The sequence below is a fragment of the Orcinus orca genome, chromosome 1 (genome assembly GCF_937001465.1).
Source record: "Orcinus orca chromosome 1, mOrcOrc1.1, whole genome shotgun sequence".
In the NCBI taxonomy this organism is placed as follows: Eukaryota; Metazoa; Chordata; class Mammalia; order Artiodactyla; family Delphinidae; genus Orcinus; species Orcinus orca.
The window spans coordinates 202,886,214-202,957,589 of NC_064559.1; the positions used below are offsets into that span (position 1 = coordinate 202,886,214).

The 71,376-nt window shown below is 43.0% G+C and overlaps 3 protein-coding genes across 4 annotated transcripts in view; all 3 read right to left on the reverse strand.

Moving 5' to 3' along the window:
* Positions 1–2,579, reverse strand: part of CFAP107 (cilia and flagella associated protein 107) — a 10,371-nt gene extending 7,792 nt beyond the window's left edge. For both annotated transcript variants that reach the window (XM_049696166.1, XM_004272414.2), the window contains exon 1: positions 2,240–2,579. In XM_049696166.1, the coding sequence (XP_049552123.1) occupies positions 2,240–2,353 (114 nt within the window). In that variant the 5' untranslated portion in view covers positions 2,354–2,579. The remainder of the gene's footprint in view (positions 1–2,239) is intronic.
* Positions 2,580–21,900: 19,321 nt separating this feature from the next.
* On the reverse strand, positions 21,901–36,046 carry AADACL3 (arylacetamide deacetylase like 3). The gene is given in 5 exon segments (XM_012533947.2): positions 21,901–22,660; positions 22,969–22,977; positions 24,449–24,474; positions 24,476–24,513; positions 35,932–36,046. Coding segments are annotated over 5 exon segments (948 nt in total).
* Positions 36,047–48,962: 12,916 nt separating this feature from the next.
* LOC101285698 (arylacetamide deacetylase-like 4) lies at positions 48,963–59,570 on the reverse strand. The gene is given in 6 exon segments (XM_004272563.1): positions 48,963–49,153; positions 49,156–49,700; positions 51,405–51,468; positions 55,095–55,312; positions 59,405–59,552; positions 59,555–59,570. Coding segments are annotated over 6 exon segments (1,182 nt in total).
* Positions 59,571–71,376: the final 11,806 nt, after the last annotated feature.

Here is a 71,376-nt window from a genome sequence, read left to right on the forward strand (position 1 = left end):
TTTTTTTTAATTCTTTTAAATTTATTTACTTTATTTATTTATTTTTGGTTGTGTTGGGTCTCAGTTGATGTTGGTTGGCTTTCTCTAGTTGCATCCAGCAGGAGCTACTCTTCATTGAGGTGCGCAGGTTTCTCATTGTTGTGGCTTCTCTTATTGAGGAGTACAGGCTCTAGGCATGCGGGCTTCAGTAGTTGTGGCATACAGGCTCAGTAGTTGTGGCACACGGGCTTAGTTGCTCTGCAGCATGTGGGATCTTCCTGAACCAGGAATCAAACCCGTGTCCCCTGCATTGGCAGGTGGACTCTTAACCACTGCACCACCAGGGAAGCCCCTAAGACAGGTTTTTTAAAGTTTTTCTCTGGTACTTCCATTGCCTGTGCTTCTTCAGGGACCATTTCTGCCACTTTATTTTCTTCCTTTTAGTGGGCCATCTTTTCCTGTTTCTTTGTATGCCTTATGATTTTTTTGTTGAACACTGAGCACTTGAAAAAAACAGCCATCTCTCCTAGTCTTTGCAGACTGGCTCCACTCAAGGAAAGTTCTCCACTAAGTAGCAGGGCATGTTCTGAGCCTTGGAATTGGCCAGGTATGAAGGTTTAAGTTCTTCTCAGGACTTTTCTGAACATGAGCATGCATCCTCCTTAGGCCTCTGTGTGTGTGTGTGTGTGTGTGTGTGTGTGCGCGCGCGCGCGCACGCGCATGCATGCGCACACTTTTTATTTCCCCTGTGTACATGGCTGCTTTAAAATGCCTTAATTATCTGAGGAGTCTCTTCCTGGCTTCTTCTCAGAGCCTTCGATGTTCTGTTGCATTCCTCTACCTATAATTTCTTGCCCCCAGACATTTGCAAGTTTGTAGTCCCCTGGCAGCTTTCATTAACTGTGACCACTGCTGCTTTTCAAGCTCTTCCTAGCCTAAAATATGAACTACCCACTTTTCCCTGTCTGGTCTCTTGAGTTAGGCAGAACAGAGACCAATCCCTCAGGCAGCTTCCAGACAGGTTACAATGTTGCTCCACTCCCTCTGGGTTCCAGGGAGGGAGCTGGGAGCTGAGCCACTGCTTCCCCCACACTGCACCACACTGTGCTGGGGAGGGAATGCAGAAAGGGCAAGTAAAAATGCCATGGAATCTCCTACTATTTTGAATGTGGCTTTTTCTACTGGGCATTTGATTTTTTGCTATAGACCTTTGTTTTGCAGAGCTCCCATATAGTTGTTTCAGTTAGGCTATAGTTGCTTTTTAAGTGTTTCCATGAGAGAACAAGGAACCTGGAGCTTCTTAGCCTGCCATCTTTCTGACATCACTCCAACTCTGCTCTCTTTATGCAATCTCCTCTAGGCGTTGGACCGGTCCATAATATCCCTGGGTACTGCCTTGCCCACAGGAGCCTGAAGGGACTGCTCACCCAGTCCTTCTTGCCCTTGGATTACACACCCCTACTCCCTAAACAAAGCCAAGTGCAGTCAGGGCTAAAAATGGCCAAAAGCCACATCTGACCAGAGGGGTGGTAAATGTTCATGTTCCCCCATGAAAACAGCCTTTTCCAGTTCTCAGAAATCACCATCAACCTTCCCCGCACTTGCATCAAAGCTGCCAATTCTATCTCACCCTCTTTCCCTTGCCTATTTTCCAAGAAGACGTGAGGATGTCTAGACGTCTCTGCAGAAATTTAAGTGGGTCAGTCTTGATTGCCACGAATGAAGATATTCTATTTTAAGTAGGTCAATTCAGGCAAAGTATTTTGTGATGACCTTTAAGGTACATGGGAACACCAAAAGCCCATTTGTTCTGCTTTGAAAGTGAAAGCTGAAATGCACAGGCAGGGCAAGGTTGCATAACAGGTGCCAGAGAACAGCAGTTCATCCCTGGACATCAACACAAGGAGTGTCAAGCCTGCCTTGGCAGGTAACACATCCTGGGAAGGGCCAGCCCAGGGAGAGCAGACATTCTTCAAATCAAGGTGCAGTGGAATTAGGGACAGGGAACACTGGGTGCCTAGAAACACTCCACTGAATATGGAACTGCAAGGCACAACCATATTGACACCTGTGCTATGAGGTTTTCAAGATGTAATAGGGACCTTGATGATTGCTTGAACATAACTCCTCTATGTATAGCACAGTGCCACCTTCTTAAGATGCAGTCGCCTATGGCCATTTGAAAATAATAATGTCCTAACTCCTCCCTCTCCCTAGCAGGTCTCCCTCTGAGCCCTCTGTCCACCTCCTCTTTTCTTACCATCTTCCTCTCCTCCAACCAGTTTCCAGTGAGCACTCTGGTTGAATACTTGGCCTCAATCTTCCAGCTCGGAGTGGAGAATGACTGTGGACTTACTGCAGTAAGAAACTGCATGGTAAGGATTTGCCCCAAGCTTCTTTGACTTAACACAGTTTAAGGTTTCGGGGGTGGGAGATGTTATGAAGTTGCTGAGTTTGGGATGCCTTTTTTTTTCTTTTCATCAGTCAAAAGGAGTGGTAGTAGATGAAACTCTACTAACTTCACAGAATAAAAGGGCCTTGAGAGTCCACTTTCAGCCTCCAGGGAGAGGTGATGTGATCTTGGATTCCCTACTGTTGACTGTCTCCATGGTGATAGACTCTGAGTATAAATACTCTCCTTAAGGGGGCAGCTGATTCTTCAGGAGCAAAATTGACACCACAAAAGCAAATCAAACCAACAACAATCGCCACAAAAGCAGGAGGCAGAAGGACCTGGTTTCTATGTCACCACCTGATAAAAGGCATCATCTTTGCTGCATTTTTACAACTAGAATGAGTTGAGATGATCACATTCTACTACTTAATGAGTGCTGATGTGCTAGGCCCATACTGAGACTTTTACATGTACTCACCTGTTTAATCCTCAGAGCAGCTCTATGAAGCAGGTGCCAATGACTGTACCCATTTTATGGATAAGGACACTGAAGCAAGGAGGGATTAAGTAGCTGCCTCAAGTCACACATGTGGAGAGCTGGGATTTAAATCCACTCTGATTCAGGTCTAAACCACTGGGCTCTACTCACTGCCCATCTGGCCCTTTGCCTAAGGGGCTTGAGGAAGAATCCTATCTTTGTGGTCAAACTAATAAATATTGTTCATTCAGATCATCTCCATTCATTCATTCCAGAGTCATTCTAGCAAGCATATGCCACATCCTTGGCACTGAGCTGGGGCTACAATGCATCAGTGGCTAGACCAGGGCCCCATCCCTATAGAGCTCAGTCCAATGGGATGAAGACCATGATCTTGCTTATTCATTAAGCCAAAAAATCAGGAACCACCTAGATATCTATCAGCAGAGAGCTGATTGTGACACATCATATAAAAAAATACCCTGTAGCTGTTAAAAAATGCTGACATAGGAAGATGCCTGCAATATATGGTTAAGTTAAAGAAGCAGTACACTGTAGTCTTGCTTGCCACAAATGAAGACATTCCATTTCAAGAAAGCAATTCAGAGAAAGTGTTTTCCAATGGCTTTTAAACAAAAATAGAGGAAATCCAGGAAATTATTTGTTCCATATTGAAACTAATTATGTGGCAGGGAAAGGACATGGAAGATAGAGCAGAGCAAACTTCTATTTGGTAGGTACCATAGTCTGGGCAAGTCTTGAGCCAGGAAGATGGGCTATCCTTTCAATCAAAACCCAAGAGAGCTACGTGTTCTGTATAATTCCATTTTTTAAAACTTTTTATTGTAAAATGTAACACAAACATGAAAAATTACTTTAAAAATAAAGATACAGAAAAAATGAATTCTAGTATACAAAACCCCACCAGCATGTCGGTCAAGAAATAAAACATTCCCAGCACCCCAGAAGTGTTCCCATATGCCTTCTTCCACTCCAACCTGACTTCTGTGGCAATCTCTTCCTTGATTTTCCGTATATGCTTAGCACCAAAGGATGCATTCCTAAACACTCAAGCTTAGTATTGCCTGATTGTGGACTTTAAATGGAATCCTCTAGCATGTATTCATCTGAGTCTGAATTCTGTTCCTCAATATGGTTAATGCTTTTAAGAATCATCCATGTTGCACGTAGCTGTGGTTCCTAAATATTTTTGGACACAGAACATGTCTCCTAGTAGCCAGATATAGCCATTTCTCTAGGGCACTGGTTCTCAAAATTTCTAGTCTCTTAAAAACTACTGAGGACCCAAAGGGCTTTTTAAAATGTGGATTATATTAGTGGTCTGGAGCCAGATTGTACCAGTTCGTGAGAGCCAACACTTCATTCTGTAGTCATGTTGGTAGCTTGAAATCAGTCATGACAGGAATATTACACCACAGAATTGCCCGAGCAATGAATTATATTATATATTAATTAGTGTTTATTAATTTATAAGTAACAACAAACTTTCAATCTGTTGTAATATGTTGTTTTGTTTAAAGGAGAAAATCAGTCTCACATAGATATGTAATTAGAAGAAAGAGAAATATTTTACTACCTTTGCAGTTAATCATGGATATTCTTTGCTACTACACCAAAACTCAACAAGTGGCAGTTTTTAAAGTTTAGTTGCAGTGTGGAATCTGAAACTATTCAATGAACTCTTTGAGCCCTATTATGTTAAAATCCACTGACTGGGGCTTCCCTGGTGTCGCAGTGGTTGAGAGTCCGCCTGCCCGACGCAGGGAACGTGGGTTCGTGCCCCGATCCAGGAGGATCCCGCGTGCCGTGGAGCGGCTGGGCCCGTGGGCCGTGGCCACTGGGCCTGCGCGTCCAGAGCCTGTGCTCCGCGACGGGAAAGGCCGCAACAGTGAGAGGCCCGCGTATCGCAAAAAAAAAAAAAAAAAAATCCACTGATTGATCTTGTGCTTTGGATAGATCTTTAACCCATTTGTAATTTTGTAACATCATGGTGGTCATTTGGAAAAGATAATTTTACTGAGCAGATCTTCCAAATGTTGACGTTTCATTATACTATATCCCAAAATAATCACATTTGCTAATATCCCTACTGATATCATCAGAAAAGCACCTATTAGGAAGTTGACAAGCTCACAGTGGTAGATACAGGCTTTCCAAAATTCTAGTTTTAGCTTGAAAGCTCAAAATTTTTGTCATTGGCAACAACTACTGACCATTGTTTTCCTTGAAGTGACAGCCTTCCATCATTCATTTTTGAGAAATCATCTGCCAAAGGTTCCAATTCGAATAACCATGATTTGTCTGCCAGTCATTCTTTCAGGTAAAAATTGTGTTTCATTAAAAAACAAAACAAAACAAAAAAACCCTGGGAATTCTCTGGTGGTCCAGTGGTTAGGACTCTGAGCTTCCACAGCAAGGAGCTCAGGTTGATCCCTGGTCAGGGAACTAAGATCCCACAAGCTGCAAAAAAAAAAAAAAAACCAGCTAATTTCACTCATAACTCAAACAATCACACACAGAGCGTTCTTTCTCAAGAGAACCATTGAACTTGGGCACACAACAGCAGAGCTTTCTCATGCGTCCTTCCCATTTCATCACACAGCATGTGAAAAAGACATCTGTTCAAGGGTCAAGATTTAATAAAATTAATAATTTTTACTTCTTCATCAAGGACACTCTATGTGAAACTAGCAGTTTTTTTTAACATCTTTATTGGAGTATAATTGCTTTACAATGTTGTGTTAGTTTCTGCTGTATAGCAAAGTGAATCAGCTATATGTATACATGTATCCCCATATCCCCTGCCTCTTGTGCCTCCCTCCCACCCTCCCTATCCCACCCCTCTAGGTGGTCACAAAGCACTGGGCTGATCTCCCTGAGCTATGCAGCTGCTTCCCACTCGCTATCTATTTTCCATTTGGCAGTGTGTATATGTCACTGCTACTCTCTCACTTCACTAACACATATATATGGAATCTAAAAAAAAGAAAAAAATGGCTCTGATGAACCTAAGGGCAGGACAGGAATAAAGACGCAGACGTAGAGAATGGACTTGAGGACACGGCATGGGGGAGGGGTGAAGGGTAAGCTGGGACGAAGTGAAAGTAGCAATTTTTTTAAAAAGCTGCGAGTGTGTGGTGGCGGAGAATACAAGTGTTAATGGCACTGCCTAGACTTATGCACGGGCTCTGGCAGTTTTACCCCCGTCACTTCTGCACCATCAGTGCAAATGTCAACAACGTGGAAAAAGGCAAATAACATCTTAATATTACACTGTTGGTGGGAATGTAAATTGATACAGTCATTATGGAGAACAGTATGGAGGTTCCTTAAAAAACTAAAAATAGAATTAGCATATGACCCAGCAATCCCACTACTGGACATATACCCAGAGAAAACCATAACTCAAAAAGACACATGCAAAAAAAAAAAAAAAAAAGACACATGCCCCCCAGTGTTCATTGCAGCACTGTTTACAATACCCAGGACAAGGAAGCAACCTAAATCTCCATCAACGGATGAATGGATAAAGAAGATGTGGTACATATACACAATGGAATATTACTCAGCCGTAAAAAGGAATGAAATAAGGTCATTTGTAGAGATGTGGATGGACCTAGAGGCTGTCATACAGAGTGAAGGAAGTCAGAAAAAGAAAAACAAGTATCGTATATTAATGCATATATGTGGAATCTAGAAAAATGGTACAGAGGAAACTGTTTGCAAGGCAGAAATAGAGACACAGACATAGAGAACAAACATATGGACACCAAGGGGGCAAAGGGTTGGGGGATGGTATGAACTAGGAGATTGGGATTGACATATCTACACTAACTAATATGTATAAAATAGATAACTAATGAGAACCTGCTGTATAGCACAGGGAACTCTACTTCAGTTTGCTGTACAATAGAAACAAACACAACATTGTAAAACAACTATACCCCAATAAACAAACAGTCATACACACCAAAAAAAAAAAAAAAAGAAAATAGTGTTGACCTTGAAGGTCCCCTAAAAGGAGCTTGGGGATCTCTGGGGGTCTGTGGACTATGCTTTGAAAACCTCTGCTCTTAGATATATACCTAGGAGTGGGGTTTCTGGGTCATAGGGTATGTGTGTCTTAACTTTGCTAGATAATGCCAAACTATTTTCCAAAGAGTTATATCAATTTACATCCTCCCCCAACAGTGTATGAGTGTTTGTTTACATTGGTCCACACCTTCTAGGACTTTTTCATCATCTGAAACAAAAACTATGTACCCATTAACAATAATTCCTCATTCCTTCTTCCCTCAAGCCCTGGTAACCTTTATTCTACTTTCTTGTCTCTATGAATTTGCCTACTCTAGATACCTTATAGCTTATTTCACTTAACCAAATGTTTTCAAGGTTCATCCATGTTGTAGCATATGTCAGAATTTCATTCCTTTTTATGGCTGAATAATATTCTACTGTGTGTATATATATACCACACTTTATCTGTTAATGGACAATTGGATTGTTTCCACCTTTTGGCTATGTGAATAATGCTGCTGTGAACACTGGTTTACAGATAGCTGTTTGAGCTACACTCTTTCGAGTATTCACCTAAGAGTGGAATCAGCACCACAAAGCTATTTTGCACAGCAACCACACCATTTTACATTCTCACCAGCGATGCACAGGGTTCCTGTTTCTCCATTTTTTGCCAACACGTTATTTTTCTTTCTTTCTTTCTTTCTTTTTTTTTTTTTTTGTAATAGCCTATCCTAATGGGTGTGAGGTGGTATCTCATTGTAGTTTCGATTTATATTTTCCCAATGGCTAATGATATTCAGCATCGTTTCCTGTGATTATTGGCCATTTGCATATCTTCTTTGGAGAAATGCCTATTCAAGTCCTTTGCTCATTTTTTAATTGTGTGTGTGTGTGTGTATATCTCTGTGTGTGTTTGAGTTGTAGGAGTTATTTATATTCTGGCTATTAATCTCTTATCAGATATAAGATTTGCAAATATTTTCTCTCATTCTGTGAGTTGTCTTTTCACTCTCTTGATATCATCTATTCCTATGTAGTTTGTATTTTATGCTACTTAAATGAATTATTTTTTATTTCATTTTCTGATTCTTCCCTATATATTAAAATGCAATTAATTTTTTAAAACAGTAACTTTATGTCCATCAACCTGGTTAATTATTTTATGAATTCTAATAATTTCCCTGTAGATTCTTTGAGAGTATAGCATCTGCAAATAATACCTATTTTATTTCCTCTTTTCCAACCCTAATTGGTTTTATACTTGTCTTTTGCATTGGCTAAGACCACCAGAACAATGTTGATTAAAAATGGTAGTGAGCAACTCTTGTCCTGTTCCTAATACCGAAGGAAAAATGTTTAATGTTTACCATTAAGTATGATGTTTTTGTAAATGCCGTTTATTGAGTTCAAGAAGTTTCCTTCTATTCTAAATTTGCTTAGACAGTTTCCATAAATAAATGTTTGATTCTTTGCATCTATTAAGATAATCACACACTTTCTCTCATTGAATCCATTAATGTGATAAATTGTATTGATTAATTTTGCAAAGTTAAACTGATCTTACATTTCTAGTATAAACTCTAGTATATATGATCATGATACAGTATCCTTTTTCTAATATTTCTGGATTCTGCTTGCCAAATATTTTTTAGAAAATTTTTTTGTCTCTGTATACATGAGTAAGATTTTCATAGCCTGCAGTTTTCATTTCCTCAGTTTTTGTGAGATTTTATTATTAAGATTAAGTTACCTGAAAGTTTTACTGAGCTCTGCCCACCAGAGCAACAGCCAGCTCTACCATCCACCAATCCCTCCCATAAGGAAACTTCCACAAGCCACTTAGATAGCCTCATCCACCAGAGGGCAGACAGCAGAAGCAAGAAGAACTACAATCCTGCAGCCTGTGGAACAAAAACCACATTCACAGAAAGATAGACAAGATGAAAATGCAGAAGGCTACGTACCAGATGAAGGAACAAGATAAAACCTCAGAAAAACAACTAAATGAAGTAGAGATAGGCAACCTTCTAGAAAAAGAATTGAGAATAATGATAGTGAAGATGATCCAGGACTTCAGAAAAAGAGTGGAGGCAAAGATCGAGACGATGCAAGAACTGTTTCACAGAGATCTAGAAGAATTAAAGAACAAACAAACAGAGATGAACAATAAAATAATTGAAATGAAAACTACACTAGAAGGAATCAATAGCAGAATAACGGAGGCAGAAGAATGGGTAAGTGACCTGGAATACAGAATGGTGGAATTCACTGCTGTGGAACAGAATAAAAAACAAAGAATGTAAAGAAATGAAGACAGCCTAAGAGACCTCTGGGACAATATTAAACGCAACAACAGTCGCATTATAGGCATCCCAGAAGAAGAGAGAGAGAAAAGACCCGAGAAAGTATTTCAAGAGATTATAGTTGAAAACTTCCCTAACATGGGAAAGGAAATAGCCACCCAAGTCCAGGAAGCATAGAGAGTCCTATACAGGGTAAACCCAAGGAGAAACATGCTGAGACACATAGTAATCAAATTGGCAAAAATTAAAGACAAAGAAAAATTATTGAAAGCAGCAAGGGAAAAACGACAAACAACATATAAGGGAACTCCCATAAGGTTAACAGCTGATTTCTCAGCAGAAACTCTACAAGTCAGAAGAGAGTGACATGATATACTTAAAGTGATGAAAAGGAAGAACCTACAACCAAGATTACTCTACCCAGCAAGGATCTCATTCAGATTCAATGGAGAAATCAAAAGCTGTACAGACAAGCAAAAGCTAAGAGAATTCAGCACCACCAAACCAGCTCTACAACAAAACAAAAACTTCTCTAAGTGGGAAACACAAGAGAAGAAAAGGACCTACAAAAAAAAAACCCAAAAATTAAGAAAATGATAATAGGAACATACATAGCGATAAATACCTTAAATGTGAATGGATTAAGTGCTCCAACCAAAAGACACAGGCTCACTGAATGGATACAAAAACAAGACCCATATATATATGCTGTCGGGGTTCCCTGGTGGCGCAGTGGTTGAGAGTCCGCCTGCCGATGCAGGGGACACAGGTTTGTGCCCTGGTCTGGGAAGATCCCACATGCCACGGAGCGGCTAGGCACATGAGCCATGGCTGCTGAGCCTGCGTGTCCAGAGCCTGTGCTCCGCAACGGGAGAGGCCACAACAGTGAGAGTCCCACGTATGGCAAAATAAATAAATAGATAAAATAAAATATATGCTGTCTACAAGAGACCCACTTCAGACCTAGGGACACATACAGACTGAAAGTTAGGGGATGGAAAAAGATATCCCATTCAAACAGAAATCAAAAGAAAGCTGGAGTAACAATACTCATATCAGATTAAATAGACTTTAAAACAATGTTACAAGAGACAAGGAAGGAGACTACATAATGATCAAGGGATCAATCCAAGAAGAAGATATAACAATTATAAATATATATGCACCCAACATAGGAGCACCTCAATGCATAAGGCAACTGCTAACAGCTCTAAAAGAGGAAATCTACAGTAACACAATAATAGTGGGGGACTTTAACACCTCACTTACACCAATGGACAGATCACCAAACAGAAAATTAATAAGGGAACACAAGCTTTAAATGACAAAATAGACGAGATAGATTTAATTGATATTTATAGGACATTCCATCCAAAAACAGTGAATTACACTTTCTTCTCAAGTGCACATGGAACATTCTCCAGGATATATCACATCTTGGGTCACAAATCAAGCCTCAGTAAATTTAAGAAAATTGAAATGATACCAAGCATCTTTTCTGACCACAACGCTATGAGATTAGAAATCAATTACAGGGGGAAAAAAGTAAAACACACAAATACATGGAGACTAAACAATACGTTACTAAATAACCAAGAGATCATTGAAGAAATCAAATAGGAAACCAAAAAATACCTACAGACAAATGACAATGAAAACACAACGATCCAAAACCTATGGGATGCAGCAAAAGCAGTTCTAAGAGGGAAGTTTATAGCAATATAAGCCTACCTCAAGAAACAAGAAAAATCTCAAATAAACAATCTAATGTTACACCTAAAGCAACTAGAGAAAGAAGAACAAACAAAACCCAAACTTAGCAGAAGGAAAGAAATCATAAAAATCAGAGCAGAAATAAATGAAATAGAAACAAAGAAAACAATAGCAAAGATCAATAAAACTGAGAGTCAGTTCTTTGAGAAGATAAACAAAATTGATAAACCATTAGCCAGACTCATCAAGAAAAAGAGGGAGAGGACTCAAATCAATTAAATTAGAAATGAAGAGGGAGAAGTTGCAACAGACACCGCAGAAATACAAAGCATCCTAAGAGACTACTGCAAGCAACTCTATGCCAAGAAAATGGACAATCTGGAAGAAATGGACAAATTCTTAGAGAGGTATAATCTTCCAAGACTGAACCAGGAAGATATAGAAAATATGAACAGACCAATCACAAGTAATGAAATTGAAACTGTGTTTAAAAATCTTCCAAAAAACAAAAGTCCAGGACCAGATGGCTTCACAGGCGAATTCTATCAAACATTTAGAGAAGAGCTAACATCCATCCTTCCCAAACTCTTCCAAAAAACTGCAGAGGAAGGAACACTCCCAAACTCCTTCTATGAGATCAACATCACCCTGGTACCAAAACCAGAGAAAGATACTACAAAAAAAGAAAATTACAGACCAATATCACTGAGGAATATAGATGCAAAAATCCTTAACAAAATACTAGCAAACAGAATCCAACAACACATTAAAAGGATCATACACCATGACCAAGTGGGATTTATCCCAGGGATGCAAGGATTCTTCAATATACACAAATCAATCAACGTGATACACTATATTAACAAGTTGAAGAGTAAAAACCACATGATCATCTCAACAGATGCAGAAAAAGTTTGAGAAATTTAACACCCATTTATGATAAAAAAAATATCTCCAGAAAGTGGGCATAGAGGGTACCTACCTCAACTTAATAAAAGCCATACATGACAAACCCACAGCGAACATCATTCTCAGTGGTGAAAAACTGAAAGCATTTCCTCTAAGATCAGGACAAGACAAGGATGTCCACTCTCACCATTATTATTCAACATAGTTTTGAAAGTCCTAGCCACAACAATCAGAGAAGAAAAAGAAATAAAAGATATACAAATTGGAAAAGAAGTAAAACTGTCACTGTTTGCAGATGACATGATACTATACATAGAGAATCCTAAAGATGTCACCAGAAAACTACTAGAGCTAATCAATGAATTTGGTAAAGTTGCAGGGTACAAAATTAATGCACAGAAATCCCTTGCATTCCTATACACTAATGATGAAAAATCTGAAAGAGAAATTAAGGAAACACTCCCATTTACCACTGCAACAAAAAGAATAAAATACCTAGGAATAAACCTCCCTAGGGAGACAAAAGATCTGTATGCAGAGAGCTATAAGACACTGATGAAAGAAATTAAAGATGATACCAACAGATGGAGAGATATACCATGTTCTTGGATTGGAAGAATCAGTATTGTGAAAATGACTATACTACCCAAAGCAATCTACAGATTCAATGCAATCCCTTATCAACTTACCAATGGCATTTTTTAAAGAACTAGAACAAAAAATCTTAAAATTTGTATGGGGACACAAAAGACCCCAAAGAGCCAAAGCAGTCTTGAGGCAAAAAAACAGAGCTGGAGGAATCAGGCTCCCTGACTTCAGACTATACTACAAAGCTACAGTAATCAAGACAATATGGTGCTGGCACAAAAACAGAAATATAGATCAATGGAACAGGATAGAAAGCCCAGAGATAAACCCACACACCTATGGTCAACTAATCTATGATAAAGGAGGCAAGGATATACAATGGAGAAAAGACAGTCTCTTCAAAAAGTGGTGCTGGGAAAACTGGACAGCTACATGTAAAAGAATGAAATTAGAACACTCCCTACCACCGTACACAAAAATAAACTCAAAATGGATTCAAGACCTAAATGTAAGACCAGACACTATAAAACTCTTAGAGGAAAACATAGGAAGAACACTCTTTGACATAAATCACAGCAAGATATTTTTTGATCCACCTCCTAGAGTAATGGAAATAAAAACAAAAATAAACAAATGGGACCTAATGAAACTTCAAAGCTTTTGCACAGCAAAAGAAACCATAAACAAGACAAAAAGACAACCATCAGAATGGGAGAAAATATTTGCAAATGAATCATCAGACAAAGGATTAATCTCCAAAATATATAAACAGCTCATGTAGCTCAATATTTTTTAAAAAAACAACCCAATCCAAAAATGGGCAGAAGACCTAAATAGACATTTCTCTAAAGAAAACATACAGTTGGCCAAGAGGCACATGAAAAGCTGCTCAACATCACCAATTATTAGAGAAATGCAAATCAAAACTACAATGAGGTATCTCCTCACACCAGTTAGAATGGGCATCATCAGAAAATCTACAAACAACAAATGCTGGAGAGGGTGTGGAGAAAAGGGAACACTCTTGCACTGTTTGTGGGAATGTAAATTGATACAGCCACTATGGAGAACAGTGTGGAGGTTCCTTAAAGAGCTAAAAATAGAATTACCATATGACCCAGCAATCCCACTACTGGGCATATACCCAGAGAAAACCATAATTCAAAAAGACACATGCACCCCAATGTTCATTGCAGCACTATTTACAATAGTCAGGTCATGGAAGCAACCTAAATGTCCATCAACAGGCGAATGGTTAAAGAAGATGTGGCACATATACACAATGGAATATTACTCAGCCCTAAAAAGGAACAAAATTGGGTCATTTGTAGAGACGTGGATGCATCTAGAGACTGTCATACTGAGTGAAGTAAGTCAGAAAGAGAAAAAGAAATATCGTATATTAACGCATATATGTAGAACCTAGAAAATGGTACAGATGAACCTGTTTGCAGAGCAGAAATTGAGACACATAAGTAGAGAAAAAACATGGAAACCAAGGGGGGAAAGTGGCGGGGGGGGGGGGTTAGGGGTTGTGGTGTGATGAATTGGGCGATTGGGATTTACATGTATACACTGATGTGTATTAAATGGATGACTAATAGGAAACTAAATAAATAAAAATTTTAAAAATATTAAGTTAACCTCATAAAAGAATATGTCTACTTTTTATATTCTCTAGGAAAGTTTACATAAGATTAATGTATTTCATCCATGAATATTAAATAAGTCAAGGCATCAGGGCCAGGAGATTTCTCTTTTGTTTTTCTTTGTTTGAAGGCTTTTCATTGTGGACTTAGTATCTTTTATTAGTTACAAAACTAATCAGATTTTTCTCTTTCCTTTTTCGTCAGTTTGGTGAGTTGTATTTTTCTAGGAATTTACACATTGCATCTAAATTTCAAATTTGGGGTCATACGTTGTTCATAATGTCCTATCATCTTTTTAATATCTCTAGGATCTGTGCTGAAGTCCCTTTTTATTCCTAGTATTTACTCTTTGTGCTTCTTCCTTTTCTTCCTTATTGGTCTCATCAGATACTGACCAATTTTATCAGTCTTTTTAGAGAACCAAGATGTGGCATTGTTGATCACCTCTACTGTGTCAATATTTTATGGTTTAAGGATTTTGCCCTAAATATATTAAAAAAGTATATAAAGATAAGTATGTTGAAAAGTATAAAATACTTTTTAATACTTAATCATTCAATCATCTTAGGAAATTCTCAGCACAGCTATTTTATCTACATAATAAACAGAGCTATTTTACAGTGGCTTCCTTTTTTTTTTTTTAACGGTTGTTTCTGTGGGTTTCTGTTGCTAGCGCTTCTCTTCTTGTATGCCTGGTATCTGAAAAAACTAAATGGTAAGGTCTAGGATGATATTATCTTCCATCAGAGATGATTGTCACTTGCTTTTCCAATCACCTGTGCATATTAGAAACTGGGGATCACTTTAATCTAGTTTAGGAGCAGACACTTTTGGTCATTGAATAATCACAGTACTGTGTGCTCAGCACCACACTGAGGAGCTACAGCAGACTCTGTGCCCATAGGACGAGGGTCTAGGTCCACAGAAGGTGGCACCCTTCTATGGTGAGACCTCAAAGATGGATAATGAATTGACTTCTCGTCTCCTGGTCTAGTACATCCTAGAAATACTTCTTAAAGGTGGGCAATCAGCTTTGGGTTATTGCACAAGGAACGGGATGGGGTGGGGGGTTGCTGGGTACTCAGACAAACTTGGCTTCCACTTCCAGTCCCACCTCTTACCAGCTGTTTCACTTTGGCCAAGTTCCTGGGTTAAGCCAGCCTTGGTTTCCTAATCTGTAAATTGGGAGTAAATATCATGTACTTCATAAGAGAAGATTATGAGAATTCAGTGAAATGTCACCTACAAAGCACTTCGTAAAATGTCTATCACATATAAGGAATCAATAAAGGTTCAACCCTCTCTTCGCTTCATGCCTAAACCAAGTTTATTTTAATAACAAAATCCATTCCTTTCCCTATATTAGAGGAGTAAATTTGGGGAATTGGGGCAGAAATATCCCAAAGGGAACGATTCTAGATTCTCTTTGAAGAGGGGATTCCTGAACACAAAAGCAGCTTGTTATCCCCATCAGCGGATATGCTGTGAGTCTGATAACCAGCACCTCTGTAACTGTATCTGTTGAACAGCAGATGCCTAATCACAACTTACATCGATTCAGCCTGCTTGACACAAACACCCCTATGCATTCAATATGATTATCCCCATTTCAAGGCAAGAAAACTGAGGGACTAGGAGGTTAAGTAAATATTGGGCCTCTAATTGATTCCAGACCGTGTGTCCTCCATCACTCTGCCTCCCGGAAGCGGCTTTGCAGAAGCGGCTTTGCACAAGCAGCAATAACAAACCCAGAATGTGTCTCTTTAACTTAAAATTAAAACTGTTCTATCCTTTGGTGATGACATAGCAGGAAGTTGTTTCACTGTAAGGAGGTCAGACTCTTGTGGGGTTTTTCCTACGATAAGTGCTTTGAAAACTGAGCCCCAGGCACTGCCTTAATTGATTCAACCTTGCACAGCAATTTGCAAGAAACCAGCTACAATGTTGGAGTAGGGGTGTTCTAGCCAAGAGCAAGCCTTGACAACCTGGGAACGAGGAGCCAATCTGCTGACTCTGGCATCCTTTGCTTTGTTAGATGGAGACAAGGATGTTAGAGGCAACACACCAGCAATATTGCAGCCTGCCCAAACTCCTCAACTGATTTTTGGAAAGGTTCATTTGAGTTAAGAAATTTTCCCTTTCAAATACAGACCTGCCAGCCAACTCCATCCCACTCGACCAGTTGTCAAGCCAATCAATTTTCTTTTTGCTTTTGGCATTGGTGGTTACGATCCAACTACTTCCCCTGAAGCTGAGACCTGCTAGGAAAAAAAGGGAATGGGACAGGCTTCTTGGTAGCATCTATCAACATGTAAAATTGTGCAGGGTCAAAAGTCCTTCTTGAACCTATCACAGAGAATCACAAGTGCAGAAGGGGGCATGTGCAGAAATGTTCACTACAGAATTGTTTGTGAAAAACTGGAAAGAGACTAAAGTGTCCACCACTAGGGAATGGCTAAGAATTGAAATATGCCATACCTTGGAATACCATGCAGTAGCTAAAAAGAGCAAGATATATCTATGCTGTTTACTAGGCTAGATTTCTAAGATACGTTGTTGAGTGAAAAAAGATCTCAAGTGGCACAACATGTACAGAATAGTATCTGTTATATACAATATATGTCAAAGTCATCCCACAAAATAATACTCTATATTTTCTGTGGGTACATATCTGCGTATGTGAAAGCATAGAAACAGGTTTTGAAGGGTTGGAAAACCTACCCTCCACCCCCTAAAAAAGGTAACAGTGTATGAATCCAAATAAAAAGGAATAGAGTTGAGGGAGGGTGGTCAAAAGGGACTTTAGCCTTATCTCTAAATGGAGAATTTTTTTAAAAAAGGGAAGTCCCTGGTGGTCCAGTGGTTGGGACTCTGCGCTCTCACTGCTGAGGACACATGTTCTCTCCTTGGTCTGGGAAGTAACATCCCGCAAGCCACGTGGCACAGCCAAAATTAATAAATAAATAAAAGGAGAATATATTTGTACACGTGGCATGGCCAAAGTAAATAAATAAAAGGAGGATATATTTGTGTATCACCTACATAATTTAAAATTAATTTTTAAGGTAGAATGGAAATGAAAGTATTATGAATGAGAGTGTGGAAAGCTGTAATGTTGTCCAAAAGTAACTGTCGCCCTTCTCCGGGGAGGATTATGCTTCCCTGTTCTGTCAACATCAAGCTTGGTCATAGGACTTAGTCTCTGGCCAACGAAAGGTGAGCAGAAAAGGTGAGCATCACTTCTGAGCACAAGCTTGGGGAGCCAGTGTGTGATTTGCCAGGTTCTTTTTCCCTCTGCCATGAGACTGGACATATTTCAAATAGAGCCTGTATCCAGGAGTAGACAAATGTGGAGCAGAGCTGTCGCTGACCTTTGAGGGTCATGTAATAGGTAATTGAGCAGGAAATAGACCTTTACTGTCATAAGCCACTGAGACTGTGGGGCCATTTGTCACTGCAGTGGAGCCTAACCTGTACTAGGACAGGAGGAGAGAGCAGGCAGGCACTCTGGAGCAGAGGATGCAGGCGTAAAGGGAGACAAGGTCTGGGGTCAGACAGTCAAGGAGTTCCTGGGTGGCGGTGAGGAGTACCCTGAGGAGGACACAGTTTTTTTCTACTTTGCCCTAAGATCTTGTCCTCAATTGCCTTCTGACAAAAGAAAGCAATCTGGGATGCAACATGTTATTTTCTATCTGATGGTACTTGTCCCGGGCTAACTGGCAGATCTTTCCAGCGAAAGTCCTGGGAACTTACTGAGAAAACACTCCCGGAGGGTTTCCCTTGGTGGCGCAGTGGTGAGAGCCCGCCTGCCGATGCAGGGGACACAGGTTCGTGCCCCGGTCTGGGAAGATCCCACACACCGCGGAGCGGCTGGGCCCGTGAGCCGTGGCTGCTGAGCCTGTGCGTCTGGAGCCTGTGCTCCGCAACGGGAGAGGCCACAACAGTGGGAGGCCCGCGTACCGCAAAAAAAAAAAAAAACACTCCCGGAGCACCTGGGCTTAAAGGTATGGGGGTGTCCATCTCTCCTGAGCCGTATTAGTGGGGCACATCAGCTGTGCATTCCTGGAGTGGGCTATAGTTACCAATTTCAAAGCCATTCAGACTTAGAGAAAGCTACAGTCAAGGAAGCAAAACAAACAAACAAAAAATGACGGCAAAAGGACTTGACGCTATCAATCTAACTCAGATCAGAGGGAGGCTGACACCCAGCTGGATGGGAAATGACTCACATAAGGTCATGTGGCTCAGTCGTGTCTCTCATTTTAATTCGGAACGATAGGAAAGAAGAGAGCTAATGGACCATAGGGCTCAGCAGAAAACGTTTGTTGTCAGACAGGTCAGGGCTGCAATGCTCAGTGCCCGGTCAACTACACAGCCTTGGGTAAACTACTGAATCAGCTGGCCTTGAGCCTGACTGGAAAGGGTCAGGAAATGAGTATTGTTATTAATGTCTCTGGGCCTCAGTTTCCTCATCTGTAAAGTGGGCTTAAGAATACCCACTTTGGGGGAGGGTGGGATGAATTGGGAGATTGGGATTGACATATATATATACACTGGGCTTCCCTGGTGGTGCAGTGGTTGAGAGTCCGCCTGCCGATGCAGGGGACACGGGTTCGTGCCTCGGTCCGGGAGGATCCCACATGCCGCGGAGCAGCTGGGCCCGTGAGCTATGGTCACTGAGCCTGCATGTCCGGAGCCTGTGCTCCGCAACGGGAGAGGCCACAACAGTGAGAGGCCCGCGTACCGCAAAAAAAAACAAACAAGAAAATACAAACAAAAAAGACATATATACACTAATATGTATAAAATAGATAAATAATTTTAAAAAGAATACCCACTTTGTAGAATTCATGTGAGGCACATATGGTGGGGGGTAGGGGGACCGGTGTAGCTGGTGTATTAAATTAAGACTATGCAGATGATGACCTGATGAATGAGGGGGCACAAGCCACCCACACGGGGTCAGCAGGGAGCTCCCCTCCCCCCGCATCTGAACTCCTGCTCTGGGGAAGCAAAAACCCAGGGGTCATTTCTACTGAAGGTGCAGTTTTGATACACTCACACAAGGGAGGTAAAGTAACAAGATTTATTATTATTAATGAGCGGTGGGGAGAGTCCTCTGTCCCAGGTCATGAGTGAGCAGGATACGGCCAGCAGGGCAGCAAGCAAGCATCTGTTCCTTCTGAGGTGACTGGGGTGGAGGTCACTAACTTTTCACAGGCCCAACTCTAAGTGGTTATTTTAAAAGGTGACCAGGGCAGGGCTTCCCTGGTGGCGCAGTGGTTGAGAGTCCGCCTGCCGATGCAGGGGACACGGGTTCGTGCCCCGGTCCGGGAAGATCCCACATGCCGCAGAGCGGCTGGGCCCGTGAGCCATGGCCGCTGGGCCTGCGCGTCCGGAGCCTGTGCTCCGCAACGGGAGAGGCCACAACAGTGAGGGGCCTGCGTACCGCAAAAAAAAAAAAAAAAAAAAGGAAGGTTAAAAAAAAGGTGACCAGGGCAAAGCAAAGCAGGAACTTGTGGCTGGAATCCTAAGCTCGTCTTTATCAAAATGTCCAGACTCTGGATGTGAGCAGGGCTGTCATACTATAAAATGCTTAGGCAGCAACCCAGCACATCTGTTTCTCATCACAATGAGGTGGTAGATTGAAACAGTCCAGTATGGAGCCTAGCATGCAGCTGGCTCTCAGTGAACATTTATTCCTATCCCTTTTCCATTCCCTGAGCCTCATGACGGGCTGCAGGAAGGATAGCAATGAATCGGGAAAGGAGAAGAGATGAGCATTGGGTCTCCAGATCAAACCAGCCATTGGGGGTGAAAGTGCTTTATTTCTCCCATGATCTGCAGAAGGAAGCAGCTTCAGAAATGAGCCCACCCAACAGTTCTTCCAGACACTAAAGTGTAACCCACTCATCTCCACCGGGCACCATCTTCCTGTGGCTCACCCACTCCACACCACCCCTCTGTAGAAGGGCTGACCACCCAAATTTCCAGAAGGCCAGCTCATGTCCCTCTACCTACCTCCAGAGGCAGGGGTGAATCCACACAGCAATCCAGGAGGGGAACCCACCCAGACTCAACTCGGAGGCCTGTCTCAGAAGGGACAGTGCTCCCCAACAGCTGAGTGGCCACCAAAGTGTGTGCTTTCAGTGAGTGTTCCTATTTCTCCAACAAAGCCGGTCTTCCTGCTGTGAATGGACCAAGAAGCCACCCAATGGGATTCCTCTCTGTCCCATGTTTCAGCATGAACTTTCAACTGAAAGCAAGGTAAGGGCAAACTTGGGGTCCTTTGTGCAGTAGACTTGGATATGGGCCTATAAAAGCCACTGGCCAACCAGGAGCAGAGCCTCCTGAAGGCCAGATGGGGCCAGCATGAGAGCCTGGGCCATCCCCTTCAAAGGAATTTTTATTCCTAAGTGGCAGGTGGTCAACTTGCCCAGTGGTCCTTGACATGTCTTGCCACTTCCAAGGACCTTGACTCAGGCTTCAGTTTAGCTTGTATAGTGGAGTGAGTGTTAATGTGAGGGAGTACTCACTCCATCCTCCATGCCCATCCAAGCACCAGGTGGAGCTGACCCCACCTTCCACCCCAGGGATGACATGGGACTTGGGGCTAGTCATTCATAACATTCCGTCCTCTTGGTTTTAGCAACTAGATACACCACTCAGAAAGCCAAGAAAGCCATCGAGCTGCAATGTGATTTCCACTGTGACTGCTGAGAATTAGGCAAGTTCATAATAATGGATTTGACTCTGGAAGAATACAAGCATGGAGGTACTCAGGGCCACAATATAGAGAGAGGAAGGTGAAGTTCACACAGAAGAGCATAGACTAGAGAAAAGAAAAGAAGGCAGCTGGTGACACTGTTTGAGTTCCTGGATCAAATCATGCCTGATTTATCCCTGGAATTTGTAGCTACATTAGCCAATACATTCTCTCTTTGATTTAGGCCAGTTTGAGTTGGTTCTGTGTCTTAAAACAGATACAGTTCTCACTAACACATCTTCAGTTCTTTGGGGCCTCCTTTGATTTCCATTGTGGACATGGTTGAGTTTGGCCGGATTTTGTCTTCATGGGTCCCTGACTCAGGACTCAGCTTCCCTCTGGACTCCGCTCCTCGAACATGTTGCTTCCGGGGCCTTGGTTGGAAGCCTGACTTTGACTCCAAGAGCTCCAGAGCTCTGCCAATCAATCAGGTGGCTCCCGTCTTCATCTGCCACTAGGTATCCACCATCATGAAAAACCTACCCAATCCATCTTCACTCTTCCAGCTCAGCAGTTGAGACTCTGAACTCAGAGGCAGAGGAACGGCGGGAGAAGTGTCACCACGTACCCAGAGGAAGAGGGTGAAACCAGTTTCTCCATGTCCACCCAGCACTAGGACGTCAGAGCCCTGCCCTCTGAGCCAGATTGGAAGAGGCCCATGAGACTGCACATGATGTTCCTGGGTTATTCCAAGGCCCAGCCAAGTAGACACTCCCGTTGCCCACAGCCTGGTCAGCCTGAGCAGCCTGGACTCTCCCTCGGGGAGGCCATGAGCAGTCTTTATATGCTCATTCACTCTTGCAAATGGTCACTGAAGAATGTCAGCTCAAATTTTCCCTACAGTGAACATGGGTAGAGAGCCCCACCCTCCTCCCAAACCTGTCTCTTCCACTGCTCTCCTTCTAGATATCAGAAACATGCATTCTAGGATTCTAGAACCTGAAGCAAGAGGAGATGGCATCCTCAACACTCTCCCCAGCCCTACTCAGCATCACCTACATTGGCAACAAGGAGCCCCAATGGGAACCGGATGATGGTGGAATTCACACTCTTGCAACTGCAGCAGGAAGGAAAGATGGTCACAACTCTTTTATAAAATGGACTGCAGCATTCAGAATCCTCGTGGAGCAGGGCAAGTACGAGCAGCCCAGGTCAAGGGTGACCGACACCCCGTGAAAACCATCCTCCATGTGGTGCCAAGTCACTGGGACTCCCAGGTCCTCCAGCCTCTTCTTGTACAACAGCGAATGGTCCTGGAGAATATCACACTCACAGCTCACGATGCAAGCTTTGCGGAGCTGAGACACTTCTTCATCATCTGCAATCAGGGGTGAGTTCGTCAAATCTAGAATGATGTTTGTCTCCAGATAGGCAGTTTCATTCAGCGGCTCATGGGGCGTGTAGCCTCTCTTCTTAAACTTCTCCGGAATGTTTTCTGAACCCAGCCACTTTCTGTACTTTTCCCAGACTTCGGCAGGCAAGTGGGCTCCTTCCAATACGGTTCTTTTCCAGGAGGGGCTGATGTCCAGGTAACCACACCAACGGTAGAAGGCCAAATTCTGCCTGAGCAGTGGAACGTCCTTGTTCTGCTGATGAGAAGGAGGCTGGAAATCCAGGGCTTGGAGAGCGGCATAGATCAGGATCTGAGCGCGGATCTTGGGGAGATCAGAACTGTCCACAACGTTTTGACAAACTATTGTTGCCACGCCCCCACCCACACTGTCACCACAGACCATGACCCAGGCTGGATCTGCCCCATATGTATTCAAGGACTTCAAGAAGTGGATGGTAGCCACCATGACGTCTCTTACTATCACCGGAAACCTATGCTTGAGCATCCTGTGATATCGGAAAAGGAAGGAACACAGTTTCCACTCACCACAGAGCCAAAAACACCTGTGTCTAACATCCTTCAGCCCAGATTTCTTCCATTAACTTCTTTTTCTGAAGCCTGGGCAGGTGACGTTAAGGTAGAAAGCTTAAACTAGGTGACAAACGTAAAGCCTTCAGTGCCGGGCACGTAGGCTCAGAAAGTGGTATGCTATTCCCACTGTCTCGATGCCAACGGCGGGGACGGTCTGTGACCCCAAGAGCCCTGCATCCACCTAAATGTCAACAGCTTAGCTATCGCCAACGTGACCCCCAGCTTTCTGAACCTACCTGAGGCTGCTTCCCTGACTCACACCTGTTTTTATTCTTTTATAAGGCTTGCTTGGGTGTAGATTCTAAGTAATCCTGCCATGCTCACAAGTTTTGTGGGAGGATCTTGGAGACTTAAATACCAGAAGGGGCTAGCAGCTAACATACAGTCCCTCTCGATCAGCCACGCCCACTCCAGACCATGGCTCCCTGTTCATGCGGCTATGCCAGCTTGGCAGCGCTAGGCCGCCTCATCTTTCAAGAGATTCCAGAAATCTGGGGTTGGCAAGAAATTTTACCATTTTACGTGCTGGCCTCACTTTTTTTTTTAATTTAATTTTTAAAAAAAAGGAAATACTTTATGGACTCAACAAATCTTCTGTCAACCATTTCTATTCTGATGCTCCCTGTTCTAAGCTACCCTAGGTTCAGGCTGGGACAACAACGCTTTCAACTCCAAAATGTCATCTCCCTTGGAGTCATAAAATAACTTTCTCGCAGGGATTTGCTAGTACATTCTACTGATGATCTCTTGTTTCAGCACAACCAGAACGGTAGGGCACACAGTGGCCAACAACTGGGTCAAGATTTCCATCCCATTGCAGAAATAGTTTTGGAGCCAAGAATTGTAGAGTGAGGAGCTTCTCCAGGTCTCTCTCTCATCCGAGACTGACTCCTGTCATTTTTACTTACTCCACTGGCTGTCTTCCCACGAAGACGTTGGCCCTGGGTATTCCTTTATGGCATGTGGCACTTAAATGAAACTTCAGGAAGTGCTGGATCAGGAAGAGCCACCCTGGCCCTGGTGATGATGTGTCAGGCGGCAGGGCAGGAGGGCGAGCCCACACCACTGCAGTGTTCAGTATGCTCCTCATATGTGTCCAGTTTGCCTGGTGTGGAGACCCAGGGAGGGCCCGTCCCCGGTCTCTCCTGCCCCTTCGAGCTCCAGATTGTGGGGTGACACTCCCAGATTGGTTAAGAGAGAGAGTGGCTTTTAATTGTTCCTGCTTCCTTCTGTGGCTCTCACCAGGCTGGACCTCCCTCTCGGGAGCACTTGGAAATGACGTAGCAGTGTTTGAAGTTGTCGGGCTTACAGCACAGGGCACTGTGGGCATTTAGTGGAGGGAGGTGCTGAGAGTCTGGAATGTGCAAGGCTGTTCTGCTCAATGAAGAGATGTGTACTGGTGGTGAAGCTCTGCACTGTATTTGCTTCATGAAGACCACTCCCTAACCCCGTCCAGTTTCCAGATGATGCAGTGCTCAAAAGGCATCCTTGAAACATACCTAAGGGCCACCCGCAGGACGGAGTGCCCCATCTCTGCCTCTCCCTGTCTCTCCCTTCCTCTCCCTCTTCCTTGCCCTCCCGCTCACTGGATTCTCACAGCCTGTCCCCTGCTCCTGCTGTCCCCCCAGCCCCAGCCCCAGCCTCCCTCCCCATCATTGCCCCGGCACTCCTGGAATCCCAGCACCTCCCCATCTTCCCCTTACCCAACTGCTAGAACCACTGAGTCACTTCTCCTCGCACAAATGACATCATAAGCCATGGTGAGTTTCTAGAAAATGAAAGGTTGGAAACATTCAAGCTAGGCAGGCTAGTGGGTTTCCTTTGCCAGCCATCCTCAACTGCCCCTTCTCACTAACAACCATGACAGACGGAGTGCCCAGGTTGAGGAAGAAAGGAAACCGTGTTGTTTCCACAACATTCCAAAATCATGGGCTACTCCAAAATCATAACTACTATCAGTATAAATATTGGCAGTTTTGTCCTTGGCTAAGGTACAAGCCTGTGTAACTGTGTAATTCAGCTTGTTGGGCTTAAGCAGCCACAGGTAAAGATGCTGCCTCAACAACATCAAAAGGAGCTGTAATAACATCCCTAGCACAATACCGTCACCTTTAAATAAGAACCATCAGTGAACCATGAGAACTCAGTGTTACCCACAGAAGCTTCTTGTAGATCACCACAAGGAGTCAGAATGTGATCCATTAGCATCAAGCACTTGTGAGTGATTTCCTCAGTGACAGAGGCGAGAAGAGTAGCAGGGTTAAGGTTATTACAACGCAAAAGAGTTATGTGAGGAGCAGTTAACAAAAGGACCTCATAGGAGGTGAGGAGGCTGAAAGAGAAATGTGGAGTGTGATGGCAATTCTGGAGAGCTTCTAATGCATGAGGTACGAAAATGGTTAAAGGGAATCCCACAATTTTCTCCATGGTCCTAACCAAAAGCACAGTGGCTATAATAGCTCAAAGGCAAGGGGTATCCCAGCGCCCCGGGATCTGTGATGGTCTCCATGTTTTGGGGTGAGTACCCCAAGGGCATTCCCTTCCCTTTTTTTTTTTTTTTTTTTTGTAAATATACAGGATAGCCCATTCTAAAGGCTCAGACCTTTATTTGTTTATTTATTTTATAAGTTTATTTATTCATTTATTTTTGGCTGCATTGGGTCTTTGTTGCTGTGCGCGGGCTTTCTCTAGTCGTGGTGAGCGGGGGCTACTCTTCATTGTGGTGTGTGGGCTTCTCATTTTGGTGGCTTCTCTTGTTTTGGAGCACGGGCTCTAGGGCATGTGGGTTTCAGTAGTTGTGGCATATGGGCTCAGTAGTTGTGGCTCACAGGCTCTAGAGCACAGGCTCAGTAGTTGTGGTGCACAGGCTTAGTTGCTTTGCAGCATGTGGGATCTTCCCAGACCAGGGAACGACCTTGTGTCCCTTGCATTGTCGGGCAGATTCTTAACCTCTGTGTCACCAGGGAAGTCCTCCCTTCCTTTTTATATACAAAAAGGAAAAGGGAATCTGATAATTGGGATGTCAAAGGGCAGGTGGGTTCATCAAACTTTCCTTTAAGACCTTGAAAGCTATGTTGTCTGGTTTTCCCATTAAAAAATAAGTTGGGGTTGTTATTATTTAGTAAAACATACAAAGTTTTTACCGTGAGAGAAATTTGGGATTCAATTTCAGCAATAACCAACCAACCCAAGAAAATCTCACAATTGGTGCTTAGTTTTGGCTTTGGGGGAACTTAAAACACCATGAAGTCTGTCTGGATCTAGGTGTATCCCTTGTTCTGATATCATAAACCTTAAATGTTGAACCTGGGTTTGGTCAAGCTGCAATTTTCCTTTGGCAACCTTATATCTCTTTATGGCTAAAAGCCTTAGCAAGCAGATGCTGTCTTCCTGTGAGGAAGCTTGAGAAGAAGAAAAAAAGAAAGAAACCTTCCACATATTGCAATACCATAGAACTCCTAGGGAGGTTTATATCATAGGTCAGCCTTCAGGACTTGTGAGAAATAAGGACTCTCAGTAAAACCCTGAGGCATTACTGTCCAGGTGCATTGCTGTCCATGCCAGGTGAAGGCAAAAAGGTATTGGCTAACCCTACCAACTGGAATAGGAAAGAATGTACTGCATAAATCAATTATAGTAAAGAACTTGCTTCCGGTAGTAATAGATGTCAGTAGTGTCGGGGAGGTAGGAACGGCAGGGTTTCAAGTGATAACAATGATGTTTATTGAGTGGAGGTCCCTGAAAAACCTCCATCCTTAGTCCTTAAGTTTCTCACCAGTAAAATAGGAATATTAACAGGGAATAGTGCAAGATAATGAGGCCTTGAGAGTTGTAATAAATTATGGGTGTTAGGATTTGAAGTGCTCCTTATTTATTGGGTATTGATTAATTCTGGAAAGAGGTTTGAAGAGACCTTTTTGAATTTTTATGGGAGATGTGCTGTGCATTGTGCCAAAATCAGTTGGAGATTTTGCCTTGGTAGCTGATGCACTAGGGACAAATGAGCAGTGTTTCCAGAATCAGTTCTAGTACCATCAGAGACAGCAAATAAAAGATATCAAAGGGTCATTTAATTTACCTGGTTGGATGCTTTTATGACTACTGTAAATTCCTAGAATTATTCCCCCCTTTGGGGAGAAAGAAATGTTGGCATAGTACTTGTCTAAAACGTCTCGGCCTTATAAATGGAAAGTGGTAGAAGAACTAAGGAGAAAAGGGTGTGCATCTCTCAAAGGGCTAAACCAAGGGAATAGGTTCACAGACAGGAACCTCTTCAGATTTATTAGAGATCTCCACTATTGGAACTCTTTTAGGACTCCACGGCAGGGAGTTTTATCGTAGTGGGGTTGAGCACTGAGAGTGTGGCTCCACTGTTAGTTAGGACTGGAAGAGATTCATCTTCAACTTGGAGAAATGTTCTCCAGGCTGATTAAGATGAGGGACTGGAAAGAGCCCCTGTAGTTCCTCAGAGCCCCATTATTGAGAACTGGGAGGACACTGGAAAGTCTGGTTAGAAGACTGAAAGTGCCTGAAGCACTTACATTTATAACAATCTCTTTTCCAATGCACTGGCTCTTTGCAATAATAGCAGAAACTAGAAGCCTTTGGGTTTGGCAGGGGTGGGGGGGGGTGCCTTCATTTGCTGGTGTTGAAGATTAAGAATTTTGGTAGTCTTCCTTTGAGGTGATTCATCTAGAATGAGAGAGAGCTGGTTTGACAACTTAACTAAACCTGGTATGGACATAGTTTCCATTCCATCCTGATCCTTTTTACTAGAAGGAAAAGGTCCCAGTTCAGCACATCAACAAACACAGGGTTAAAAGCTATCCAGGTGGAATCAATATCTGAAGGAAGACCAGACTTTTCTTTTAAAATCATCTGACATCCATTGTAATGGTCATGAACGGGTTCATCAGAATTTTGTGAGGAAGTCTAAATCTGGTTTCAATCCACAGGCTTTGGAAAATCCCCAGGAACTGCCCAGTGAAGTTGCCTAGTAATTCCCTGAGCCTGATCATGTAAGTTAGTGGGCTGGTCTTTTGGTTGTACTTACAGACCTTTCAGGATATTCACCATTAGTGGTTTCCATCCAATGCTTGGCCTGGCCTTCACCAACAAGCATATGAACTAGCTGATATAAGTCAGAGAAACCAGATTGATAAATTTGAATAACTATATTAAATTCCTCAGCAAATCTGTGAGGATCTTTGGTTACTTTGGGAAAATCTTTGACTAAGGCTGGAGTTCAGCTTTAGTCCTGGGAGTATAAGAAATTAAGGGGTTAGCCTCTGTATCCTTGGAAGGCTTCATTTTAAAGGACAGGCTCTGACGTGGATGGACCTATATATTGTTATACAGAGTGAAGTAAGTCAGAAAGAAAAACAAATATCATATAATATCGCTTATATGTGGAATCTAGAAAAATGGTACAAGTGAACTTATTTGCAAAGCAGAAACAGTCACAGATGTAGAGAACAAACTTATGGTTACCAAAGGGGTAAGGAGGGCGGGATGAATTGGGAGATTGGGATTGACATATATACACTACTATGTATAAAACAGATAACTAATGAGAACCTACTGTATAGCACAGGAAACTCTACTCAATGCTGTATGGTGACCTAACTGGGAAGGAAATCTAAAAAAGACTGGATATATGTATAACTGATTCACTTTGCTGCACAGCAGAAACTAACACAACATTGTAAAGCAGTTATACTCCAATAAAAATTAATTTTTAAAAAAAAGAGTATGCAGTCAAGAAATTTAGAATAAAAAAGTATCAAAGATGTATGTTTGGCAGTTAATTAATAAAATATTACGTTACTAACACAACATTGTAAATTAACTATATTTCAATTTAAAAAATAAAAATGTTTTTTTAAAAAGGACAGGCTCTGATAAATTCACAGGAAAATGGAATGGGAAGAGTTTCAGACAAAAAGAAGGGCTGGCTGAGAGAATTAGTAATGGGAGCTAAGGGTATAGAGGAGATGTAGGCAGCATAGAAGGGAATGAGGAAGATGGCGCTGGAGGTATGGCCTGAGATTTAAAAGCCAATGAAATGGAGCCTGAGACTTTAGACGCCATTTATCTTTCTTTAATTGTTTGTTTGCCTCAGTTAATCTTAAAATCTTATTTTGCAGAGAGGCAATTTTGGGTTTTGATAACATATGGAATCCTCAAAATACCAACTGAAATAGGCATTCCATTCAGTTTTGGAAATTTTAGAGCCATGGTAGTCCAATTCAGTTTTTATTTTTAAGATTTTTTTTGATGTGGACCATTTTTAAGGTCTTTATTGAACTTGTTACAATATTGCTTCTGTTTTATGTTTTGGTTTTTTGGCTGTGAGGCATGTGGGATCTTAGCTCCCTGACCAGGGATTGAACCCACATGCCCTGCATTGGAAGGCAAAGTCTTAACCACTGGGCCACCAGGGAAGTTCCCAATTCAGTTTTAAGAAAAGTAATTTTGAGGTTTTCACAAAACCCCGTAATAGCCATTGATAGTCTAAATTGCCTTTGGCTAGGTCAGTCCATTTAGTTAGAAATGTGAATGAGGAAGGATGGTGGTTATTAAATATATAATAGGCTAGAGTACCTGCAGGGAGGATATCCTCAAAATATGTAGATAACTGGGATCCCATTTCTCAGAAGACTTTCTCTAGAGAAAGAGAATAATTTTCAAACAGCATAAATAGCTTACATCTCAAAACAGTTTAAACAACTCAAATAAGAGAAATAGTGTGCAACTCCAGCAGCTCAAATACCTCAAACAAACTGTAGGCTTAATACCAGCCAGTTCTAAGGGAACAACGCGGTCCTTGAGGAGCCAGGCTGAAGGTTTCTAAGCCCAGTTCCCATAGACCAGCTCCTATTCCAAAGGGATGGGCCCAAGGCTGAACCGGCACAGTTCCAATGAAACAACCCTTGTTCCTGAAGGAATGGGTCAAAGGCTAGCCAGTTCCAATGAAATAGTCTGATTTCAAAATCAGACCCAAGTGCCAAACAAGTACTTGCATACAGAACAAGACCTTAACCAGAAAAGACATAATCTTAAAATAGATCTCGAATTAAACCTGGAGAGGTTCCAAACACAAAGAAGGAGGAAGCTCAGATTCAGGAGAAAGAGTAGCATTCCACCTCCAGGTTTGGTGACAGAAGCAGAGAGTGACAATGGGCTCAGTGTGGGTACTGCACCAGTTTACCCACCAGCCCTGGAATCATCAGGGGTATTCTCTGGATCCCCGTACTGGCCACCAAACTGTTGACCAAAATAAATAGCCTGCCAGTTATTTCCCCAGCAAAAGTGGGTTTATTCAGGATCAGCAAAGAATTGCAACTCAGGGTCTGTAATCACGGTGAGCCATGAGAAAAACTCCATACAACAAAGGAAAGGGAGCTCAAAATTTTACAGCAGGGAAAAGGAAGTTGGGAAGGCTATAGTAAACAAAGAGTCTATGGCTTGTTGCCAGGAAAGAAAAGCACTCCTTCTTCTTCTTATTGGGCTCTACTATCATCATAGGATGTGAGAGCTTCCCCTTCTGGTCTCCTGACTCTATTTAATTGAGGTTTCTGTGTATTCATTTTTTTCACAAGGGTAATATAGACAACTCGTTCTCTTGCTGCTTTGGTTGTATGTATTGTTGGTTACAGGTGCTGGTGGAAATGAGAGGGGATGGAATTGCAAAAAGTCTGGAGAAAACACACATGAAATCTGTGTGAAGTTTATTTCTTTGAAACCATCTTGGACTCCAATCTCTTCAGATTCTACAGCCTCTGTCTCCACTATGTTATCCCAGGTCCCAAAGAGCACTTGACTGCTGGGTAGGGAGAGTTCCAGAAACATAAACACTATTAATTCTATTTTTATGGACGAAAAAACAGAAGCTGCATTTAATTAAGCAATTTGCCCACATTCAGTGGCAGACAGAGCTGGGGTTCTAATTCAATTCAACTCAAATCCAATTTTGTTTAAATCCAAGTCTATTCAAATCTGACTCCAAGGCCAAGTTCATCCCTTGTCAACAAACCACCACAGTCCACATATCACAAAGCTTATAGCAACCCCCGAGTATCTCTCCCTTTGCGTCTCTTGACCCACTCACACTTTAATGATTTCCAATCATATGGTTCTTGAAAATACCTGAAGCTGCATTCCTGAGAGACAGATGGGGCAAAAATTCTTACTCATTGTAAAGATGGGAAAGCAGAAGCCTGAGGTAATGGGTGCTTGCTTTATTACTTAAGAATATTCAATTCTAATCCTAAAAAGAAAGAAAGAAAAACAGGATGAATGAAACTCATAATAAGTGTTAAGCATAGAAGTAAAGTAAGCTGGTAGCTCAAGACATAGACAAAACACATAGGAAGTATCAAATACAGATCATGAATAAACAGGGAGTTTGGAGACACAGAAAGAAATTATAGTAATCAAAACAGTATGGTACTGGCACAAAAACAGAAATATAGATCCATGGAACAGGATAGAAAGCCCAGAGATAAACCCACGCACATATGGTCACCTTATTTTTGATAAAGGAGGCAAGAATATACAATGGAGAAAAGACAGCCTCTTCAATAAGTGGTGCTGGGAAAACCGGACAGCTACATGTAAAAGAATGAAATTAGAACACTCCCTAACACCATACACAAAAATAAGCTCAAAATGGATTAAAGACCTAAATGTAAGACCGGACACTATAAAACTCTTAGAGGAAAACATAGGCAGAACACTCTATGACATAAATCACAGCAAGATCCTTTTTTGTTCCACCTCCTAGAGAAATGGAAATAAAAATAAACAAATGGGACCTAATGAAACTTCAAAGCTTTTGCACAGCAAAGGAAACCACAAACAAGACGAAAAGACAACCCTCAGAATGGGAGAAAATATTTGCAAATGAAGCAACAGACAAAGGATTAATCTCCAAAATATCCAAGCAGCTCATGCAGCTCAATATCAAGAAAGCAAACAACCCAATCCAAAAATGGGCAGAAGACCTAAATAGACATTTCTTCAAAGAAGATATACAGATTGCCAACAAACGCATGAAAGGATGCTCTACATCACTAATCATTAGAGAAATGCAAATCAAAACTACAATGAGGTATCTCCTCACACCCATCAGAATGGCCATCATCAAAAAGTCTACAAACAATAAATGCTGGAGAGGGTGTGGAGAAAAGGGAACCCTCTTGCACTGTTGGTGGGAATGTAAATTGATACAGCCACTATGGAGAACAGTATGAAGGTTCCTTAAAAAACTAAAAATAGAACTACCATATGACCCAGCAACCCCACTACTGGGCGTACACCCTGAGAAAACCGTAATTCAAAAAGAGTCATGTACCACAAGGTTCATTGTAGCTCTATTTACAATAGCCAGGGCATGGAAGCAACCTGTGTCCATCGACAGATGAATGGATAAAGAAGATGTGGCACATATATACAGTGGAATATTACTCAGCTATAAAAAGAAACGAAATTCAGTTATTTGTAGTGAGGTGGGTGGACCTAGAGTCTGTCATACAGAGTGAAGTAAATCAGAAAGGGAAAAACAAATACCGTATGCTAACACATATATATGGAATCTAAAAAAAAAAATGGTCTGAAGAACCTAGGGGCAGGACAGGAATAAAGACACAGACGTAGAGAATGGCCTTGAGGACACGGGGAGGGGGAAGGGTAAGCTGGGACGAAGTGAGAGAGTGGCATGGACATATACACACTACCAAACGTAAGGTAGACAGCTAGTGGGAAGCAGCCGCAGAGCACAGGGAGATCAGCTCGGTGCCTTGTGACCACCTGGAGGGGTGGGATAGGGAGGGTGGGAGGGAGACGCAAGAGGGAGGAGGTACGGGGATATACGTATGCATGTAGCTGATTCACTTTGTTATACAGCAGAAACGAACACACCATTGTCAAGCAATTATACTCCAGTAAAGACGTTAAAATAAAAGAAAGAAATTATATCGTGCATTAAGATATACAGTAAGATAGTGAGAGCACACAGTATTAAAAATAGAGTATTTATGACACAATATTTGGTGAAACAAACAAGAGTACCACTTATAGAAAGAAAGTAAAATGGAAAGATTAAGTCAGAAGTCATGAGCATGCCACGCGCGCATTGCTAGCCATGTCATCCTAAATTGGCCAACCATTGGTAACACCCAGTCTGGCCCCATTCTGGCCCTAGGCATCGTCTCCCAAAGAATGCAGATAACGTTCACAGATACCCAGCAGGCTAACAGGTGAACTGCTGCTGTGGCCAGGTGTACCTGCCCCAGTGTCTCTCTGATGAAGTAAGCATGTGTGTTGGTTCCAGACACGCTCCATCTGTTGGAACCACTCTAGTCCTCTTAAACACACCAACAGAGGGGAAGGTGCATGCAACAGAGGAGAGAGGACATGTTAATATTGCCTAATCCTATATGGAGCAGGTATGAACCTTCCACCCCCGGCACCTTACTTTACATGGGCTAATTTACTCATCACTTTTCCCCTTGCTTCTTGCTGTTTTTTAAATGGACTTAAGCCTTGTGATTAGACCATCTTAATTTGGTCTGTGAGCCTTCCTGTCCAGTGACCTTCAGAATACCTTGCCTGGTAGTATTTGGGGCTACTGTTGCATCAGTGTAATAACCCACAGCGCACATGGCTGATCTTGAACAAAACTGTGAATCAGAAACTTATCTATGACCTTTTGCCTTCTTTGTTATGCTTGTATGCTGCCCCATAGTCACCTGGATTCCCTTCATCAAAATTGGCTCCTTCCTCAGGTGATGAAATTTTCTTTCCTCTGTACACTGTCTCATTTGCCAAAACTTGTCTGCTTTGTGTCCCATTTCATCTATCATCTTGCCGCTATTACCACTAGTTTGAGGTTAAAGAGTTAACCTTCAAAACATGTGCTTCTTAGAAATGTAAACCTATTGTTTTGCATATGCTGCCACCAAGTGGCAGTCAAGTCTCAAGTGTGGCTGTGTCTGTTCTTTCCATCCATGAAGGAGTGAAGAGGGAGATGACCGGGGATCTACGCGTAGAGCACAGGGACTCTCGGCCAGTACGTGATTAGATGGTTGTAGAGAAAGTAGTTGCAGTGAAAACCCAAAGACAAGGACCTAAGACTTAAACAGAAAAGAATTTTGCTCTTCCATAAGTAGAAATGGAACTGAGTGCCACTAGCTTCAGCTTGTCCAGATGTTTTTGGTGACTATAGACCATGAGTTCAAGGGAGAGGCTAAGTGGATAGACCTCCTCTCTCTACTTCAACCCGACGACTCTGCTTCTCACTGTTTTATACATCAGGTTGCCACATACATTTTCATTTATTTAAAAGATGCTATAATTTTAAAAGGAACTGTTACTATGTTTCAAATCCCTCTCAGAAGGTGTCTTTCCATACTTGAATTATTATTACAATTATTAAAATTATAAATACTAGCTTATCCCTGTTGACCCAACTCTATGGAGGGTGGTGTGCGGGACAGGGAGGCTGGAAAGGAAGGAGAGGACATGGAAGACCCCTAACAACAACAGAAAAGTGCTAGAAGGAGGGACTAGGAGTAAGGACCAGGGCTCTAGAAGGTCCTGCACTTTCCATCTGAATAAACAGAGAGAGAGAGAGAGACCCTGGAACATCTAAAACTCCCTGGAACTTGTCTGGTTTCGCTAATATAAACACAATAAATATCCTAATGAATTCAAGGGCAAGTCCAAGTTTGACGACAATGTCAGTTGATGACTCTGACACTTAACTGAACATGTACAATGTTAGGCATTGTTTTCTCATCCTAAACTAGACTCCCGGAACCAACCGTCTACCTCCCATGGTGGAAGTCTAGTGATCAGGGCCAACAAATTGCATGTTTCTGGCTCAAATAATGACTTAACAGAGGTGTCTTTCTTCAAAGGAAACAGGCAAGGAGAAACATCAGAAGAACTGTTTGACTGGAACAAAAGAAGAGGACTGATTGGCCCCAAGTCAGAGGACTGGGGATGGCTGCAAAACGTACCCCAAAGGGCTGGGTGAGCCCCGGGCAAGCTGGCCAAAACCTAGGAGGAAACAAGTGTGTCCAAGTTAATGAAGTTGCAGGTTTGGGGAAGCAAACGTCTTCATGAAACTAGATGTTGTCAAGTAAGAAAAGAAAACTCAACTCCTGGGAATTCCCTGGCGGTCCAGTGGTTAGGACCCAGAACTTCCACTGTAGGGGACCTGGGTTCGATCCCTGGTCAGGTAACTAAAATCCCACAAGCTTCACGTATGGCCAAAAAAAAACAGAAAAGTCAACTCCTGGGACCACATTTGTAAAGAATTTGTGGTTAGGGTCATTTGCAGCCACGCAAATCGGAACCATTGCCATGTATCCCATAAGAGTCTGGTGGAGGAGACACCTCCGGATACTCAAGGTCCACGCCCAAAGCTTAAGAAGTTATCCCAGACTTGGGATGGCTGCACCAACTGTGCAGGAACCTACTAGGATGGGAACCCTCTCAGAAGCAAGAAGGAGTTTTTGTCTGTTTCATTCACAGGTATATTCCACATGACAGGACAGTATCTGGCGGGTGACAGTGGATCATTGCCCAGAGCCACCTGCGTTTTACGGTAGAACCAGGACTTGAACCCTGCCCTGCATGGATAGTGTAGCCAGGATGTTTTCCACTGTGCCACGTCTCAGTAAGGATTACTCAGCGAAGATGTTCTCTGCGCTCCTATTACGTCAATGGATACCATTGATTGCTTTGCTTATATTCCTTGGAGAATTATTATCCCGTCTCACCATTGCCGGTTATTTTTTTGAGCAGATATGGGTTTTTTTGTGGGGTTTTATGGTAATGACTTTTAATACTGATATTCAATGAATACAAAAATAATAATATACAAATTTGATACAAAAAATTCTCACACTGATTTCTTCGCAGAGCCTCCTAATACCGGATCCTAGTACTGGATACTGGTGGAGACGCCTATCTGTATTCCATTCCCAATGCTTCTGGGTACCAACTCTATCAACTGCTGACTGATCGTTAAAATACATGGGCTTTTATTCTATCCTTTTTCCTTCCTCTAGTTTTGTTAATTCTGTTTTCCTATTTTTACTGCATTCATTCCTGGAAGCCAGCTGACACTGTCCCCAGGACCGGCGGGCCCAGCCCCAGTAGCAGTCAATCCTCCCACCATAACGACACAGGCCAATGGACGACACTATTTGCCTGGGCCACCTCCCGTCGGAGTCCGCGGCCACCCGCAGGTAGAGCGAGGACCCGAGCACCAGCGCCAGGAGGAAATCCATGTTGGGCGGCGAGTCCCACGCGGCGGTTCAGCTGCGCGCGGGGAGCAGGTTGGGGGTTCTGGGCTCGCAGGAGAGGCACGCTCGGCTCCCCCGAGGTGTTGCGGGAGGCGTGAGCCCCTGGGGCCGCCGCGGCTGCTGCTGCCGCTCTACTAGAAGAGCGACGCCGCGCAGCCGAACAGGTCTGCGCGCGGCCTCCAAAGCCCCCTCCGGCTCCCTCCCCGAGAGCGGAAGTGCTGCAGGGGAAGCTGCGTCGCCTGCAGGGAGGGGCGGAGCAGCAGGTAAGGTTTTATCTATGTGGCTAATCTATCCACCCTCCTTAAGAATCTGGACACAGAGATTTGCCTCCAGACACCCTGCTGCCTCCGCCCTTGTGAAGGCGCCTCCCCGTGGCCGAAGAGATGAAGTGCAGAAGGAAAATCCCTGCGCTGAGGGGGCAGCAGAAACTGTGGCTTCTGGTCCTACCTTTGCCACTCATGGCTCTGAGGACCCATAAGTCGCCAGATCACAGACGCCTTCCTGGAAAATAAGGGAGTTGGACCAAGCAGTTTCTGAGAACCCCTGATTAATCCCATATCTGATGCAATCCCATTCACGTGCCCCAGGTTCCCACCCACGGCTGGCCATCCTGCTCAAAGCCCGATGCCCCTGATCGAGCTCAGCTTCCTGCTTGCTCCATCTAGCGAATGTTTTCAATTGGAGCTCATGCTCACAGCAAACCATTATCAGTCCTTATGTGGTCTCACTCCTGTTTTACTTATTTACTTCCTTTTATTTCTATTCCCCATTTCTATTTCCTCTCCCATAGGCACCCGCCCAAGTATGTTTGATACATGTCTGTGAATATACATGTCTTATAAAACACATTGTATTGTTTGTGCGTTTTCTAATTAACATAAATTTTATGTTGTTGTTTTCATTCTGTCTGTTATATTTTTTTAATTCTCACTGAGTTTTTAAGATCTACGTTGCTGTGTCTACATCTTGTGTGTTCTTTGTAGTTACTGAACAGTATTCCACAATATCAATGCAAGCCGTTTTACTCATTGTTTTCCTAGTGGTGGAAACAGGTTGTCTCTGTATGCACTCTGATGTATGCCATGTATGTCACAGCACTGGGTGACAGTTTATCGGGAATACCCACGCAGAGGGGTGGTTGGGCCTTCGGGTAGACACATGCTTAACTGACTAAATACTGCCAAAGGGCTTCCCTTCCCTGGTGGCACAGTGATTAGGAATCCGCCTGCCAACGCAGGGGACACGGGTTGGAGCCCTGGTCCAGGAATATCCCACATGCCGTGGAGCAAATAAGCCCGTGCGCCACAACTACTGAGCCCGCGAGCCACAACTACTGAGCCCACGTGCCACAACTACTGAGCCCACGCGCCTAGAGCCCGTGCTCCTCAGCAAGAGAAGAGAAGCCACCGCAGTGAGAAGCCTGCGTACCGCAACGAAGAGCAGTCCCCGCTCACCGCAACTAGAGAAAGCTCACGTGCAGCAACGAAGACCCAATGCAGCGAAAAATTAATTAATTAAATTAATTTAAAAAAAATACTTGCCAGAATCTCCCAGATGCCTGCAGCTCCCTAGGCAGCAGCAAGCAAAGATTTCCATTTCCCCACATCCTCAGCAGCAACTGCCCTCTCTCACTCTTGCCCACCTGATAGATTACAAAGGCACATCTGACTGTTGTTTTAATTTACATTTTTTTATTTACAGTGGATTGGAACACTTTTTCATATCCACATAGCAGCTATATTTCCCATTCTGTGAGTTGCCTTTTGACATCCTTTACCCATTTTTAAGCAGGTGTGTTCTGTCTTTTCTGCTGCGTTTCAGGAATCCCTTGTGTTTTCTGGACATCTCTTGTTACTTTCAGACATCATATGATTTTTCTCTGGACTATCATCTTTCTGATGACTTTTCTATGGTGTCTCTTTTGAGCAGAAATTCTTAAGTTTTGTGCATCCAATCCATACCATTTTTCACCCCGTGATTTATGCTTTTTGTATGTTATTTAAGTTGTTTGCCAATTCTATGCCATAGAAATATCTTTCTACATTTTCTTCTAGTAGATTATGGTTTTACCTCTCCTGCCTTGGTTCTGAGGCCATCTGGATTCCGCCTCTATACAGTGTCTGCAGTGTGAGGTGCTAGCCAATCTTTATTCCTCCCCTTGTCTTGAATGAGATGTCACAGCACCATCTCCTAAACAATCCATCTTTTCCTCACTGACTTGGGGTATCACCAATCACCTAACAAGTCTGTTTCTGAGCCCTTTATTCTGCCCTGTGGGCCTATTGTCATTTCCTGTGTTGGCATCATGCTGCTAGTATGACTATGTCTTTGCATTGTAGTATGTTGTTACTACCAGGTAGGAAATAATCCCTCTTCTTTACTCTTTTCTTTCTGAGTTGACCTAACTATTCCTTCCTAATTTCCTCCTTTTCTTGATGATTTGGTCTGCCGCGGTTGACTCCAGGGTGTGGAGGTCAGTTCAACTCAGCATGAAACCCAAACAAGAAGATTTGAGACCCCTCCTCGCTGCCATGCATCCCTTGCCCATCAGCATCTCACCCAGTGCACTCTCTCTCTTACCCAATTGACAGAAGTAGAGAGTCACGCTCCTTAGTAACCACACAGCTCATGTAAACTCTGGAAAACAAAGGAAAATCAATAGACTCAGTCTGATTTTACTCAGTCCTATATCCCAGAGCCAGGACAGTATCTGACATACCACAGACACTCCATAAATATTTGTATGGTTGAAAAGAGGGCAAAAATAAATGGTATCATTCTCTTGTCAAAGCTTATATTTACGAAAAAAAAAAAAATTGGGCTTTCCTGGTGGCGCAGTGGTAGAGAGTCCGCCTGCCGATGCAGGGGACACGGGTTCGTGTCCCGGTCCGGGAAGATCTCACGTGCTGCAGAGCGGCTAGGCCCGTGAGCCATGGTCACTGAGCCTGCACATCCGGAGCCTGTGCTCCGCAACGGGAGAGGCCACAACAGTGAAAGGCCCACGTACCGAAAAAAAAAAAAAAAAAAAGGTTTAAAATGGGGGGAGTAATTTATTTAGTCTTCTAAACATTTTTTATTTGTTTATTTATTTATTTTTGGCTGTATTGGGTCTTCATTGCTGTGCACAGGCTTTCTCTAGTTGCAGCGAGGAGGGACTACTCTTCGTTGCGGTGTGCAGGCTTCTCATTGCAGTGGCTTCTCTTGTTGCAGAGCACAGGCTCTAGGCATGCAGGCTTCAGTAGTTGTGGCTCACGGGCTCTACAGCACAGGCTCAGTAGTTGTGGTGCACAGGCTTAATTGCTCCGCAGCATGTGGGATCTTCTCGGACCAGGAATCGCACCCGTGTCCCCTGTATTGGAAGGCGGAATCTTAACCACTGCATGGCCAGAGAAGTCCCACGGGGAGTAATATAAATGGTATATGTTTTTAATTTCAAATTCCTCTTTGTTCATTGTGGTATATAGGAAAGCAACTGACTTTTATATATTAATGTTGTATCCTGCATTTTTGCCATAATAACTTATTAGTTCCAGGAGGTCTTCTGGTCAGTTTTTTCAGATTTTCTACATAGTTGATCATGGCATCTATGAACAAAGACAGTTCTGTTTCTTCCTTCCTAATCTATATACCTTTTGTTTCCTTTTTTTTTTTAACATCTTTATTGGGGTATAATTGCTTTACAATGGTGTGTTAGTTTCTGCTTTATAACAAAGTGAATCAGTTATACATATACATATGTTCCCATATCTCTTCCCTCTTGCATCTCCCTCCCTCCCACCCTCCCTATCCCACCCCTCCAGGCGGTCACAAATTACCTTTTATTTCCTTTTATCATCTTACTGCATTTGCTAGGACTTCCAGTACAATGTCAAATAACAGTGGTCAGAAGGGATATTCTTGCCTTTTTCTGATCTTACCAGAAAAGCTTCAAGTTTCTCACCATCAAGTGTAATGTTAGCTGTAGGTTTTTTGTAGATGTTCTTTATCAAGTTGAAGATGTTCCCCTCCACTCCTAGTTTGCTGAGCTTTTATCATGAATGAGTGTTAGATTCTGTCCAATGCTTTTTCTGCATCTATTGATATGATCATGTGATTTTCCTTATTTAGCCTGTTAACCTGATGGATCGCATTAATTGACTTTCAGACGTTAAGCCAGCGTCTACACCTAGGAAAAATCCCGCTCTATTATGGTGTATAATTTTTTAATATATTTTTGATACAATTTGATAATATTTTGTAGACAATTTTTTCATCTACGTTCATAAGAGATAGTAGTCCATTGTTTGGGGTGGGGTTAGGGGGATTTTTGTAATGTCTTTATCTGGTTTTGGTATTAGGGTAATGCTGGCTTCACAGAACAAGTTAGGAAGTATTCTTTCTGCTTCTATATTCTGGAAGTGAACTGGTATAATTTCTTACTTAAATGTTGGGTAGAATTCACCAGTGAACCCATCTGAGCTTGGTACTTTCTATTTTGAAAGTTTATTAATTTAATTCAATTTCTTAAATAGGTATAAGCCTATTCAGATGGCCTATTTTTTTGTGTGTGGGTTTTTTGCAGCTTGTGTCTTTAAGGAATTCCATTCATTTCATCAAGGTTATCAAATCAGTCAGCATATAGAAGTTCGTAATTTCCCTTTATTATCCTTTTAGTGTCAATGGAATCTGTAATAATGTCCCCTCTTTCATTTCCGATATTAGAAACTTGTGTCCTATCTCTTTTTTTCTTAGTTAGCTTGGCTAGGGACTTATGTATTTTGTTGATCTTTTCAAAGAACCAGTTTTTTGTTTTCTCTGTTGATTTCTTATTTTCAATTTCATTTATTTCTGCTCTAATTTTTATTATTTCTTTTCTTCTCCTTACCTTGGACATAATTCCCTCTTCCTTTTCTAGTTTCCTAAGGTGGAATCTTAGATTATTGATTTTAGATCTTTCATCTTTTCTAATATGCATATTCAATGGTATAAATTTCCCTCTAAGCACTGTTTTCACTGCGTCCCTCAAATTTGATAAGTTGTATTGTCATTTTCATTTAGCTCAAAATATTTTTAAAATTTCTATTGAGGGACTTCCCTGGTGGTACAGTGGTTAAGACTCTGCACTCCCAATGCAGGGGGCCCGGGGTTCCATCCCTGGTCAGGGAACTAGATCCCACATGCATGCCGCAACTAAGAGTTCGCATGCCACACCTAAGGGCCAGCAAGCCACAACTAAGGAGCCCACCTGCCACAACTAAGCCTGAGTGTAACCTAATTAATTAATTATTAAAAAATAAAAACAAAGGGTACAATTCAATGGTTTTTTTAAAAAAAATTTCTCTTGAGATTGATTCTTTGACCCACGTCAAAGGATTTTGGAAAATTTTTTAGTCATTATTACTTCAAATATTGCTTCTTTCCCTCTCTCTCTTTCTTCTCCTTCTGGTGTTCCCATTACACATATATTACTTTTTACAGTTGTCCCACCATTCTCAGATATTCTTTAGAAGTGTGTCTTTAATCTCCAAGTATTTGGGGACTTTCCAGCTGTCTTTCCGTCATTGATTTATAGTTTAATTCCATTGTGGTCTGAAAGCAAATGTTGTATGATTTCTATTCTTTTAAACTTATTAAGGTGTGTTTTATGGCCCAGGACCTAGACCCTGTTGGTGAATGTTCCATGTGCAAGTACCTTACAATAACAAAATGTTTCTAATTACTCTCTATTGTCCCTTGTATCATTGCTGTCATTCATTTCACTTACACATAAGCACATGTAATTAAATATATTATTGCTTTTATTATTTTGAACAAACTGTTATCTGTTAGATCAACTAAGAAAAGAAAAATAAGTATTTTACCTTCATTTATTCATTCTCCTAATCTCTTCCTTTCTGTATGTAGATCTGAGTTTCTGACATGTATCATTTTCCTTCTCTCAAAAACAAACAAACAAACAAACAAAAAATCTTCTTTTAACATTTCTTACAAGGCCGGTCTACTGGCAACAAATTTCCTCATTTTTTCTTTGCCTGAGAAAGTCTTTATTTCTCCTTCACCTTTGAAGGGTAATTTCAACAGGTACAGGATTCTAGGTTGATGGGTTTTTTTCTCTTAATTCTTTAAATATTTCACTTCATTCTCCTCTTGCTTACATGGTTTCTGAGGAGAAATCAGGTGTAATTCTTATCTTTGCTCCTGTATATATAGGTAAGGCATTTTTCCCCTCTTCCTTCTTTAAAGACTTTTTCCTTTATTTTTCATTTTCTGAAGTTTGAATATGATCTGTCTAGGTGTAGGTTTGGGGCATTTATCCTGCTTGGTGCTCTCTGAGCTTCTTGGAACTGTGGTTTGGTGTCTGACATTATTTGGGGGAAATTTTTGCTTCAAATATTGCTTCTTTTCCTTTCTTTCTTTCTTATCCTTCTGGTATTCCTGTTACATATGTTGGGCTGGCCAAAATGTTCGTTTGGGTTTTTCCATAAGGAAAACCTAAACCAACTTTTTGGCCAACCCAATATGTTACATCTTTTATAGCTGTCCCACAGTTTTTAGATATTCTGTCTTTTGTTTTTTTTTCCTCTTTGCTTTTCAGTTTTGGAAGTTTCTACTGTCATATCCTCAAGCTCAGCGATTCTTTCCTCAGCTGTGTTCAGTTTCCTAATGAGCCCATCAAAGGTAATTTTCATTTCTGTTTAAGTGTTTTTGGTCTTTAGCATTTGTTCTTTATTCTCTTAGAATTTTCATCCTCTGTTTACATTATCTGTTTGTTCTTGCATGTTGTCTACTTTTTCCATTGAAACCCTTAGCATATTAGCCTTAGTTGTTTGGGTTTTTTTAATTCCCAGTCTGATAATTCCAACATTCCTGCCATATCTGACTCTGGTTCTGATGTTTATTCAGTATCTTCAACATGTAGCTTTTGTCTTTTAGTATGCCTTGTAATTTTTTGTTGAAGGGTAGACATGATGTACTGAACAGAATGAATGATGGTACATATGCTCTTAGTAATGTAGCAGTAAGGTGTGGGGGGAGAGGAAGCATTGTATAGTCCTATGATTAGGTCTCAGTATCTTAGTGAGCTTGTGCATCCAGGGCTGTGAACTTCACCAATGCTTCTCAACCCCAAATTCCCCTCCCCTCATGTTACATGGGACAAGATGGCTGGAGAGGGCTGGGGTTGGGCATTTCCCTTCCCCAGGTATGCTAGGCTCTGATGAAATAGATTCTCTAGCAGACTCGGACCTGGCAAAATAGGTTCTCCTGAGGGCGGGCCTTGTTAAGGAAAACAGAATGCTCTGGCATATTTCAAAAGGGTTCCTTTTCCCCTCCGGAAGCATGCCAGAAGCATGAGGGGAATTTTTCTCCAATATTCACTGTGAGAATCTGATAGAACTCCTGGAGACAAAACTCACGAAAGTGTGGGGGCTTCCCAGTGACAGGCGCCCCTGCAGTTTTTAACCCCCAGCCTTGTCCTCCAGCAATGAACAGTTACAGTTCAGGTTTTCCTACCTTGGCACTGGTTCCTATGGAAGTTTCTGCTCCTCGGTTTCTGCTCCAGTAAGTTGTAATCCTCTGCATGTGCCTGTAGGTCTCACCAACATTTTTGAGGGGGGTGAGGGCTGGGGAAGGCAGTGGTTTTCCCAGTGTCCTCACTTCCCTGATGGATCTAAGAAGAAGGGTTGTTAATTTTCAGCTTGTCCAGCTTCGCCTTGTTGTTACAATGGAACGACAACTTCTAAGCTCCTTACATGCCAGCCTAAGACTTCCCCATTATTATATTAAACCAGATAGTGAACAAAGCTGCCCTCTTCTGGAAACAGTTGGGGGGTGCGGAACACTACCTCTGTCCTCCAGGATTGTTTACTCTACAAATGTCTTTGAAAAGACAGTCTGGATCAAAAGCTACCAGTGCCTGTTCACAAGAAGTACAGAAACATGAAAGACCCATGGAGAATCGTCTCCCAAAAATATTTCCTCATTTCCACATGGTCTTGGCTTCTGGCAAATTTTTCCATGAGTATGCCTCTCTTTCAGCCACTCCAATTAACCTGACTGACAGAGGCTGGGAGGAGGGGGGAAATCTTTAGTTTATCTTACATAGTATTTGATTAGCAGTACTTTCTACAGGGCCCCAAGAATTAGGATCAGGCTAACATGTAGCAGATGCAGCCAGGTGAAAAACTCTGATAAAACATCAGGATTTACCTTGGAAAGGCAAGTGGCTTTCTCTTAAGTTTTGTATTGATTTTTCTATTGGATCTGAAGCATAAATCCAGGTACAGCAGGATGTATTAACAACTGTGCAAACTCTGCCTCATCCCACAAGGAGGGAAACAAAAGCAATTTTATCATCTGCAATAACCCTGGGCAGGGAGTCAGGGCTTATCTGAATGTATGTTAGAGCCAAGGTGATGTTTCCTTAAACACTCAAAGACCTCATATGAGGTTTTTCACCTCTTGGGAGGTACAAGTCACTGTATTTTGGGGAGGGACGCAAGTTAATATGCACCTTCCACACAAGAAGTATGGCCCTATGGGAACACACGGTGCCCCTGGAAAGAAAATATGGCTTACGATTTTGGGGTCAGCCAGGTGGGACCTACAACAGTTGTAGGGTACAGGTTGACAGTAACTGGCTGGTCATATGCGGTAGGGTTTCCAAGTGACAGAGCAGCTTCTACTACAGCCTGAAGTTGCTACAGAGCCTTCTCTTGCTCTGGTCTCCACTCAAAAAAGGCAATAGGCTATGAGGAGTTTTGTAGCTGAGCATGTTGCCTCCCCCAAATCCAGAAATGCCTAATGAGCACTGTGCATTTGTCATAGCTGGTGATACAAGGGCAGCAACTTCTCTCTTATCTTGGAGTTGAACCCCTGGAAATTTCACTAGGATGGTTGCCTCCTTGATTGTTGAGGGGTTCATGTCCCACCCCCCACTTTATTTACGTCTCACTAAAGTATTCTAAACTACATGCTTACCAGCTCCATTAAGGTTAAGTAACTCAGTGGATTCAGTGTCCATGTGCCTAGTCATTTCATACTACGCACTATGCTCACCCCTCAACACTTTCCCCCATCTACTCTGGTCACATACTGCTGTTGAGTCTCCTTCTACCTCCTTAATAAGATGCAACTCTGTTCTCTCTTCTCTAGCCCTACAGCCAATATTGTCATCCCATTCCTCCATCCCTTGTTCCGTTCTAGTAGATCGTTTGGGGGTTTGTGTGTGTGTGTGTATATGTTTTTGTTTGTTTGTTTTTGCTTTTGTGGAGAGCAGGGAGGAGATGGGGGATTGTTGTAGCATTTTAACTAATCATTCAGTCCTTTGCAACATGTTTCCCACTTCCTCCAGGACACTTTTTCTAAAATATAAATCTAATCATGTTGCTTCTGCGATTAAAAACATTAGTATCCCAAAGGCTTTAAGCTAAACTCTAAACTTCTTTACATGGCCTACAAAGCCTGTGCAAGCTATACTTCGCCTGATTTTTCAGACACTCTTGCCACTCCCCCATTCATGCCTCGAGTATCCCCGGGTGATCCTGGGTGAATCATCTCACTCTTGGAGCAGCTGTTTCCCCAACTGCAAAATGATGGGGTTAGACAAGGGATTAATCTTCAAAATATACAAGTAGCTCATGCAGCTCAATAACAAAAAAACAAACAAGCCAATCAGAAAATGGGTGGAAGATCTAAATAGACATTTCTCCAAAGAAGACATACAGGTGGCCAAAAAAAAAAAAAAAATGAAAAGATGCTCAAAACCACTAATTATTAGAAAAATGCAAATCAAACTACAATGAGGTGTCACCTCCCACCAGTTAGAATGGCCATCATCAAAAAATCTACACACAATAAATTCTGGAGAGGTTGTGGGGAAAAGGGAATCCTCCTACACTGTTGGTGGGAATGTAAATTGGTGCAGCCACTATAGAGAACAGTATGGAGGTTCCTTAAAAAACTAAAAATAAAGCTACCATATGATCCAGCCATCCCATTCCTGGTCATATACCCAGAGAAAACCATATTTGAAAAGAGACATGCACCTCAATGTTCATTGCAGCCCTGTTTACAATAGCCAGGACATGGAAGCAAGCTAAATGTCCATCAACAGAGGAATGGATAAAGAAGATGTGGTACATATATACAATGGAATATTACTCAGCCATAAAAAAGAATGAAATAGTGCCATTTGCAGCAGCATGGATGGACCTAGAGATTATCATACTGAGTGAAGTAAGTCAGACAGAGAAGGACAAATATCATATGATATTGTATGTGGAATCTAAAAAAAAATGCTACAAAAGAACTTACCTACAAAACAGAAATAGAGTCACAGATATAGAAAACATCTTATGGTTACCAGGGTGGAGGGGAGGGGAGGGATAAATTGGGAGATTGGGACTGACATAGACACACAACTATATATAAAATCGATAACTATTAAGGACCAACTGTATAAAACAGGAACTCTACTCAATACTCTGTAATGACCTATATGGGAAGAATATGAAAAAGAGTGGATATATGTGTATGTATAACTGATTCACTTTGCTGTACAGCAGAAAGTAACACAACATTGTAAATCAACTATTTTACAATAAAAAAATTTTTAATGATCGGTTAGACTAGAAGAGCCCTATGTCTTTGTTCAGCCCTTAAAAAACATCAATAATCTTGACTTTTTACTTAACAAATCTTCTATTGTGGTACATTTAGCTGTCCAGATACTTTGTGTGTCCACAATTTCCTATAAGTGTTCCTGGATGTAATTTTTAGGTAGATCCTTGAAGGCAGAAAATGTCTTCAGAAGATTTTATTGTACTTGAGGCTAATAAAGACTTGCAAAGGAAAAAAGAAGACAAGTGGTGTGATTTCCTTCTCCTGATTGGACCCTGACTAATGCAAGAGCATAGAGTTTATCATAAAAATAGACTGGGAAGAGACTAGAGGAAGGTCCAGATTACTGCCCCCTGGGGAAACCAGATGATGGTGATGTGACGGGAGTTAGGACTGGGGAGAGATGAGAGGACCTCTCCTGGGGGATCTTATGGGGAAGAGTCTCAATGTACAGCCCATAACTATCATCACTAGCTCCAGAAAGTCAAGCCAATGTATTTCTTAGGCAGAGAAGTTGTGTTGACTGTTCTTCCCATCCCCTTCTGGAGACACCTTATGTGGTGGAGAGACTCTACAGTGGCCCCCAAGATCTCCACCCCCTGGTGTTCACATGCATGTGTGATCCCCTTGTGTGGGCAAGACCTGTGATTTGCTTCTAACTAACAGAATAAGGCAAAGGTGTTGGCATATATGTGATTACATTTGTGATTAAATTACTTTAGATTTTAGTGGCTAGCTTGCTTAAGTCTTTCTCCCTTGCTCACTTTAAGGAAGAAAGCAGCCATGTGGGGAAAACTCACATGCAAAAAATTGTGAGTGGCTTCTAGGAGCCAATAGAGGCCTCTGGCCAACAGCTAGCAAGGAACTGAAGCTCTCCATCTACAACTCCAAGAAACTGAATTCTGCAAACAACCTGACTGAGCTTGGAAGTAGAGCCCTCCCCAGTCGAGCCTCAGATGAAACCACAGTCCCAACACCTTGATGGCAGCTAAGCTATTCTCAGACTCCTGACCCACAGAAACTGTGAGATAATAAATGTGTGTTGCTTTAAGCCACTAAGTTCATGGTAGTGTTGTTACACAGCAATAGATAATTAACAAACTTTTCCATCAAAGCTGCTTGCATATAACACATGGATCATGATGCCTGTCCATGCTCCCAGGATCCCAGTCCAAACTGCTTATGTAGATATCTGTCCCCTCTGCAAGAATCCATGACTCCCTCCTCCATCAGTCATAGGTGAGGTCCTTGGCACCAAGAGATGCTCTGGTTGCAGAGAAGAGAGATTCTCCAACTTTAGCACTTGGGTGGGACTAGGCAGCAGAGAGGCCCAGTGCTACTACAAATGTATCTAGCAAACACAGGCCCAATGCAAAAGCTAATGTGGACTGCCCCCAGCATGCAATACAATTATTTTCTTCCTTTTCTCTGTGAGCAGAGAGAGTGGTGTGGGCTAAGTGCAGGCAAGGTTCTTTGTAAAAGTGGGACCAATATATAAGTGCACCAAGGAAAGCTGACACCTTACTGCTTTAGGGAATGCAGTTTCCGTATCCCAGATGGCACCCAGAGATTCCCAAGACAGCCTTGGCTCTGAGACCCTGCCTCTTGGTAACCAGTGATCTAATTTTGGCATTCAGATTAAAGACTTAAGCCCAGGAAAAGTCCCCAGCCCCCAGAGCCCACCCTTTTCCTCACCGCCTTCCTCTTGCTTCTTCTTGCAGCTCCCTTTCCAGTGATCTCCTCCAAAACTTCCCCTTAATCCAGCCCAAATGCAGCTATACAGAGGGCAGAGATCCACTGCAGCAGCATTTCTCAGGCCAACTGGAACCAATCTGTTACCAATCTGCAGGAATTTGGCTGGTGACCTTTGGCCCCAGGAACAGTTAGGTGCCCCCGCCTCCAACAGACACCTGACCCCAAGCAATGCTTCAGCATTATGGGTATATACCCACGACGGACAGTATGGCCAGCTGTTGGCATTCATTCTGCAGAGGTCTTGTGTGTTAGAGCTTTGAGGAATTTTAAAGGCATTGTTTTCTCCATTGACTATTTATTTCACCCGAATGAGAATGTTAGAGAATGTTGCTAGATCCAGAATTGAACACTGTTGGCACTGAAAGGAAACAGACACAGTTTGGATTTTCTCAAACACTAGGCAAGACTATTCTTAGCTTACTTCTCATCCTTCCCCTGCAGGGTAAGCCCTGACTTAGCATCTCCTTAATCAATAAAATACAATTCATCAAAGGACTCAGCACGTAGTAGAGACCATACTTGCTATGCCCTACTCAGGGCCCCAGGGTTACAGTGTGCTCTTTATACAACTGACTATAGCATTCACAATTTTCAGGGAGCATGGGAAAGAGAAAGGCTTCCAATCACATAATATCAGAGATCCGTGAAAGCCATCCTCCACGTGGTACCATGTCACGGGGACCCCCTGGTCCTCCAAGCACTTCTTATAGAGCAAGATGTCATCACGGAGGATGTCATACAGCTCACCAGGAAGGCCTCGGGAAGCTGGGCAATGGTCTCTTCATCCTTTATGAGGGGTGTATGTTCCACATCCAACAAGGGATTGTTTTCTAGACAGGCAGCCTCATTGAAAGGGGCAGGAAACATGGGTTGGTAGTCTGTCTTCTTGAAACTCCTGGGTACGTTGTCCGCGCTGACCCACTTCCAGTACTTCTTCCAGACTTCCGGGGGAATGAAAGCACCACTCAAGATGGCATCCCACCAGAGAAGTCGATAAACACGTATTTAAACACGCATCATGAACTTCCAGGTGAGGAACTGGACGTGTTGGTTCTGCGGAAAGGATGGCAGCCGAAAATTAATGAGTTGGACAATGAGATAAATCAGGACCTGGGCCCTGATCCGAGGAAGACCGGATCTGCCCACCAAGGTCTGAGAGGTCAAGGTCGCAATCCCTGCGCCAGCACTGTCTCCGCAGATCACACCGCAGACCTGCCGGAAGGAAGCAGAAATGCCCATGCCTCCTTGGACTCTCTCTTGCCCATCCACCACAGGGGTGAAGGCTCTGCAGAACCAAACAGTTGAAAGGTTGATCTCCTCCAGGAGCTTACTTAAGAAACCCCATTATGTCTTGATGAGGAATCAGGGGGCACCCAGCTCCTGACCATTTCCCCCTGTACAGTGCTCTCTGGGCATTTCCTCACAGGCACCATCCACCTGCAGCCTCCTGGCAGCGTGCAGAACCTTACCTGCCTTTCTTCCTCCACCAGCCTGTCGATCAAAACCAGTCTGGCCTGCGTGCTAGGTCTTTTCAACTATCTAGAATAACAATATCCTCAACAATTTCCTACAGGGCATTAACAGAGGTGCTTATTAACACCTTTATGTGTTCAAGAGATGTTTTTATTATCACCCTTCAGAGATGTAGGGTCTGGCGGAAACTCTGATGGTGGAATTTCAGACACAAGGCTCGGCCGGCTGGGAGGTACGTTGATGGATACTGGAAAGATGCTGTCTTCCTCAGTCTCATCAAGAAAACCAGCGATGCTAAGGAAGTTCCTTTAAGTAAGTTGTTGCGGGGCTTGTTCTAGAGGTTGAACCTAAAAGGGCAGTTTTTAGTTCCTCTCACTTGCCTTCTCTAAACTGTTTCCCTGTGAATTGCTGTAATCTGTTGGATTAAGACCCGGAATTCTGGTGAGTGGTACCCACGGCCCCCTCCATCCACTAAAAAGCTCCCCCTCTCCTCTTTTCAAAAACCTCAGGTGCCCTGAGTCATGGTTTTCTTGAGACGCTCCCAACACTGGTCCCTGCATGGCCAGCAGTTAATTTGTTAGCTAGTTAGTTCATAAGTCCATTAGGTATTAGGGGTTTTTTAATATTAATAATATGAATATTTATTAGTTCCCAAAGACACGTTTAAACATTAATTAATTCGAGTTTTTTGTTCAGTTATTTCAAATAACATTAAAGGAAAGCTAAAAAGTTATTTTTTAAGTCAAAATGGCCCCAAGCTAAAAAAAAAAAAAAAAGCCTAGAAACAAATATTTTAAAGTTTGTCCCAGGCCTAATTGAAACCGTGCACCTCAGACTGGGACTTGAACCCACGTGCCAGGACTCGAACCCAGCCTAAACCCAGACTGGGACTTGAAGGTATTAGTTTCAACAATGCAAAAAGCACCTACAGCATCATCGCCCCAAACCACAGCCAGGACCTTGACCAGAACCGTCAGACAAGCCCTTAATACCCCCACCACCATCCCGCCTCGCTGCCTTCCCAGTCTGAGAGAACGGTTACCTTGAATCCCGTATCCATCACTCCTTTTCTTTCCTTTTTACATAGTTCCATTGTATCTATGTATATTCCTTAAAAGTATTATTATGATTTTAATCGTTTTTAATTTTGTAGACAAAGTATCTGCTTTATGTAATTTTTTGAGAATTTTTTCACTGAGTTTTATACTGTCAATGTTCATGCACAGTATGGTGTGCCTTACTTGAACAGCTGTGTCACATCCCATAACGCCTTAATAGCTGTGCAATGTACCCCTGACTATCACCGTTGACTCATGCACTCCCCGTCAAGGGGCATTTGGGTTGTTTCGGGTCTGGGCTGTTTTGAACGATGCTGCGCCTGTCTCCGTGGATGCATGTGCAAGAGTGTCTCTCGGGGCCTAGGACCTCCTCTCCCTCTGTTCTGCAAATCATCCAAGGCCTCTCCCCTCCCTTCTGTCACCCAGGTAACACCCACCGACTTTCTCCAACAATTCACCCAACCGATAGCAGCATAGAGTCGGTCTCCTGGGATAGAAAACCACACAGGGCGCGGTACACGTCTGCAAGACAAAACCGACGCATCAGCAGCCACCTGTAGGGAGGTCGGTGCCCCACGGGGCCCAGCACTGCTCCCCAGCCCCCAAGAAGAGCTACCAACAGTGCTGGCACTGAGTGTGACATCTTCCCTTTCTTCCTATTCTCGGCTCCTGTGAAGTGACTCTGGCCACCTCTGCCGGGACAACACAAAAAGCCAAGTCAGACGCCTGAGTCCACCCCAATCTCCTGAATATCGGGGCTCAGATGCGCCTTGGGGCTCCCCAGCTGCAACGTTTTCTTTTACAGTAGAGGAAACTGTGGACCTAGAAGGCTTGGTGATTTGAAACCAACAAAGCCAAGATGAGGGAAGGTGGGCGTGTCTGCCCTGAAATATGAACAATAATTTTATATATGTATAGATGTTATTAAGAAGTAAGCAGTGGTCGCACGGGCCATTTCTATGAGTCAAGCAGTATGTCTGAGGTTCTCAGAGAGCAGCCTGATCATGAATGCATCGACCACACGGGCACAGTGCCAGACACAGAATCTGTACCAAATGAACCACGTCTAACTCAGCAGTTCTCAACCCTGGCTGTTTATAGAAGCACAGGGCGGGGGGTGGGGGGGTGGCGTTACACACTCTGATGCCCAGGCTGAGCCCCAGACCAACCAAATCAGAATCTCTAGGGTGGGAGCACAGGCGACAGGATTTCTCAAATCCCACCAGGCGATTCCAGTGTCAGGGGAGGTGGTGATTGACCATCTGGCAGAGAGAAGCAACAATGGGGCGGGTCCATGCTTTGTTAACACGGTTTGGGGAGGTGACAGAAGAAGGGTCAAAACGATTCAGAGTGGGCAGCTCCTAAGGAGGTCTCAGACCTGGCTTAAGTCATCTGGGAGCTTTTTTAAAATACGGATGCTGGATCCCATCCCCAGAGACTGACAGTCGGCCTGGGGTAGGAGCTGGGTGTGACTATGACTCTCAAGCCCCCGGGGGGTTCTAAAGTGTACGCAGCCAGGGTGGAGACGACTGCTAGCCACGACCTGGTCCTGCCGACCTTCCCCACTTCAGCCCCCCACTCTGTGGTCCCGACATTCTTCTTTCTCTTGAGCACCCAAGGTTTTGCACTTGCTCTCCCTTAACAGGGGAGGGACTAGGGTGAGGCAAGCAAGGCACTCGCCTTGGGCGCAAAATTAAGGGAGAGTCCAAACACTCATTATCCAAGATAAATAATAGTTTGGTGCAATATTTTAAGGAATCAAAATTAATGCCAGAAACGTCCGTGATGAACAACATATCGAAATTTTAAATCGAATCCTCCTTTGCTTTTGCACGACTTACCCAGCTCTCTTGCATCCGGCTTTTATATAAACGTTGGTATGTTGTTCATCTTAGTTTTCTGCATCAATACTGATATTTTTAATATTGCATAAAAATATATTTATCTGGATCACTGTGGTTTTGGGTGCCCCTTTAAATACGGAGGCCGCGGAGGGTGCCTCACCTGCCTCACCCCATTCCCATAAGGCTTGGAGCTCTCTTTCCCGGCCCCTGTAGGGCCGGCTCATTCTCATCAGTTGATCCTGGGCTCAAACTTTGCCTTCTTGGAGAGGCTTCCGCTGATAGGAAAAATTAAATCTGCTCCCTGAGTCATTCTCTACTCCATCGCTCTGTGCTACCACGATGTGAAATTACCCTACTCATTTGTTTCACTGTCCAGCCCCCTCATTTGAGTGGGCTCCAATGAGGACCTTTCTTGTTCTCCACAGTGTCCCCCGTGCCTCAAAGAGGGTCTGACACAAAGTAGGTGCTCAGTAAACATTTGCTGAGTGAGCCCCAGTTTTACTTTTGGAAATAACGTCATCCCTCCACAGAGGAAGGGGTACAGACCCAGCCAATGAATGAGGGTGCTCCCCGGGGTCTCTGAAAGGAAAGAGTGATCCTGGACAAGGGTGAGGCCAGTAGATGGGAGATGATTCATAATTAACTTCTGAAAAGGGGAGAGCTTCAGGGCAGCAAATTCAGATGTTGTATTTTCACCACCAGGTGGCAGTACACCCTAATCTCAGGGAACATGTAATGCAAACAGCCCACCTCTTCACATGGGCAAATTTTCTCCTGTGAGGAAATAGAGACACAGACGTAGAGAACAAACTTATAGTTACCAAGGGGGAAGGGGAGGGTGGAACAAATTGGGAGACCGGGATTGACATATTACATTACTATGTATAAAATAGATAACTAATGAGAACCTACTGTATAGCACAGGGAACTCTACTCAATGCTCTGTGGTGACCTGAATGGGAAGGAAATCTAAAAGAGTGGATATATGTATACGTATTCCTGATTCACTTTGCTGTACAGCAAGAAACTATCACAACATCGTAAATCAACTATACTCCAATAAAAATTAATTTAAAAAATTTTTTCTCCTGTGTGGCCATCCCTCCATCCATCCATTTGTTTGTTGGTTCATCCTTTCACCCAGTTATTTGCCCATCCATCCATCTATATATTCATGCACTCATACATCCATTCAAAAACTAAAACCACAGGCCTGGCCCTGAGGATCCTGTAGCAAGCAAAATGGAAGACTTTCTCGCACTCTTGGAATTTCCACTTTTAGTTGGGGAAAGCAGACGGTAAATAAGGAAACACCCAGAGGAATGAGATAAGTTCAGATTGCGACAAGTGCCATGAAGAAAACTTTAAAGGATGTTGTCAGGGATGGAGGTGGGGGGCGGGCATAGGGTAGGGCACTAGAGTGGGCAGGGAGAGTTCTTTAGATAAGACGTCCAGGGAGCCCACTCTGCGGAGAGACATTTGAGATCAGACTGGAAGAATGAAGAAGGGGGCACCCGTCTTGCAAAGCAGCGGTGAGGGGAGACACAATTTTGCAGGACTCGGGAACAGCAAGTGTAGGAGATTCAGGGTGAGAAGGAGCCTGGTGTGTCCAAAGCCCAGAGGAACAGGCAGCATGGCTGCAGCAGAGCGAATCGCTGTGGGAGGTGGGAGACCCGGGTGACCAGGTCGGAGAGGTCTGCAGGGCCAGCACCAGCTGTGGGGAGGAGTTGGGGTTTCACATGAAGACCCTGTAAAGCCACAGGAAGTGTTCACTGCAAGACTGACAAGTTCCGACTCATATTTTTAAGGGTTCTTTCTGGCTGCTGGGTGAGGATTAGACTGTGAGGGGTGACATGGGGAGAGCAGTTACTGGGATGTAGGGATAAAGGGATGTGGGCAAGAGAAGGTGGCTTCGGATCACAGGGGTCTTGCAGAGCCGGAGAGAAACACACGGGTTTGGGAAATACTGTGGGGTGAAAACAGACAGGACTGGTCAATGGCTGGTGAGTGGTGAGGGAGCGGAGAAGAGTCAACACTGCAGGGCCATAAACACCAAACGCCACCCCACTCCAGCCCTGGCCACTTCACCACCCTCTCCTTGACCAAGAGTATCATAGTATAAAAAAGAACGTTTTCACACCATCTGCTGACTTGAGCCCAAAGCCCTTAGTCAGGGCTCCCTATAAAAACCTCCAGCTGCTGATTCCTTGGAGGGACTCCAACAAGGTTCCCATGGGAGGGGTGGGTAGAGCTTTGCATGAAGATGAGGCTCTGCCTTCACAAAACCTCCAAGGACCATCTTACCCAGGCTCCCTAATACGGTGCCCCCTCCGTGGAAGAAGATGATGCCTCGCCGGGGGCTGGGGGCGGCCACCTCGGGCTGGAACAGCCTCATGGGTATGGTTCCAAAACGCAGGTTGTTTACCACAAGCCCGGGGTCCTTCTTGATTCTCACGCGCTTGTGCAAAAACTGAATACATCTGGGCATGGAGCAAATCCTCAATTTCTCAAGTATATTCCCCTGTTAGAGGTCAGAGAAAGAGCAGGAGATATTAGGAGAGGTTAGGATCCAGCTGGATGGTGGATAACTCCTGCCCCTTGTAACTGCGGGGATGTTTCTGCAGTTTCTTATCTGCCTCAAAGGCATGAACCTAGGACTCATCAGGCTCTAGGGTGTGTCCAGATAAAGCATTGGGCTTTCAGAATCTCCTCCCAAAAGCTCTTGGTTGAATAGTGGTATGAATTTGCCAAAGAGCTAGCCCACGTTTGGGCTGAGCGGTTGGGCATTGAACTGATCAAAGCCAATGTCCAAAGCAGCTGGCTGGCAACCTTGCTCTCTTTGGCTCCCAGCCTAAGACGGCAAAGACGGTCCATCACCTGGGTCAGCACCATCATTGCCTCTCTGGGTTATGACAGACCCTTAGGTCTCATTTGTGTTCAACAGGAAAGAGTCATGGGATCAATTAAGGATGTCTGCCATGGGCTCAGGGGGAAGGGGCAATGGCACAAAGGCTATATATTTGCCGAATGTGAAAAGAAGTCCATTGTTTTTAAATTAATATGGTCACTCTAGTTATAAACAAGCAAAATATCTGAATATTTCATGAAATATAGTTACATGGTATCATATCTCATGTACTAAATGCATTTCAGCCATAATGGATCATCTCTTCCGTGGACCTCGCATGGAATATGCGTCTTTGTCATAAAGAAAACAGCACGGGATAATTGTGAACATAGTAAGAACAGCTGACACTTATTAGTCTCCTACAACATGCCAGTACTGGTCCAAGCGATTTGGATTATTAACTGGCTTAAACTACTCAGAGACCCTCCTAAGTCAAACACAATTATAAGCTCCATTTCACAGATGGGAAAAGTGAGGCATGCCACGGTCAAGTGCCTTGCCTGTCAACAAGTAAGATGTAGAACGAAACTAGAAAGAGCTTGGGTTCTTAAGTCCAGCAGATTTGGATTCAAGACTTAGCTCTCCTACCACCGACTCACTGAAAGATCTTGAGCATTACCTTCTCTGAGCTTCAGTTTTCCTCATTTTATAAAATAGAAGAATGGAGTCTACAGTCCCTGAGGATGCAACCACCCATATGGAGTGTGTCACTGGTGGGTCCTGGTAAGTGTGAGCTCATACTGGGTCCTGCCCCAGGTTTATGGGATGACCCGGTGCATTCATTCCATGGAGACGACCCCACCCCCGTCCCCACTGCCCCATTGCCAAGGCTTAGGCTTCTCAAAAGGGAACTCCCAACAAAATCCCTATTTCCCGGCCTGAGGTAGGAGCAGGGTGACCAACGCGGTGGAGATGACCTACTTTCCCCACCACTTAGCCCACATCTGAGGAATCCATTTCCAGCATCTAGAAGAGCAAATGTTTCAGGGATTTTGAACGATGCAATGTGGTGATAAACGTCTCTTAGCGCGACATTCTAAAAGGTCACTAGATATAGCCAGGAAGTTAGATTTGGTGTGTTTTTTCCCACAGTGAGTCCACATTTGTCAGAGCTGGTAATTTAGGACAGAGGCAAATAAGGAAGATTGATTATTATATATTATTATATAATATTATAAATACATATTATTTATATATAAATATTATAAATATATTGTATGTATACATATTATATTTCTAGATTATTTGCATAAATGTTATAATGTGCATATATAAGTATTATAAATATAATATTTTGATATTATTTATAAGAATGCATTAGTAGTAGTATAAAGGGGACCATCACTAGTTTAGGAACGCCTGAGATCCAGAACTTTAGATGGATGTTGAAACTCTTTCACAAAATATTCTAGCAGAGTTTGCCCTTTAAAATAAAATCTAGGGACTTCCCTGGCTGTCCAGTGGTTAAGACTCCACGCTTCCAACTCAGAGGGCGCGAGTTCAATCCCTGGTCAGGGAACTAAGATCCTACACACCCTGGGAAGAGGTCAAAAAATGAAACAAAAACAAAAACTAAAATAAAATCTATAGCATTTGTTATATTAGTCATTATATCTTTTAGTAAGGCTGAAATCACTCATCACAGCTTTTAAATCAATAATGATTTTAGGAAATGCTGTGTCTTTGCCTTCAGAGATTTGATATATATACTAATATATAGTATATATATATATTATTATATATATTATATATATTATAATATATTATTATATTATATATTATTATTATATAATAATAATATATAATATATAGTATTAGTATATAATAATATATATTATTATATACTAATAATAATCTATTTTTATGGAGTCCTTTCTAAGTGCCCAGCACTGTACCTTGCACCTTAAATGCATTTCTCATTCAATCCCCACCTCACACCTATAAAAAGCGTCTCTTGCTGTCCGTATTTTTCAGAGCAGAAAACAGAGACTCAAAGACATTAGTCTACAAAACTAGCAAGTGAAGATTCAGGTCTCAGACCCAAGGTTGTCTGATACCAAAACTAGACACCTGATTTCTAGGCCATCGAAGCTTTTAGGTTTTGTCTCCTTCTCCTTAAAATTCTTATCCTTCCGGTACCTATCCGTCTTCTGGAACCAAGTGACCACTTGGATATCATCATCCTCATCATAGTCACCTTGTGATGAGCCGTCTGTCCTAGGAGGGTTCAGTGCTGGGGGGACGAGGATGGGACATCATGAGCTGAATTCACCCTCCATGGCCCATCTCAGAGGGTCCCGTGAGCAGCTGTCATCAGAGATGCTTGGCTTGTGGGCTACTCTTGAGGAGAAACACTGAAGGTTGGAAAGGTCTTGGGTTTTCTGGGCCACCTGGACATCTGAGGCCCTCATTTTCAGCCCTAGGGCCTCAAACTAGCCTATAATTCCATAAGGATTGCAGCCACTGGCTTGAGACAGCCTGACCTCCAGCAAAGTGTGTGACCAGGATTAATAAGAGAGATCCTAGTACCACATCCTCAGCCTGTCTCCTTGGGGCAGTGACGTTCATGTAATTATGACATAGACTTGTTCATTTCTTGGAAAGTCATCCCTTTCCCTGGTGAAACACTCCAGCAGCACAGAAACATATTTTACTTATTTACCAAATATCACCAAACAAATGAGCCCTTATCACCTGTCATCTTGATCCTCTTACCAACCTGATGGAAGCAATGCAATTGTTCCCCCTTTGCAGATGAGGAAACCAAGACACAGAGAGGTGAAGTAAATTGCCCAAGATCACACAGCCAGGGAGCGGCTGTCAGAGCTGAGCGTGGCCTCCTCACCTCCTTCAACAGTTGTTCTCCCCACAGGTCATCATTGTGAACTGTCTGGCTGCCATCAGGTCTCCACCCAGGGTTGGGACATTGGGATTAAATCAAGTTGCCTGCCTCTTAGTGCCAAACTGTTTCCAAATCTGCTGTTCTAGGCATGCACCGTTCTACCCCAAATCCCAAACCCCTGTTCAGAGCCTGGCTGGTGTGGCCACTCTGAAATGCTGGGTGAATTCCCTGGTGGATTGATCAGCAAATGGTTAAGTAAGCACCTGCTAGGTGCCAGGCCCTGGGCTTGGGGCTAGGCTTGCAGAGATGCATAAGGTGGTCCCTGCCTTCCAGGTGCTTGCAATCTAAGCAGGAGAGAAACGCCTGTGTGCCATGAGGGGGAAGACACTGTGGCTGAAGCAAGTTCATTCTGTCAGGCTATAAGCCTTTTCAGGGCAGAGGCTGGGTCTGGAATCGTTTGGGAATCCTCAGAAATGAGCCTGGTGATCGGCACTCAGTAAATATTTGCTGTTGAAGGAAGGAAAGGAGGCGGGGGGCAGGTGAGATGAAGGACAAGAAGAAGGAGAGAAACAGAATCGCAGGCACAAGAGAGAGGACTGTCATCCGTCCCTCAGCGTCCATGAAGGACTGGCTCCAGGACCGCCATGATACCAACATTTTCATTGCTCAATCTCTTACAGTCGACCCCCATCCACGGATGCAGGACCCCGGACATGGAGGGCCCGCTTTATAGCAAGGTCTGTCTTTCTCGGGGGAGTCTGAAGAGAGAGAGGGAAGGCAAATGAAAGATGGAAAGGAGGGGCAAGGCAGAGAGAGAGAGAGAGAGTGCCCCAACCCATGCCAGGGCCTGAGTGCAAACTCAGCAAAGTGACCATGCAGAGGAACATGCAGTGCAGAAATCGGAACCTGGCAGGATGTTGCCGAGTAGAGGGGACACCTGTGGTGAGGAAGTGCTCAAACACAGCCCAGACAAAGACCCCCAGGAGAAAGGTGAACAGTGCAGCTAGAAGCGCAGCCACGGGACAGCCATGTGCCCGAGCCCGTGAGGAGTTCAGGAACTTCTGTCAGTGGGACTTGAGCTGGTCATATCGGCTGTCTCCTCCCTCCCACTCTTTTTTTTTTTTTTAACATCTTTATTGGAGTATAATTGCTTGACAGTGTTGTGTTCGTTTCTGCTGCATAACAAAGTGAATCAGCTATATGCATACGTATATCCCCATACCCCCTCCCTCTTGCGTCTCCCTCCCACCCTTCCTATCCCGCCCCTCTAGGTGGTCACAAAGCACCGAGCTGATCTCCCTGTGCTACGCGGCTGCTTCCCACTAGCTATCTATTTTCCATTTGGTAGCCTCCCACTCTTTTTGGATTAATTTTGACCGGTGACCTGACCTGGCTTCTTAAACATAAACACAACACGACCAGTGGGAGCCGGAGGGACCTACTTCCTTAAGGAATACAGGGACCAGGGGGAGTCTTGGGAGATAGGCTTCCCAAAGGCTCAGCAGAGATCAGGCTCAAACAGAACCCGCAGCTGGGCACCAAGGGAGAGGTCTCATGCGAGCTGCACGGGAGCCTTCGGCCTGATCTTTCAAGTGTAAAATAGAAGACACACGGCCAGGCTTCCTCCTGTGCACCTGGTCGAGGTGGGCAAAGGGCCTCTTATTCCAGTCGGCTGTCCTGACCCGCCTCTGATGCTCCAGTCCCCCTGGGGAGCGGCAGCGGAGCCCAGGGTTAACAGGACCCACTCGGAAGCGATCCCACCTGGGTTGAATCCTGCCTTTTCCACTTACTGGCTCTGTGGTCTTAGGTACGTTATGTCTGTTCTCTGCATGTCCATTTCCTCTCCTGTAAGAAGGAGATAGTTAGAGAACCTAACTGAGGCATGGTGAATAGCGCTGCGATGAACCTGGGTGTGTAAACATCCTCTCACTTTTCAAGTCAATTTTGCTGAGCTATAATAAAGAAATACATGCATACATGTGCATATGTAAAAGTGCTTAAATCATAAGGATAAGCTTGAGGAATTTTCCCAAAACAAAAACACCCAAGTGACCAGCACCCAAACCAGGAGAAATAGCATCTTCTCCACATCACCACCGCCCCCTCCCCCATTTGATACACCCACCAGAGGTAACCACAATCCTTCCTTTAACAGCCAAGACTCATTTGGCTGGTTTCTGAACTTTATGCAAATGGAATCATGCAGAGAGGGCTCCTTTCACTGAACACTGTCGTATGTATCTTCCGTGGTGTATGTATCGGTTCATTCATTCTTATTCTGGTATCACATTCCATTGTATGAATATACCACAACTTTTGTGGTATATTTGGTATATTTGTGGTATATTTGTCCTTCTGCTGCTGAAGGACATTTGAGTTTTTGCCAGTTATCACTGCATTGCCTCTTAGCTCCAAACTCATAATTTTTGCCTGCTCTGTGAAAATGGGCTGGAACCTTTCAACGTCTTTCCTTTGTCCACTGGCACCAAAGCATTGTCAAGAAAGAGTAGTGGAGGGATTTCCCTGGTGGCACAGTGGTTGAGAATCCGCCTGCCAATGCAGGGGACACGGGTTTGATCCCCGGTCCGAGAACATCACACATGCCGTGGAGCAACTAAGCGCCACAACTACTGAGCCTGCGCTCTAGAGCCCGTGAGCCATGACTACTGAAGCCCGCGCGCCTAGAGCCCGTGCTCCGCAACAAGAAAAGCCACCACAGTGAGAAGCCCGCGCACTGCAACAAAGAGTAGCCCCCGCTCACCGCAACTAGAGAAAGCCCAAGTGCAGCAAGGAAGACCCAACGCAGCCAAAAATAAATAAGCTAATTAATTAATTTAAAAAAAAAAAAAAGGGCTTCCCTGGTGGCACAGTGGTTGAGAGTCCGCCTGCCGATGCAGGGGACACGGGTTCGTGCCCCGGTCCGGGAAGATCCCACATGCCGCGGAGCGGCTGGGCCCGTGAGCCATGGCCGCTGAGCCTGCGCGTCCGGAGCCTGTGCTCCGCAACGGGAGAGGCCACAACAGTACCAAAAAAAAAAAAAAAGTAAGAGTACTGGAAAGACATCTCAGGAGAGAAGGGCTCTGCTTCCTGGTTCCAGGTACTCACACGGCAGGATCCTGCAGACCACGTGGCTTTGCCAGCACCCAGCTTCTGCACTGTGTGAGGAAAAGTGCAACAGAAGGAATTATTAACCATAACAGGGATTCACAAGAGAAGAAGCAAGAAGTAAAGAAAGCTCAAAATAATTGCAGATATACTGAACAGCTATTGGTAATAGGGCTGAGATAGCGCACCCAAAGGAAAAACCCCACCTCTCACCCCATTGGCTTGAGGTCCAGAGCTTGTTGGGGAGGGCCTCACTGAATTGGTTAGTAGTTGCTCTGCTGCTGTACCAGTGGGACTTGATGGCATCTACCCCAACCCTCACCCAAAGAAATTTGCTGGAAATCTGCACTCCTGGGTGCTATTAAAAGCCCTTCATTCACAGGAAAGTATCTGGCTGGAGGCATTCTGCAGTGAAACTACCCAAGGGGCCTGGAAGGGAAAGCTACTACAAGAGATGCCATCCAAACAGCAGGAGCTGGAGCTGATAAAATCACACACGCTGCAGGACCCGAGGTCTAGGGAAGCCATGCATACTTCAGGAGCTGCGCCTAGAGGAGCTGGTGGAGCAATTTGTGCCCCAGGACATTGCTGAAAACAAAAGAGCCTACCTTGCAATTAGGCTAACAGTTGGGTGTAGCACCAACAGAGGCAGATAGCTTAGCAGAGAGATGAGGGAAAGTCAGAGGGCCCTAAAGAAAAACAGTCATCCCGAGGCTGCACCCCCTTAGTCAGAGCTGCACACTAAGGGAAACAGACTTTACTGGAATATCCATCCAAGTCACTAAACAAATAAGCAAACAGTACAAGCAACAGGCCCAGGGAGGAGTGGGGGAGGAATCAATATCCAGCATTGCTACAATGTAATATCTAAAATCTCCAGTTTTCAACAACAGCAAAAAAAAAAAAAAAATTATAAGACATGCAAAGAAACAGGAAAGTGTGGCCATAAGGAAGAAAAAAAGAAAAAGGAAGAGAAACTGCCTTTGAGAGCACCCAGATGTCAGGCTTAACAAACACGTCAAAGCAGCAACAATAAATATGTTCAGAGCCAAAGAAATAAAGGAACATGTGATGACCTTATTTCATATAAAGAATACCAACAAAGAGATAAAAAATATTTTTTAAAAAAGAAGACCAAACTAAAATTATGGGATTGGAAAGTACAATAACCGAAATGAGATATTCACTAGAGGGGCTCACCAGTAGATTTGAGCTGACAGAAGAAATAATAAGCAAACTTAAAGGTAGACTAATAGAGATGGTGCAATCAGAAGAACGGAGAGAAAATGAAGGAAGAAAAATGAACAGAGAATTCCAAGAAAAGTGGGACATCATTAGGTACACTACCATACATGTAATGGAAACGCCAGAGGAGAAAAGAGAGAAAAACCATCAGGAAAATCCTCAAGGAAATAATGGCTGAAAGCTTCCTAAATTTGATAAAAAACATTATCCACATCCAAGAAGCTCTAAGTATGATCAACAGGAAGAGGTGGTGTCACTGGTAAATTCTGTCAAACACTTAAAGAGGAATTAATTCCAGTTCTTCACAAAATCTTCTTAAAATTAGAAGAGGAAGGAACACTTCCCAGCTTGTTCTATTGAAACAGGAGGGAAGGGGGCAGGGCATAACCTTTAAAAGAATGACATAGCCCAAGGACACAACATAAACCGATTAGAACAACCTAGGTCCCAGACGGCTCCACTAGACCCTGAGCCTCAGTGTATTCTCATTGTATCACATCAGCAAGCTAATGACACACAACAGATGCCATGACAGTTTCAAGGCTGACCAATAAGGTCAAAAAGTGGGCGGTAACCCAATTCCTGGAAACCCCCACCCCTTCCCCAAAATAACTGGAATACTCCTCCCACTCATTAGCCTATGAAATGACCCGCCCCTATAAAAACTGACAACCCCATACCCTGGTGCCTCTCTTGCCTTCTGAGATGGCCCACGCTCTGTCTTCAGAGTGTGTATCTCCCTGAATAAACCTTCTTTCTCTTTACTATGGCTCACTCTTGAATTCTTTCCTGCACAAACCCAAGAGCCCACCTTTGGCAGCCATCCCTGGGACTCGCCTGAGACCTGGGACGTGACCATCCTCTCGTACCCCACTCTCTTTCCTGCAACACGACTATATATAAAACAGCTAACCTACCAGGACCTACTGTATGACACAGGGAACTATACTCAATATTTTGTAATAACCTATAAGGGAAAAGAATCTGAAAAAAGACATATATGTATGTATAGCTGAATCGCTTTGCTGTATACTTGAAACTAACACAACACTGTAAATCAATTATAATTCAATGAAAAAAAATCCTAAAGGATCCACTAAAAAGACTATTAGCACTAATAAATGAATTCAACAAGGTGGCAGGGTACAAGACCAATATACAAAAATAAATTGTATCTCTATAACAAACAGTGAACAATCTGAAAACAAAATTAAGAAAATAATTCCATTTACAATAGCATCAAAAAAAATAAAATACTTAGAAATAAATTTGACAAAAGGTTGCAAAACATGTAGTCTGAAAACTTCAAACACTGTTGAAAGAAATTAAAGGGACTTCCGTGGTGGTGCAGTGGTTAAGAATCTGCCTGCCAATGCAGGGGACATGGGTTCGAGCCCTGGTCCGGGACGATCCCACATGCCATGGAGCAACTAAGCCTGTGCGCCACAACTACTGAGCCTGCGCTCTATAGCCCATGAGCCACAACTACTGAGCCTGTGTGCCACGACTACTGAAGCCCACGTGCCTAGAGCCCATGCTCCACCACAACAGAAGCCGCTGCAATGAGAAGGCTGCATACCGCAACAAAGAGTAGCCCCCGCTTGCCGCAACTAGAGAAAGCCCAGGCGCAGCAACGAAGACCCAACGCAGACAAAAATAAATAAAATTAAATTAAATTTTAAAAAGAGATTAAAGAAGACCTAAGTGAATACAATGACATCCCTTGTTTATGGTGAGGAAAACAATGTTGTTTTGACAACAACAATGTTGTTTGACAAAACTTGTCAAATTGATCTGCAGATTCAGTGCAATCCCTATCAAAACCCCAGCTTGTCTTTTTTTACGGCAATTGACAAGCTGATCCTAAAATTCATATAGAAACATAAAGGATCCAGAATACCAAAAACAATCTTGAAAAAAAGAACACAGTTGGAAAAAAGAACTCACAGCTCCCTATTTCAAAACTTACTACAAAGCAATACGATCAGGACTCTGGGGTACTGACGTAATAAGGATAGATCCATGGATCAATGGAATAGAATTGAGAGTCCACAACCAAACTGTCACGTTTATGGTCAATGCATTTTTGTCAAGAATGCCAAGGTAATTCAATGGGTAAAGAATAATAATTGTCCCAGAAGTGGTAGCAGGACAACTGTATCTCCACATGCAAAAGAATGAATTTATATCCTCTCCTTACATTATACACAAATAGTAACTCCAAATGGATCATAGACCTAAAAGTAAGAGCTGAAACTGTAAATCTCTAAGAAGAAAACAGGAATAAATCCTCATGACCTTGGACTAGGCAAAGCTTTCTTAGGCACAAAATCAAAAGCAAAAAAGACAAAAGAAAAGATGGATGTATTAGATTCCATCAAAATTAGATTTTTGTGCTTTAAAGGACACCATTAAGAAAGTTAAAAGAAAACCTACAAAATGGGAGAAAATATTTGCAAGTCATATATCTGATAAGTGGCTTATATCCAGAATATATAAAGAACTCATAACTGAATAATAAAATATAAATAACCAAATTTAAGAATGGGCTGGGAATTCCCTGGTTGCCCAATGGTTAGGACTTGGCGCTTTCACTGCCAGGGCCCAGGTTCAATCCATGGTCAGGGAACTAAGATCCCGCAAGCCGCACAGTGTGGCCAAAAAAAGAAGAATGAGCAAATGACCTGAATAGATACAAACAAGATATATCAATGGCCAATAAGTGTATGTTAAATCCTCAACATTATTAGACATTAGGGAAATTGAACTCAAAGCTACAATGAGATACCACTTCACACCCAAGAGGATGACTATAATAAAAAAGATAGATAGGGACTTCCCTGGTGGCGCAGTGGTTAAGAATCCGCCTGCCAATGCAGAGGACACGGGTTCGAGCCCTGGTCCGGGAAGATCCCATATGCAGCAGAGCAACTAAGCCCGTGTGCCACAACTACTGAGCCTGCGTTCTAGAGCCCACGAGCCACAACTACTGAGCCTGAGTGCCACAACTACTGAAGCCCATGCACCTAGAGCCTGTGCTCCACAACAAGAGAAGCCACCGCAATGAGAAGCCCGCAGTCTGCAAGGAAGAGTAGCCCCCACTCGCCACAGCTACAGAAAGCCCACACGCAGCAACGAAGACCAAACGCAGCCAAAAATTAATTAATTAATTATTTTAAATTGCAAAAAAAATGTATATCTGTCAATGGAATATTATTCAGCTATAAAAAGGAATCAAGTGTTGCTACATGCTACAATGTGGATGAACTTTGAAAACATCAGGTTAAATGAAAGAAGCCAATCAAAAAGATCACATGTTGTCTAATTCCATTTCTATGAAATGCCCAGAACAGGCAAACCCATAGAAACAGAAAGTAGATTAGTGGCTGCCTAGACCTGGGTTGCCTAGACTTGTTTTCCATGGGAAGGTAATTCTATTACCAGTTATCCTGTTATGGTTGGAAGCAGAAATCCTAAACTGTTTTTTCTAATCGGTATTTTCCATAAAAAGTTTCAAGCAGACAGAAAAATTGAAAGAATTTTACCATGAACGTCTGTATTCTCACTACGTTGATTCTACAATTAATATTTTACTATGTTTGGCTTATCACTCCAGAAAGTTTTCTCATGTTCCTTCCAAATCAATCCTTTCTCCCACCCTACCCAGAGGTTCTGATTTTTTTCCACCATGAATTAGTTTTGCCTATTCCAGAACTTCATATATATGGAAGCACGCATGCAATATGTGTTCTTTTGTGTAAGCTTTCTTTCACTCACAGTAATATTTTGAAGATTGATTCCTGTTGTTCTGGGTATCATTAGGTTATTCCTTTCCCTTGCTAAGTAGTATTCCATCATTTGAATATGTAAGTTTGTTTATCCTTTCTTCTATTTAAGGACTCCTCAGCTGTTTCCAGTTTTTTACTATTATGAATAAAGTTGCCAAGAACATTCTTGTCACAGTCATTTTTTTAGACATATATTTTTATATATATTAGATAAATACCTAGGAATGGAATTGCTGGATCATGGAGCAGGTATTATGTTTGGTTTTCATAAGAAACTAATCTTTTTCCAACGTGGTTTTACCATTTTGCTCTCTCATCAACAATGCATGAGGGTTCCATTTACTCCACATCTTCACTAACATTCTAAATTATTTTTTGAAGCAAGAATAACATTTCTAACAGAACTTGACAAACTACACAAAAAGAAGACTACAGAGATAGCTTATTTGTAAATATTTTTTTCAAAAATTCCAAACAAATTATTAGCAGATAGAATCCAAGAGCATATTAAAATAATTATTCATCATGACCAAGAGGGATTTATTTCAGGAATACAAGGGGCTTTGATATTAGGCAATTTATTAACAGAATTTACATATTAAAGATCTCAAAAGAAAATTATTGAAGAGGCATTAATAGAACCTAATATCCATTTTTCATAAAAACATTTAATAAAAGAGAAATCAGCAAATACTTCTTTAAAAAGATTTTTCTAAGTGGGGAGAAATATTAGAAGTATTCCCACATCTAGGAAATTAGGAACATGATAAGAATACCCATTATTGCACCTCTACTTAATCTTGCATTCAAAGGATTAGCCTGTGCAACTTTGGAAGAATTTTTAAATTAGAGACATGAAAATTGGAATGAAGGAGAAATAAAGTTATTACTTTGCAGATGACATAAATGTATATCTAGAAAATCCAAGAGAATCAACAGGAAAATGACAACCAACAATAATGGTAAGGTAGCAGAGTACAGAATGATATACAGAAATTAGTAGCACTTACATATGAAAAAAAACCCCACCTAGTTAGAACATACAATAGAAAAATAGTCTCTATAACAGCAACAAGAAAAAGACAACCAAGAGGTAAACTTAATAAGAAATGTGTGAAAAAAAATCTACAATAAGAACTCCAAAATACTACTAAAGAACACAAAAGAAGACTATAAAATATGTTCTTGGATAGGAAGACTCAATATCATAAAGTTGCCAATTTCCTCTGGTATAATTTTTAAACTTAATAAAATTCCAACAAAAAGACTGATATACTTTTCCCCCTGAAAGTTATAAAAGCTGATATGGAATCTCAAGTGGAAAATAAAGAAGCAAAACTTTCCAGGAAATTCTGAAAAAGAAGATAGGAGGGAACTGGCCAGGCCAGGTATTAAAACATATTTCAAAACCTTCATAATTAAAATAAGGTAAATATGTACTTTTAAACAAATGATCTGGGATCATTTGGGTAGCTAAGTGAAAAAAATAAAATTGAGCCCATGTTGAATGCTGTACACCAGGGTAAGCTCCAATGGAGCAAATTTATACACTTTTAAAACAAAAATTCTAAAACCACCAGAAGAAGATATGGAAGAATTTTCTTATAACTTTGGAAAAGAAAAAGAAATTTCCACTATGCTTCAAAATACAGAAATCACAAAAGAGAAGATTGATGACTTCAATGGCATAATAGTATTTATTTACATGCAAGTAACTGGTCATATGTTCACAGTAGCTATCTCTGGGTGGAGGGACTTGGAGTGACATTTATCTTTTTTTACCTATCAATTTTTCTAATTTTTCAGTAGCGATGATTTATTAATTAAGAGACAAAAGTTCTTCAAAAGGTTGAAGCAGAAGCAATGGCAGCACTTCTGGGTCTCTAAATCCAAACTGTCATGTTCCCTAAAAATCAACCACTGGTCCAGAGAGTACACTGATAGGCCCCCTCAGCCCTTTCTTTGAGGGATTCGTTCTTTCATTGGCCCATTTATTCAACAAATACTTACTAAGCTCCTACTATGTCCCAGACACTACATTGTGTAGGAATCTGGTTGGAACTCCATGAGAAACAATACAGTGTGGTGTTGAAGAGTGAGGTCTCTGGAGCCAGCTCCAGCCTTGACCAGCTGTGTGACCTAAGATAAATTAACTCACCTCTCTGAGCCTTTTCTTATCTGTGAAAAAGGGACACTAATAATATTCAAAACTAAATGAATGTCCAATGTTAAAACACTTCAAATAGGGAATTCCCTGGTGGTCCAGTGGTTAGGACTCCATGCTCTTACCACCGAGGGCCCAGGTTCAATCCGCGGTTAGGAAACTAAGATTGCAAGCCATGCAGTGCAGAAAAATAAAAAGATTTTAAAAATTAAAAAAAAATAAAACTTTAACAGACTTAAGCACTTTGGAAAACCATTTGGCAGAATCTTTTAAAGCAGAACATTCTAGATTCCATTCCTAGAAATACAGCTAACAGAAAGTATCCAGGTGATTACCAAAAGACATAAAAATGTCCCATGGGCTTCCCTGGTGGCGCAGTGGTTGAGAGTCCGCCTGCCGATGCAGGGGACGCGGGTTTGTGCCCCGGTACGGGAAGATCCCACATGCCGCGGAGCCTGCGCGTCCGGAGCCTGTGCTCCGCGACAGGAGAGGCCACAGTGGTGAGAGGCCTCGTACCGCAAAAAAAAAAAAAAATGTCCCTGAAGTCATCGTTTGTAATAGGCCAAAACTAGAAACAAAATCCCAAATGTTCATCCAGAGTAAAATGGATGACTACCGTATATCCATGCAGGGGAATACGACACAGAAATGAAAATGGACAAACTACAACAATAGGGATGAACCTCCTAAACACAACGTTTTTGCAAAAGAATGAATACCGTATGCTTCCACTTATACAAAGTTCAAACAGGTAAGACTAGTCTATGATGTTAACCCTTGAACGTGCACAATGCTGGCTTCTGGATGCTGGTCACGTTCTTCTTCTTCAACCGGGCGTTGGTTACACAGGTGCGTTCCCACACCGAGTAGATGAAGGATACTGGCTCAGATCCTGCAGGTAAAGAAGGGCGATATGCCAACAGGCAAGGCAAGTGGGTACAAGACAAGGACACTTTGTACACAAGATCTCATCAGCTTCACCAAGGAGCTTGCTTACTCCCATTTTTCTAGGAACAGGCAACTCCCTCGGTCCTACTTTTATGTTTCTGTTTTTGACAGAGAATAGGTGCAGAACAATATTTCTTTAAGAAAAACCCTAGCGCACATGTGATGAAAAACAGCAGCAGCCTATGACCTCAGCATTGGGGGCAATGGGAGCGGTGGGGTTCGGGGCAGCTGGACAGCGCATGTTCTGCTTACAGGATGCTCATAGCACTGTGTAATTTATGACAACAGAAATAGGAAATAACCTAAATGTCCAACGATAGAGAAATGGTTAAACAAATGCCCTCACTTATTTATTCAACAAAATTTTATTGCGTGTCTGTTCTGTGCCAAGTATCATTCTGGGATCGGGGGATATGTGAGCAAACAATACATTCTTTTTTTTTTTTTTTTTTGCGGTATGCGGGCCTCTCACTGTTGTGGCCTCTCCCGTTGCGGAGCACAGGCTCCGGATGCGCAGGCTCAGCGGCCATGGCTCACGGGCCCAGCCGCTCCGCGGCATGTGGGATCTTCCCGGACCGGGACACGAACCCGTGTCCCCTTCATCGGCAGGCAGACTCTCAACCACTGCGCCACCAGGGAAGCCCAACAATACATTCTTGATGTATTGCTTAGCCAAACACCAGAAGACCAAACTACACAGAGCATACACTTCAGTGCTCACTATATACCAGGCACTTTATACACCTTATCTCCCTAATCCTCACACAACCCTACGAATCCTATCCTCATTTTACAGATGAAGAAACAGGCACAGAGAAGTTTAAGTAACTCAGTCAAAGATTACACACAGCTACTAAGAGCTAGGATTTTAATCCAGGGGAGCTGACCCAAAGATCACAGAAAATATCATCACTGCGGCGTGGCTTAAGACCAGTTTCTATTTCTTTCCTTATAGACTTCTGTTTGTCACCCAGTTATAAAAACTGGGCCCACCCCTTGGAGAGCTAGTTCAACCGGCTGCCATCCTCCTTCCAGTGCATGTGACGGCCAAAGTCTCCTTCTGATTTCTGTAAGTGTCTTTATCTCACTTCTGAGAAAGAAAACCAACCCTGACCTCTGGGAGCTGGCCCCCGGCACTGTCACCTGCGCCTTGGTATTTTCCTGGCGAACATAAACATTAGATAAAGCCACTTGGTGACCATGATGGATTAATAAAAAAAAGAAAAACAAAAAAGACCCTTTCATAATCACATCTGAACACAAACAAAACATGAACATTGGCTAAGGCACAATAATGGCCAAAAAAAGGCTCATATGAGCGGCTTCTGCTTCTTAGGCAATTACAGCTTTAGCCTCGGTCTAGCCTCCCTACTTCTGAATAAGGTTTATTAAGAAATGCCCTGCTGGGCTTCCCTGGTGGTGCAGTGGTTGAGAGTCCGCCTGCCGATGCAGGGGACACAGGTTCGTGTCCCGGTCCGGGAAGATCCCACATGCCGCGGAGCGGCTGGGCCCGTGAGCCATGGCTGCTGAGCCTGCGCATCCGGAGCCTGTGCTCCGCAACGGAAGAGGCGACAACAGTGAGGGGC